The sequence below is a fragment of the Pseudorasbora parva genome, chromosome 18, assembly GCF_024679245.1.
Source record: "Pseudorasbora parva isolate DD20220531a chromosome 18, ASM2467924v1, whole genome shotgun sequence".
In the NCBI taxonomy this organism is placed as follows: Eukaryota; Metazoa; Chordata; class Actinopteri; order Cypriniformes; family Gobionidae; genus Pseudorasbora; species Pseudorasbora parva.
Genome location: NC_090189.1, coordinates 20,138,785 through 20,210,873, shown reverse-complemented (window position 1 = coordinate 20,210,873; position 72,089 = coordinate 20,138,785). Strand labels below are relative to the sequence as shown.

The following is a 72,089-nucleotide window of genomic DNA, read 5'->3' as shown; positions in this document are numbered from 1 at the left end:
AAACAAGTTTCAAAGGGAGTTAAACTGGGTTAAGGTAATTAACTCTGATGGATTGGTTAGCTTTCGTAGCTGATTATGGTGTTCATGTAAACTGTGAATTAATGTGCCATCCAAATACTTCAGAAATTTTGTACAACCTCCTCCCTTCTCTGCTTTCTTGAGTCGACCCTGATCATTTCAGCCAATGATCTGAATCATGTTAAGCAAGCGCTGAGCGGCCTGTCATGAACAATCCAGTCATGGAACTGCTTTTCCTGATGCCTACTGCTTAAGGCATAGCTGTCAACCCTCCCGTTTTTTTCCGGGTTTCTCGGAATTAGCTCTTTATTATATTAATAAATGTGTATTAGCTCTTTTCCCGCTGTCTTCCCGTGAAATATCCCGTATTTTTACGCTCTGATTGTGTTAACTCAGAACACGCAACTATCTGTGTCTGTGAAGTGGCTTGCACTTGCTAGACCAACGCATCTGGTGTTAAGGTGCAGGAAAAACACAATATTAATTTCTTTCTTCTGCAGATTAAGAGAGGAAATGTTTTGAAGAATATCCATGCTGTGCTTTTCCCTGAAATAAAAGTGAATGAGAACCAGGCCTCTTGAGCTCCTGAAAGTCACCATAATGAAAGTTCACTACATTTCACATTTCAAATCTCCTAAAGGCTTTTTCACAAGTTCAACTGCCGCTTTAAATGCTCAAGCTCTTTAAAGCAGTGCTATCATTGTTTTTATCATTCATTTATTATTATTTTAAAAATGATTCCAACGATATCCTTCCTCTGCGCTGTTGTGGTATGGACGTAGCCTGACGTGGTCATACTCAATTCTAGTCAGAATATGAGTCTGAAACTGCTCCATTGGGCTGTGATTATGGGGCGTGTTTCAACCGAACCAGTAAAGACATCAATTGGATAGACCTACAACCAATCAGAGCAACGAAGCGATGCATCGTCAAATGTCAACAGAGTTCAACTGCACTGTGTTGCCAAGTCCGCGTTTTTTCCACGGGTTGTTTTCTATGTCCGCGGGTTGAAGCGACTATTATGTTCTATATAGACCCATGAGTGTGAATTTTAGCAGGCAACCTTGCCAAAATAACACACATTTTACCCCCCAAATGCCATTTTTCCCCGGAGAACCCCCGGAGAAGCTATTGTTAAGGGCTAGTAGTTGGCGGGTTTTGTTGTAAAAACTTGGCAACCCTGTCTGCAAGCGAGCTGAAATCAGGCTGGAATACACGATCTTTGCTTTGTGTTGTAAAAAAATAACAATTTAATGATACACAGAGTACTTACCCAACATGATCATCTTTTCTGAGAGAAATTGTGAAGGTGAATGCAGATACAAACAAGCTCTCCGTTTAGGATTAGAACAAATATAATCCAAGCCCCTTTGATGACGTGGATGATTATGTTATTGTTGATCATCTGTCCGTCATCGTCTAAAGCCCGCCCTGATGATTTCATTGGTCCGAAATAGTTTCTGTTCTGGGATAATTACTCCTCTATGGATCGGGGCCAGACCGAACCGCCTGACCTAAAAAAATTGTGGGCGGGGCTAAGTTCGGCTGGCATCCAGGGTAGTATGGATGGTGAATGGGCCTTAAAAGGAAAGTTCACCCCAAAATGAAAATTCTATCATTAATTTCTCACCCTCATGTCATTCCAAACCCGTAAGACTTTCGTTTATCTTCGGAAAACAAATTAAGATATTTTTGATGAAATCAAAGAGCTCTCTGATCTCCATAGACAGCAATTTAATTAACACTTTCAAAATGCAGAAAGGTTTTTAAAACAGTTAAAAAAGGTGTCTCCAGTGGTTCAACCTAAATGTTATGAATAATGAGTACTTTTTGTGCACAAAAACAAACAAAAATAACTATCAACAATTTTGTTTTTGATATCATCACACGCATGCGTTACGGTCATCAGTTATTTTTGTTTGTTTTTCCGCACAAAAAGTATTTTCGTCGCTTCATAAAATTAGGGTTGAACCACTGTAGTCACATGGACTTTTTAACGATCTCTTTCCTACCTTTCTGGGCCTTGAAAGTGTTAATTCAATTTCCGTCTATGAATTTCATGAAGATGAGCGAACGACATAAGGGTGAGGGATTAATGACAGAATTTTCATTTTTGGGTGAACTAACTCTTAAAGGCTGTATTTTTATGTGAGGAACAAACTGAAATATGCCTTCAAAAATCGTGCTTGACAGCCGTGGTCATCATTCACTTTCAATGTGTGGAAAAGAGCCGCTTGGATCCCTCAACAAATGATTCCTTTCACGTTTCACAGAAGAAAGGAAGTTATATGGGTTTCAAAAAAACACGAGTGAGTACATGATTCATTTTTGCCTGAGATGAATCAAGTTTTACTGCAACTCCGAGGAGTGTGGATGCTTAAAGTTTTGCCAAGATTAAAGTATTATGAACATAACTTAAATTTACTCCTAAAAGGGGCTAAAGTGAGTGAGAACAGGCTGCGTAGCTTTTGCCATGGAAAACAGTAATTCACATCAACCAGTGATGGATGGGTGTTATATGGCCGCTTAACTAATGTGACACAATGATGAATGATGAGGTGAAGTGTTTTAGAGATAATCAGGGTTTGCATTCATGCCAGATTTAGCACATGGGTGTTTCGATGCATTTCATGACATTTGCAAAGAGAGCACAAGTTCCATTTTCCCGAACACATTTCAAGCTTGATTTCAACAAGACAAGTCCAGGTGTGAGGCACCACACACCCTAAAAATAACCCTAAAGACATCATATACCAAAAAGGTGATGCTTGCTCTTTTCCAAGCCTTTTCCAGTCATGTTCTGCACATTTTCCTTTTTTGACAAAGAACAGTGATCCTTCAGCCAAATGCAGTTATATCATCCAGTCAGATGAGCGTGTGTAAAAATCTGCTTTCAATTAATACACAATGATTTATTCTTTTAGAGCGCTGCATGAGAACAGTGAGGGGAATTAGAAAAATAAATCACTGCTGAATGTTTGAGTTATTGCTGTTTGATGTATTTTGTTGGCACCTACAAAGAAATACTCTTTGTGCCCGCGAGGTCTTCCCGCACTTAAAAGGCATCTTCAGAGATGAAGATTATCTGTATTAATTGGTTTACACATAATAAACTTTTACGAGGGTCTGTAAAAAAATGCAAAATAAACTAACAAAACGAGTGCAAGTTATTCAGAGGAATACTTGCTTAATGGATTATTGCAATCACAGTCAGGGTCAGTGTGCAAAAGGAAAGAGGGAGGGGTCACGTGGGTAAATGTGTGGTAAATTAAGTGAATATTCAGCAAATGTGTGGTTAGTGTTAGCATAGAAAAACCTTAAACCTCCAAAAGCACTGAAGAAAGCACCGATTTTGTCAGATGTGTAATTTTATATGAGCAGAACAGACAGTGGAGCAAAGTATAAAGAGCTCAAACAATATTTAATGGCTTTGCAGGGTGCCCAAGGCCATTTTGAATTTAATAATGTGGGTTCACTTGATATATTTTGAAAATGTCTATTGATTTATTCCACCTGGGCTGAAAAATACATTCCACTTCTGAGCAGCTATGCAAGAGGAATCTAATTGAAATCGTACGGCGGCCAAGACCGTTAAATCACATGGGCATCTGGATGGACAGAACAAGATAGGGAGAAGTAAAGAACAGAAGTGTTACACAAATGGATGTAGTAATGACTTATGCCAGTTTTTTTTAAAGGAAAATAAACAATCATTGGCTTTTTTAAATAAAATTTTATAAAAGCACCTCACCAGATGATGGAGCTCTTAAAGGGATAGTTCACCTAAAAATGAGAATTCTGTCATTATTTACTATTACAGATTTGAAACAACTTTTGGGTGAACTATCCCTATTAAAATGATACAAACCAAAAATATACTCTTATGTTGTTCCAAACCTTCACAGACTTCCTTCTGTGGAACATATTTGCTATTTTGCAAAATGTCTGTTGTCAACAGTTTTGGACCCCATTGGCACATTGTACAGAGAAAGACTTTATTAAACTATTGTCTATTTGCAAAAAAGAAATTAATCATAATGGTTTGAAATGATACGGAATTGAGTAAATAATGACAATGATCTAATAATGCAGCTTGTATTCTCACTAGCAATTAGGCTGGAATAGCAATTGCACATTTTCCACACCTCAAATATCCTAGTATTCCTGTGTATTAGTGGTTTATATGGAAACCGAAAGAATCCAAACAGGTAGCTGAACAAGTGCACCTTTGAAGACTGAAGGTAAACCTGGAAAAAGTTACCCGCACTCTCCTGAATCCTCGTCGAGCCAAAAACATTGGCACATTTTTCCAACGGCAGCTATGTAATCGAGCAAAGGATTTTCTCAGACAACCAGGCACCTAACATTTTAAACGGCTGTTTGATAAGGTATCCAGAATTGGCACCTTACCCCACTCTACATCGACGAGAGGGAATGAGCAAACACCTAACTGCACAAAACCAAACTGTTTTCCTTCACAGAATGCAGCAGGACAAAGTAATTAGTGTCAAAACACTTTTTTTTTTTAATATATATATGAATTGATCACAAAAAGACAAAATCCGAATATTTAATGTATAAAACAGCCAGAAATTCTCACTTTGCTGGACCTCGTTTGAAACCACAATTACTAATATAAACAACAATATAAAGAACTTTCTGTTCTTGTGTTCGGTCGCAGGCCTAAGTTTAAGAGCCTTTCCTCGGGGGAAAAAAAAGTGAGTTTATGGGGAATGATGTCTTGGCACAAAACGCTCAATTTCATGTCTGTGGCACTGGATCAGAAGAGCTTGGACTGATTTTGATGTGCATTTCCAGAGGCATGCCATTCCACACAGTAAGTTTAGTTTTGATAAATGCAAATGTCCAAGATCAACACAACTTCAGTGCCAGAAACTGATGTCATAATTGAAATATGAAGCTTGGAGCAGAAAACAACTTGACTCACAGGAACCAAACAAGATAGCAAGGGGAAAGCATTTTCTTAATCATTGAGCAGCTTTTTCATGGACATACTTAAAGCTACACTGTGTAACTTCTTTAGTTTATTCTTAGCTAAAAACACTTAGTTCTTTCAATGTATTTAATGTATAATTACTTCTTTCAAGTAATAAAGTATTCTCGTAAGTTTATAATATGCCATTGAAAATACATACGGGTGAGGGGTTTGAATGCAGGTCGCCATGTTGCCCCTCCAACTTGAAAGTACGATTAGCCAAAGAGGGACATACCTGTAAATTCATGCTTCACCTTTCGAGTTTTAACACTCGATGGCACTCATGGATGAGGTCAAACTGGAAGCCATGTTAATCTTAAATTAAGACATAAACTAATATTCACTGGAATATATAATATTCACTGGAAGCAAGGCTAAGGGGAGAAGTAGACATTTGTGAGCGGCAGTATGGTTTCATGCCAAGAAATAGCACTACAGATACATTATTTGCTTTGAGAATGTTATTGGAGAAGTAGAGAGGGTCAGAAAGAGCTGCATTGTGTCTTTGTAGATTTAGAGAAAGCATATGACAGTGCTAAGAGAGGAGCTGTGGTATTGAATGAGGAGGTCTGGAGTGGCAGAGAAGTACATTAGAGTGGTACAGGATATGTATGAGAGCAGTAGGACAGTGGTAAAGTGTGCCGTAGGTGAAACAGAGGACTTCACGGTGAAGGTGGGACTGCATCAAGGATCGGCTCTGAGCCCCTTCTTGTTTGCGGTGGTGATGGACAGGCTGACAGATGAGGTCAGACAGGAATCTCCATGCGGACTATGATGCTTGCGGATGACATTGATCTGTAGTGAGAGCAGGGAGCAGGTGGAGGAAAGTCTAGAGCGGTGGAGGTTTGCTCCAGGGAGAAGAGGAATGAAGGTGAGTCGCAGCAAGACAGAATACATGTGTGTGAATGAGAGGGAACCAAGTGGAACAGTGAGGTTACAGGCAGAAGAGGTAAAGAAAGTACTTAGGGTCAACAGTCCGCAGTGGCGCCTCCAGAAATTTTTCATAGGGGTGGCCAGATGGGGCCACTTAAAATCTTGGGGTGGCACACCAAAACTAGAAACCATAATTTCAGAATTTTATTCTACTGGTGTAGTAAACCGGCCTGTAGCACGTCACGACACATAATTCCGCGTCGTCTTTTACTAAAAAATATTTTTTGACTTATTTACTTACCAGTAGTCTTCGTCTTCTAACGTTAACTTCTTTTGAAATTGTTGACTGACGGGCATGAGCTGACCTGTTGCTGTCTGAGCGCGCAAAGTTTATTAATAAGTCTATTAATTTATGAGGCTCTTCAGTTCAAATTATCCAGTACCAAAATAATAATACTATAAAAGTCTTGGGCATGTCAAAGATTAGTAACAACTTTAGCTTTGATGCATTGTTAGTTTTTGTGCAGCATCAGATTTTTTTCTCCCTCATTTACTGTTCGTGGCTGTTTTTTCTCCCTTGACTTCCATTATAGCCTCAAAAAAATTATTGGAAAGCCATGACACCATATACTCATGCATTCTTGATTGTTGGTGGTTTTCCCAGTTGGGAAGAGGTAAAATGTGTAATTTTTACGGTTGATAACCAGGTGGCACCATTAACCTTTAGATAGGCCTGTGCTGAAGAAAAAAAGAAGAAGCTTAGTGTCTGGCATTTGTATAGAGTATAATAACTGCATATAAATGAGGGATTAAAAAAATGTAAATCTGATGCTGCACACAAACTAACAATGCATCAAAGCCAGTGTTGGTACTAATCTTTGACATGTCCAAGACTGTGATAAAAGGTCAAAAAATATCCAGTCCACAATCACTTTTTATATTGAAAATAAGTTATTTTGTGTGTGGTTTTTTTTTCCAAATCAGTTTTGAATCCGTTTTTGAAAATAATTTATGAACTTGGCAATTAAAGAGTGATAAGAGTGACAATGAAACAATGACAGCAGCTCAACAATAAACATGGAATCAAGTATGTAAACTTGCAACAGAACACATTTTAAAGTATTTTACTTTTGATTATTTTATTTATTTCTAAAGATCTCTTTAGTAGCCTGTATTGGTGTACTTTAAAGGGATAGTTCACCCAAAAATGAAATTTCTGTCTCTCCCTCATGATGTTCCAAACCTGTATGAGTTTCTTCGTTCTGTTGAACATAAAATATATTTTGAAGAACGTTTGTGACCAAATGTTTGCTTTGGGGGCAACATTAACTTCCATGGTAGGAATGTGTCTTCATATGTATTCTACATAAAGAAATGCATACAGGTTTGGAACAACTTGAGGGTGAGGAAATTATGACAGATTTTTCATTTTTGGGTGCACTGTCTCTTTAAGCAGTCATTCTGAACCAGTAACCACTTTACTGACAAATCTGAAATTCAAAAATGTTTAATCCTCTTTATTAATTTATTATTATGACTATATTATTATGTAATTATTTGTCCCATTTTAATCTAAATATTTTTTAAATATCAAACTGCTAAATGATAAATTGATAACATTAATATGCTATAATCTATTATTTAACCGTTCTAATATCTAGAAAAATAAGTCTGCCAAGCTCTGATAATGTATATGAAATATTATATTATCCATTAAAAAAAACAATAGGCCTACCTTTAGTTCAGGGATGTGTCTGTCATCGCATGCTTTCAGTCAGACAGTCTGAGACACTGAAATGCTTCTCTGCAAAGGGTGCAGTTTGTCTTAGGTTCATCTTAAGTTACTGGACAGACCCACTCATGATACCTTTTTTTCTATTCAGCCCTATATCTAAAAATACTCTTGCGTTCACACTGTGGACGCGAGCTCGACATGTTTTTAAAAAAACGCGCAAGTTTCCAGCGCATGTTCTCGAGACTCCGTCGCTATGGCAGCAAAGCGCCGCTAAAACGCAATCTTGTGCATCGCGTCCGTATTGGTTTGATACGGGACGCGTCATTTTGCTTATTCTAAATATTGATTGGGACTAGTACCTTGCGTCCCCCCCAGTGGGGTGGCCAGGGGTGGCCGTGGCCACCCCTGGCCACCCCCTGGTGGCGCCACTGACAGTCCAGAGCAATGGGGAGTGCGGAAAAGAGGTGAAGAAGCGTGTGCAGCCAGGTTGGAATGGGTGGAGAAAAGTGTCAGGTCTGTTGTGTGATAAAAGAGTACCAGCAAGAATGAAAGGAAAGGTGTAAAGGACAGTAGTGAGACCAGCGATGTTGTATGGTTTGGAGACAGTTGCACTGAGGAAAAGACAGGAGGAAGAGCTAGAGGTAGCAGAGCTGAAGATGTTGAGGTTCTCTTTGGGAGTGACTAGGATGGATAGGATCAGGAATGAGTACATCAGAGGGACAGCACATGTGAGATGTTTTGGAGACAAAGTTAAAGAGGCCAGGTTGAGATGGTTTGGACATGTTCAGAGGAGGGAGAGTGAATATATTGGTAAAAGGATGCTGAGGTTAGAGCTGCCAGGCAGGAGGTCAAGAGGAAGAACAAAGAGGAAGTTTATGGATGTAGTGAAGGAGGACATGAAGGTAGTCAGTCTGAGAGAAGACGATACAGAGAATAGGACTAGATGGAGGCAGATGATTCGCCATGGCGACCCCTGAAGGGAAAAGCCGAAAGAAGAAGAAACTAATATTCACTGGATTGCCATATACCTTTGCAAGATGAGGGAAAATATCACACAGTGTAGCTTTAAATCAAGAATGTCAGAGTGATTTCTGGCTTAATTTCTTTTACAAGAATATTAATACAAACAAAAAAGAAAATTATTTCAAAATGTGATTTATTATCCAGCAACATTCTAAAAAATGACAGACAATGACAAAAAATAAACATATGTAACATGAATTTGCAGAGATGTTGTCAAGTAATGATGGTTGACCAAATGCTTTCAGTAAGGATATCCAGCATGTAGAGTTAAGTGGATAGTCAGCACATAAATGTTGTTCATGTAGAAGCAGAAATCTACTCTCGTGTCAATGTCTCTGATAGGCCTTTCAATGATAAACTAGATATAAATCCTCCTTTTAGCATCATATGTGGTCCATAGGAAAGTCAACAGTGAAATGGAAGTGCTTAAAGAAATAGTTCACCAAAAATGTTCATTTCTTCTTCATCCGTGTTGCTCTTTTTTCTCTACTTTACAGAGAATGTGTGTGTGTTTTGAAACAACATGAGGTTGAGTAGTTATTTTTCCATTTACAGGTGAACTATTCCTTTAAAAGTCAATGAAAGAATCATTTCTTCTGGAAAAATCCCATAATGGATGGCTGTTTTGTAGGTTTGTTAGCGACAGAGGTCTTCTTCTGGCTCTTTTCTTTTTTCACTTCCTCCCTTTTTCCAAATGACTGCTTGAGTGAGCTTGAGTCCTTGGCTTGATTGGTGGGTTCAGGCTCCTCTTCACTCTCAGAGTAAGACTCGCTCACATAACCCTTCTCAGTCACTAGGAATAAAGATACACTGGTTATGTATAGTCTGAGAGACACTGTAAAGAAGCATGTGTTGGTCTATATCTTGTAGGGGCGACCCCGAATAGTTATATTTCCCTCAAAGCGTCAATGTACATACTGATTTCACCCTGTTCTACAAGATACACCCATCGTGCAGCTCTTCTGTCAGACGTCGATTCAAAATTGAGCTTGCGCATAATGTGCGGGTCCGGTGTGAGATACCTGAGGCGCGGCGCTGAGCTTTGCGTCTGGTGTGCGAAGCCCAAAAAGGCACAATCGTAAAGTGTTCTTGTCCTCTCTAGGCAGGTATTTTTTAGGTTTATTTATCAAAATCGTTTATATTTTTGTGTGATGTTCTGTATTTCGATCGCGACTTTTAAATGTTATGAGAAAATGTTTTACGAATGTTTATCCACCACATTACCTTTTATTTAAACCTAAATACGAAAGCCATTGTCAGTTTGTCTGTCGGTTGGCAGGCAGTTTTATTCCCTTTATTAAAAGTTGTTGCTGTGTGCATTGGGTAAAGGAAAATAAAAATAGTTTTACCTGCCTGCTGTGTGTCGTGCCCCTCCCAACCCATTCACACACACATAGATGATTTGACTATCAGTCGACTATAGAAAGATTTGACAATTCTAATTCGAATGTGTAAATCCTTAGTCGGGGACACCCCTAATATCTTGTATTTACTTTTTTTTTTAGTGTTGGTCATACATTTTGGCCTAAAGGAGGTTCCCAAAGTAGCATAATTAATTAGCTACTCTAAACCTTCATCTGGCCAACCATGTATGTAACAGCAAATAAATAAATAAATAAATATAGAGGAGAAAGAAAAAAAAAAACCCACATGCAATGAGTTTACCACCATACAATAAAAATACCCACTTCAAAGATTTACTGTGATGAACAGAAAACTGGCATTAAGGAATGTGTAATATTAGACATTGTGCCAAGTACAAAAATAGCAGCAGTGGCTTGAAGAAACACAAACATTCATGCTTTTGGTCTTCAAAACGATTTCCTTCTCATGCCATGAACAAAGTCAAAAATAATCTGGAATGTACAGTTTCAGCACAAACAGTTTGCCTGCACTGTATTTCTTTCATATAACTTATGATTTACTCAATGATTCAAGAGATTCTGTCAGTACACAAAAAATGATGTGCTTGTAAAAGGGCAAGCATAAATGTCAAATTACTACAGAAAATATACTTTTTAAAATGCTATGCATTGTAATATTTACTGCTTGGCCATGTGTACTTCTATTGCAAATCCATAACTGTAACTAGAGGGAAAATAAAATCATAAGGGATGAGGAGAAATTCTTACTGTGGTACGTGTGAATTCAGCATAATGTGTGTTGAACCCATTTTTAAAACCATTGTCCTTTATATTACAGATTTGATGGTCCATGTACGGTACTGTGCAATTTTCTTGGGCACATTAGTATTTTCACAAACACAGAATGGTTAAGTCAGTTATTTATTTCTTTTGCTTTAGTGTGTCAGTAGGAAATATCAGTTTACATGTGCAAACATTCATAATCCTGTGAGATTATTGTATGCACAAGGAGTCTGACAACAGCCGGAATACTCCACATGGAGATTTGACCTCACAATCACTGCATCTGTGATTACATGAAGAAACAGGAAAACTGAGACTAAATCCAGAAGACCTGTGTCAACGTTGACACTTGATCAAACCTTCCTGCAAAGCTACCTGAAAAAGTAAGTGCAAGTGTACCTGGACAAAAGCTGTTTTTAGAGCGGTTTTAAAAGCTGTTAATTAAAGTTAAGTAAATTGACAAATAAACCTATTTATAGCTATTTTTGAAAGCTGTACAGCATTTTTACACAAGTGCTTAAAACTTTTTTACAGTACTATAGCTTTGGAGGTATGTTTCTTCAAGCGTTTTAGAGATGTTTTTTTCTGTTTCCTCACATAAATCACAGACAGTTGCGCTTTTTTCTGTTTAGCTGATTAGTGTTGGGAGCGGTGGGATGTTTTATTTTTGACAGCACTAAGAGTGCAGTTATCTTTACATTAGGGATGTTCACTTCCATTTTCCACCCTCACCAATAACACACGTTAACGAATTATTAACCAACCAGATTGTTAAATTATAATTAAAGCCACAATGTCATTATAATAGGGGTTGGCGATATACCGTTGGACAAGATTAACTGGAAGAGATTTTGGGTAGGGTATTTTTTTTTTTGATATGGGTAATTTGGCCATATAAAATTTTTTGGGGGGTCTTTTCCCTCTCAATGTCTATGGTGGTTACGGCCCTGCTACACAGTCACATATATGGTTTTAAGTATTACAGTTTAAAAAGTTATTATAAGCAGCAAAAGACAACTCATTTCACTCTATGCTCTTTTATAGTATATATATATATATATATATATATATATATATATATATATATATATATATATATATATATATATATAAGAGAAATGAATAGTGTTCTCTACTCCGGTGTTGTGATCTAACAGACACCACAGAGTAAGAAACATGTGAAAAAGCAATTAACTCCAGCCAGATAAAGTAATTTTATGCAAAACCATAGACCTTTATCTACAGATGAAGTATAATAATAGCTTCACCGTGCTGACTGTCGTAACCGAGCCTGACGCACAGTTTGAATCCTGAACTGAGAATGATTGACATCCGCAGGAAGGTTTATGTGAACTTTAATTTAATGACTGAAATATCTGTACAGTACCTCACATTAGAATATAAAAAGGCTTCAGAAAACTTAGAATATAGTGCAATTTTATATGTTGCACTATAAAAAATATATGTTGCTTTATGATGTTTTTGTTCCTTATGTGTGGTAAAACAACAGCACAGAATAGTATATGCATAATATCAGATTTGGATCAGTCTTAGGGATGCAACAATTATAGATTTTGTTGGTACGATTAAAGTCTGAGAAATAATCACGGTTTCACGATTATCACCATATTTTCTACTGATTGAGAGAGGAAATACTGCAATAGATTGACTAGAATGCCCTATTTTACTGTCATGAGTGAATATTGCAGAAAAATTCCATACTTGAGTTAATACAGAATTTGCAAAACCCCACTTAATGATTCTGTGTGGGGAGACGAGTTTTTTTTTTTTAAGGAACCGGGACGTCTGAGGGAGTCACATGTCATTTGCTATGAAAAAATTACATAGTGCAGCTTTAGCCTTTGACATTTTTAAGCAGGTTTATTGAAAAATTGTTTAAATCACTGCATCCCTGTACTCGATCTGGCAAAAATTACAGTATCGGAGCCGATACCAATGCTGAGAATTGGTCGCAATCCTATTAAATGCATACTTGTGTCAAAGTGGCCATGTCTTTGCAAGTAAACACAGTCATTTAATATTGGAAATGTGCAGTTGGTCTTAAAGTGACGGCGTCCAAATTTACATGCTGTCGTTAATGTTAACCCAACAACAAAAAAGAGAAAATCTCTCAATGCTTTTGTGTATTTAAATGTTTTTTCATTTACAGTGAAGACCACTCTCTGTAATTCTTACTGTTGGTTAAGAGTTACCTAGTTAATTATGAGCATCCTTACTTTAAATCCTTGATTTCAAACTTTTACACTATATCCAGCACAAACCTACCAGTTAACTGAGTGCACTGTTGGTTACAGTGTTTACTTTATTCTTCCTTAATATTTTTAACAATTCTTTTTATTTGTGAACAATACAATAATAGTATTACAGAATCAGTAGTATCATCAGACACCAGACACAATGCTCTCTAAGATATCAGCATCTACCATCAAAAAATCCACACAGGTCAACCACTACTCAAAATAATGTAAGGATAAATGTCAACTGAAATTATACTTACCAAAGGAACCATCTTCATCAACAAATGTGTGAGACTTCAAAACACGCCTCCTTTTCCTCCTCTTCACCTCTGAGCTTTCCTGATCATTAAATGCAATATTAGTTTATGTAAAATACATGTGACATGTAGAGCAATATGGGCTAGTCACAAGGGATTAGCACACATTGGGTTTTTAAATTAATGACTAGATCAAAAAATAGAGTGAGTTTGTGGCAGGGCTACCTATAGAAGTGTGTTACCTAAAACAAGTGTTGGTGATACTTACTTCTTGGTGTGAAACGGTATCTCTCTTCACTTGTTTTTTGGGGCTGGGAGTCTGTATGCTCGGCACAGGTGGAGAGTCTGGCACAACTGAAAGAAGAGGAGACACACACATTTTACATAGATATATATATATATATATATATATATATATATATATATATATATATATATATAAAATAGAGAGAGAGAGAGAGAGAGAGAGAGAGAGAGAGAGAGAGAGAGAATAAGAGAAGAAACAATGAATGTTATCAATTAGCTTTTGTTTGTCAGAGAACAATTTTGATATTTTATTCATTACTCTGCCCAGAGGGGGAACCTATTTCTTTGTTTTTCTTCATTTTGGGTCACAGAGCGCCTCATCTGGATTGATTCAAATCTACCAAGCATGACGTGAGCCTTTTTTTTCCTTTTTCTTTTTTTGAAAAATGACGCTTCTTTTTTTCCCTTCTTGTTTTCCCCCTATATCTCTTTCCTACCTTCATCATCACTGCTGTCTGGCTGGGGCTTCTTTATACGCCGTCTTTTCTTCTGCTGGCTTTCCATTTTCTCATCATCACTGTCCACAACTTCAGAACGCTTTGATTTACTTTGAGAAAAACACATTTTAGCTCACATTGTTTTAGGGCAAATATAGCATCATATAATACATACAGTTGAATGAAATACAATTTTTCATTATTTGCAAAACAGTCATGTAAACACTGTATATTTATTTTGTATACTGTTCACTCTCTCTCTCACACACACACACACACACACACACACACACACACACACACACACACACACACACACACACACACACACACACACACACACACACACACACACACACACAAATGGTCTCTTAGAATTTACTATTTATATGTAGCCTATTTATATTGATTAAAATTAAACATTTTGATTTATTCTATATAAACTACTGAAAACTTTTTTATTTTTTACAAATTTCAACAAAAAAAGGGGTTATTTGGAGCATTTCTTTGCAGAATATAACAACCGGACAAAATAACAAAAATGTGTTATGTATTTGAATTTATTATACTATATCTATCTATCTATCTATCTATCTATCTATCTATCTATCTATCTATCTATCTATCTATCTATCTATCTATCTATCTATATATATATATATATATATATATATATATATATATATTACTATTTGGTGAAATTACCCTGATCAGCTTTTTTGTGTCTTGGCCAAGCAGCAACCTCAGTCTCTCTTGAAGGCAATACGGAAGTAACATAAGCCTTATTCCCGAATGTCTGTGGTCTTAATCCCGTGCGAATCGGTCATGCCTGTAATTTGTAAAGTAAAAATTCCCTACCATATAAAAGTTACCTACCATATTTCGCCGATTTGATGTGAAAATAGTAGTCCTGTGCGAATCGGCATTTCTGTGATTTGGCCAGGATTAGGCAGATGTCAATGAAGGCCTTTCTAAACCATCGGATTTCAAAATAAATATCTTAATTTGTGTTCCGAAGATGAAAAAAGTCCTTACGGGTGTCGAACGACGTGGGTAAGTAATTAATGACAGAATTTTCATTTTAAGGTAAACTAACCCTTTAAAGTCTGCATAATTATGGGTGTGGCCACTTTGAGTGACAGGTGGATTGCCATTTGTCTGCTGTCTGTTAGTTATCGCGTCACCTCAGCTCCGCCCACATCCCGCCTCTTTGTCTATTGTCAGTTATCCGGGAGCGACATACGATGACGCACTGCTAAGACGGCAACGACCAGCTCGACCCTACTATACGCTTCAAAACTGCTCAGAATCCTATGAGTGACGACACGGATACTATGTCCATATATCTTTACAGTCTATGGTCTTGGCATGCTCTCTACCACCCTTTCGCATTGCTGTTGGGTGATGACTGGTGACCTTCCATCTTCCTCGATCACATTCCAGAGGTTTTTAGTAGAGTTCAGGTTTGGAGATTGGGCTGGCCATGGTAGGGTCAAATCATGCTATGAAATTAAAGGGTGATACAATCAGTTTCAGTCAATCTCATGTAAATCTTGAGTACATATAGAGTAGTATTGCATCCTTCATATCTCCGAAAAGTCTTTAGTTTTATTATATTTAGAAAAGAAATACAGGCTGTACCGAGTCTTTCCGGGAAAAAAACGAGCGCCTGGAGGCGTATCGTGTGGGCGGAGCTAAAGAATGACTAGCGCACACAAAGAGGTGACGTCCTCAAGCGTGGAGAAGAAAACGCTACCGTAAATAAACCATAGTTATCAATCAGATTAAACTAATACATATATGATCCAGAATCAGATCCGGAGGCTGAAATAAATTGAACAGGAGAAGCATCAAGACGTCCATCTCTGTTGTATGTACTGTATTTGGGTGCCTGTCAACATTTGTGTGTCTTTACTCGCAGTTTATGATGACATGATTCGGTTTATGGACTATTGTGTGCGACTAAACCTTAGCAGTAGCAAGCAAAATGGTTTTACACATCAGACTAGTGTAACGTTATACATAGAACAACAATGGAGTAACCGTTAGCGCATTTGAATGACGAAGCACGGTTTGTAATAATATTATTATTTGACGTCACCCATAGGAATAAAATGGAGCGTGGCGCAACAGACGTGTTGCACGGACTAGTGGATCTGCTGCACCTGAGAGCAGTGTTTATGGGCAGCGTGCATCTAGTCACGTGCGCACACACCCTTCCGGGAGAAGAGCCCATACAAGGACATTCCGCTCTATCGACGTCAAGCCGACCCATACTCGAAAAAAACTCTCCAAAACTTGTGAGAAACCGGAAGGAGTATTTTTGACACAGAAATACTCCATCAACTTAGTTTTTGAAACTTTGTCTATGTTTAGGATGGGAATCCAAGTCTTTAATAGTGTAAAAAGCTCAGTATGCATGAAACAGCATTTCACCCCCCCTTTAAAATTCTCTGTAGTATATGTCTTTCTGTTTGTAATTGTCTCAATTACAGCAGACCTATAGATAACAGATGCGATATTTGTGGCTTTAAAGCAATATTTTATAAAGTAGCAGGCTATAAATAAAGGTATCATGATTTGACTGAACAATGCCAACTTGCAGAGCTCATGGTAACATATCCACATTCCCATGATCAAATGATTTCTTAACTGCCATTTGCTCGCGTACAAGGTTATCCAAGGGTATCTTTTCAGTTGTTATTTTTTGCACATAAATGCTCTAAATGACAATATTTGTATTTGAAATTTCTGAAAAAAATGTTCTTCCAAAGAACATCTATGTCAGTAGTTTATAAAATATAATATAGAAATAAAAATCCACAATATAGTGAGGAAAATCTACAAATGGACTTATTGCACTCTTTAATTTACTGAGCTCCTGAGAGCGACCCATTCTTTCACGGCCATGGAAGTGATTGGAACTCCTGAATTTATTGATTTGAAGGTGTGTCCCAATACTTTTGGCATTATAGTGTATAAATAGTAAATTGCTAAATTTGCAGTTTCCATATGCTGTATATTTATATATTTTAGAAAGGGGAAAAAATGTAAACCTTACTTCCTAGTGTCTTTTGATTCATGTTTCAAAGCACTGGATGCCTTAGATTGTTCCTCTTTAATGGCAAACTCAGATCTGGAAGATGGCTGGGACTGTTTCATACTTGCAGTACCCGATGCTGCAGAGCCACCGTCTGTCTCCTCTTTGATGCTTTTGTTGGGTTTTTCCTCTACCTTTTCTAAATTTTACAGGAACATTTTTTGTTTACTACTGTATGTTATGATTTGTTAAGATCTTTTGACAGTTGAATACTCACTTTGGGCAGGCTTCCCAAAAAAGTTACTCATGGGGTTTGCTTTTGAGGCCGGTTTTGTTTTTGAGGTTTCAACCTACAAAATATGAAACCATTATGAATTCCACACACAGTCTTGTGTGTCATCAACCTTAAACTATAGAGTTAAACACTTACCAGGGAAGAATCTTCTTTCTGCTCCGTTTTCACTTCCTTGCTGGATTCTTGGATCTTAGAAGCATTTTTGCTTGCAAACATTCCCATAATGCCCGCTGGCTGCTTAGCAACAGGTTTAGAGGTAGCAGAAGTGTTTTCATTTAAGCGAGGTTTATTGATTTCCTTCTCCACTGGAGGGACCAAAGCCATCTCCTGAGCTCTCTTCAGCTCTGCAGATGATACGGGGACCGCCGCAGCACAATGTATAGCGCTATACCTAACGAAAAAGGAGAAATATTGGACGAGCCAGTACATTAGCAGAAGGATCGCCTATGTGGTGCATGCACATGCTGCATTACATGATATATGAGGATCATTTACTTGTTGCAGTTCTTTAGGTTCTCCTTAACAGCATCGTAATCTGTACTGTAAAGTGGAGAACTATCCTTCAGCTCCGCTCTCTGCACACTGTAGACATGCACACTGATTGTCACATCCATCTTTGCTTTAACAGCTGTATTAAAAAAACAAAAGAGAAAGATTTTCCTCAACTAAAATCACATGAAATATACTTAAGGCCTGAAATTTCACTTGGGTTACTAACAACACAGATTTTCATAATATTTAATATTTTTAATTTTGCTCACAATTTATTTATACAAAAGAGAGAAATAAAGTAATAATTATTATAACAAATATAAATTATTCCCTCCAAAAACACTACAATATAAAAAAAAGATATTAAAAATCACTCCCACCCAGAAAACTAAAATATATGTAATCCAGATGAGATGTGTAAGATTAGAAAAGCCTAACATTTCTAAGCCAATAATTATTGAATTTGTAAACCATAATTTACAATACAAATATGGAAATCTTACCCTCAAGCTTGTCCTCACGTACAACTGACACTTTATGGCACTAAAAGGAATTGGATATATTCAATGGCAGATTTTAACTTAAATAAAAGTGAATTAGGGAAACATTAATTTAACAACACTGAATCAATGATCAGTTCAAAATCCTTACCGCACTACCATTTTCAACAAACTTGCCAGATACAAGGTAGGTGGCATGAAGGGAAGTCCCTGAACTTTCCCTGCGTTTCTGATCCAGGTAATGATACAACATTCTGCAACAAAGTGACATGATCATTAATAATTTCCAACAGATCACCAGAGACCAATTTATGCCTGAATATATTATTAGTGGCATCAATGGAAAGGACAGGACTTACTGTTTTGCTGTGTTCACATGGACTCCAAGAGTTAAACTGAGCCATTTGTAGGTGACCTGCAAAAAACAAAATATAAATGCTGACATGTAGCTTACTTATGCTTTATTCTCAAGCTACAAAAGTGCAATATAACTAGTAACAAGTTCTTGATTCTATTAAAGTCGGATTTAATAGTTTAATGTATAAACCGTCAATGTGGGACCGATGTGTATGTTGTTGCCTTAATAAAAAGAACCGAGTCAAGTGTCAGTCGGAAATCATACAGTCAAGTAAACAAGCACTCAACCACCACATGTAAGTTAGGCATTTTGGTCTCTCAACCGAGACTGCACGTTTGCAAATGACAAAAACGATATCGTTGTGGAAAACAATGACTTACGATTTTATTTTGATCAATCACAAATTCGTCAATATTGTCTAAATACAGGTCATCCATATCTGGCATGACTGCTAGTCCAAGTATACGCTTCAACGCTTGTGATTGAAAGATCTGCCAAACGCGGGAACTGCGGCAGAACCGTATTTACTTCCGGTCATGTGGGCTAGAGCCTAGATGTAATATACGTAGACGCCCCATAGATTTACGCTGCCTATTGGAGCGGACGTATCAGCGCGGCCCCCGCATTTATTTCTACTGAGAAAGATGTATTCTGAACTACAATGATCATAACTCCCCGAGTTTTTACCGGATTTTCACACGGTTTGGTTTGTTACAAACTGCAGAGACTTAGTTATGATACAGGACTAGCCTGACAAGCCAGACCCACATCAAGATGTTTTAATTAAATTAATTTTGCTGCCGCTAGGGTGCGTCTAGATTTCTAGGCTAATACAGGACGCTGTGACACATTGAAAAATTCTGCTTTCATGTAGAAAGACTATGTATTACGAGCTTTAACTAAGACATATGGTAGAATATGACATACTGATAAATGAATGAATTTTATATTTCAATAAAGAAACAAGTTTGATTGTTCATTTCTCTCTCTCTCTCTCTCTCTCTCTCTCTCTCTCTCTCTCTCTCTCTCTCTCTCTCTCTCTCTCACACACACACACACACACACACACACGCAATGGCATATTGATAAATGCATAATTAATGAATTTTATATTTAAATAAAGAAACAAGTTTGATTTTTCACTTGAATGTATTTCTCTCTGACACACTCACTCTCACTCACACACACACACACACACACACACACACACACACACACACACACACACACACACACACACACACACACACACACACACACACACACACCTTCTGTTACACATATACATAAAAGCTCCCATACTGTACCAGCTCAGAATTATTATTTTTTAAAGGCCTAAAGTAAACGTTATAAATAATTCCAGGTCATTCCAGCATCTTGTCAGGCTTGCAACGGGACTGGGAAGCTAATATCCTTTAAAAAGAACTGTTTTGCACAGCTTCTTGCGTATGCTTGCACTCTGTAACTCCAGGGTAGTTAATTTTGCGATGTGGTGCAGCCTTACTTTGTGAAATACAGACACCACAAATGACATAAGCATGAAATGATAATGATGTATACATTGTAAAATAACCTAAATTGTTGCTCAATCTTACTTGTGAAATGTAATCCCATGCGATCTGGTATCAATATTGCGTTATTGCAACCTTAAACTGCACAAAATACGGGCATAATTGCTCGCTCTCCGTTGACTCCGATTGACCCTGAATGCTAGCGTTGAGTGGAGAGACCCAACCAATATGGCGGCGATGCTGGATCACGCTGCAGCACGTCATGAGGTGTCTACGTATATTATTTCTATGGGCTAGAGCGTCGAATAGCAGTCAGAGCAGAGTATACTGTTTACGCTTCTCCACTCTACAACAAAAGATGTCTATTCTTTTTTTCATGCTTACGCCACCTATTATTGATCATACTAGATATTAATATATAATAGGGTGTTAGTACGAGTACGTTTGCACCGATTTAATTTTCTTGCAGGTTCTTATATGCAACTTGAAATTTGTTTATAAAATATTCCAGGAGCTCTTGTAATCCTTTAAATTTTTTAGGATGACAACCAATCTGTCATAATGCGAACACTGTAAAAAAAAAAAAAAAAAAAAAAATCAATAATAAATAACTTATGACATCATATGTTTTTACATTGTTTTAAAGGGATCCCATGGTGTTGAGACTTGTATGGCTTAATATAACATAAATGATGTCTCTTACTGAATTATGTGGTAGAAAACCCATGAAAGATCTACGTTATTTAAAAAATCGATTTTATATTTGGACCATGGGCGGCGCCATTTTGTTTGCGTTCTAGGTTGATGACGTAGAGTGGTTGAACTCCTCAATCAGCTGGCGTTGCTATTTTTACCACAACGCAACTCGAAAATTGTTTCAGAGTTAAACAAAACAAATGAATTGCTTTGTAATTGTACTTAAAACACACTCAAACATACATGTGCACACAAACTCACCTACACAAGTCACAAACAGATCGGCGGGCGCGCACACACACGTCCTGACTGCTCTGTCTCAATCGCATGCATCATCACCAAAACATCCTGCCTCTCTTCCTCACGTTACTTTATCCCATCGTCCTACCTAGATATTTCCCTCTGCTGGTCACATTAGGCATCATAGTTAATCTACTATCAACAGTCTATCTAGGGAACAGGATGTGTTGAACAGGATTACAACACAGGGAATAGATTGAGGGTTATGTATGCGCGCGCAGTGCGTGCGTGTGTGTGTGTTCGCGCCGATCTGTTGGGGTGTGTGTGTGTTCGCGCCGATCTGTTGGGGTGGGTGTGTGTGTGTGTGTGTGTGTGTTCGCGCCGATCTGTTGGGGTGTGTGAGAGTCTGTGTGAGAGAGAGAGTTTGTGTGCACATGTATGTTTGAGTGCGTGAAGTCGGACAGCTGTTTGTAAATCGGCCTGACTCGTTATTGCGGTGGACCGTGAGACTGAATGACTGCACTCGAACATGCACTATGGACACGGACCGACACGGACAACACTACAAATGGCCGTCCCTTCAAATAATGCCCTATTTAAGGGTATAGGGTCGATTTCAGATTCAGCCCCTGTCGTGGAGACTGAGCAGCCCAACATCTCGATTGAGACAGAGCCTGTCGTGTGCGCGCCCGCCGATCTGTTTGTGACTTGTGTAGGTGAGTTTGTGTGCACATGTATGTTTGAGTGTGTTTTAAGTATAATTACAAAGGAATTCATTGGTTTTGTTTAACTCTGAAACAATTTTCGAGTTGCGTTGTGGTAAAAATAGCTACGGGTAATGCCAGCTGATTGAGGAGTTCAACCACTCTACGTCATCAACCTAGAACGCAAACAAAATGGCGCCGCCCATGGTCCAAATATAAAATCGATTTTTAAAATAACGTAGATCTTTCATGGGTTTTCTACTACATAATTCAGTAAGAGACATCATTTATGTTATATTAAGCCATACAAGTCTCAACACCAGGGGATCCCTTTAAAGCTATTTTCAACTTTTTTGGGGGGATAAGTTATTACTTAGCCTACTTAAAAAAAATGTAAGACTGCAAATTGTTTCTTTAATGTAAGAATAACTTAGGCCTACTCTTATGAAACAATGCAGCGCAGTCGGAGTAGCCTATCCATTTATTTTATCGTATTGTGGCAGTGCATGGTGCCTTTTTATGAGTTTCAAAATTGTATTGTATTAACAATAACTGTTCATCAGTAAATCTGTTATTATTTTGTTATATTTTATCATTTATGTAGTTAAGAGATATGTATATATTTTGAAGTTATTTAATTATTTTTATTATAATTTATGTTAAGTATAGTAACTTTTTGTTTCAAGTAACTTTTTTTAATGTATCCTTATTATGAGTTATTTGAAGCTAGGTATTTGACAAAAACTGATCAACTTGATAGATTTTTATGGCATGGTTTCTTAAAATGGTTTTACTGGCTGTTTCAGTCAAAAGTCTGCTAGAATCATAAAATATTTTGCTCGAAATAGCCTTATATGAAGTGAAATAACTGAACTTATTAGTGTAATTTGTCAAGTAAATGCTGTTTGTTACCTGTGCTCTCTAATCAAGTTTACCGGTAGTCTTGGTTTCAGTTCAAGTTGACAGTTGGCAACCACAGATTTTTATTTTTTATTATTTTTATTATAGCCCTTAGATCACATACTTATTACCAACACGTCTTTTCTTCAAGAACTGAATTACAAAGCAACAATTTCACAAAAAGGTAAACAATAGCCTATTAGTTTTATTATTCCATCAGTGCTGTTATATAATCAGACAAAATAACAGTTTATTAGGTTAACATGACAATATAAAATCCTTGATGATATATTGATTTCATTTCATTTTATTGATGATGTGTTATATACACAACCATTTCAGATGTTATTCCTTAGGGCAGCTCTGACACGTCTCTCCGGGTACATTATTCCAAATCAAATATGTAGACATGTGATGAGTTAAAGTATAGAGAATAATCATAAGTAAGACAGGATTCACATGGTGGACTTTTGAGGAACTTCTGCTACATCATTTTCAATTCTCAAAGAAAATGTGATACACAGCACCTGAAAAGGAGAAAACAAATATACAAGTATTTTAAAATGGGCTATAATTGATGTGCCACTCGAAGAAATGGTTCTATATCGAAAACTTAACGTGTTCTGTCAGGTACATATAACCTTTTAGAGGTATCATTATATATATTATTATAAATGAAACAGTCCATACTTTCTCGCTAGAAAATCAAAATAAACCATTACATTTGAAAGATTTAGCAATCATTTAAGACATTTCTACTTATAGAGATACTTTTTTTGGCACAAAGGGTTCTTTAAAATTGAGTCAAGAACCCATCCCTTTTACACTTTTTTTTTCTGAGCATGTATTGCTCTATTATTATGCATAGGCATAAATGTAACAGAACTTACAAGAATCCCTTGCCACATCCTAAGGGTCCGAAGTAAAGCTCTGAAGGCAGACACACTCCTTGTCTGCAAACTCCACTGAGACTAGCACAGCTCCAGGGAAAGGACGCAGCCTCATTCTCTTTGCCTTAAACAGAAATGAAACATTTTAGCACTGACAGATCCATCAAAATGAGCCATGTATATGTATTGTAACATACAAAACTCACAATGCAATGCTAAGACGGCAAGGACAAGCAGGACAAGTATACTCTGAGGTTTCATGTTGGTCTCTTCGGATGATGGCACTCCTGGGACGTTTGCTCAGTACTCTGGTCAGGCTGGGTCTTATTTTCCAACTGTCTCTAGAAGGAGGAGTAACTCATCTGAAACCACTCCAATCAGACTTTTAGTTAAAAATTCAATTATGTAGAAGAATGAATGGACGTACTGTTCTTAATCTTATTTGGTGTAATCAGAAAATACCTAAACGCAAGAGGCATTCACACCATCACGTGTTTGAGGCTGCAGCAAATTATCAACGTAAAAAAAAATCATCACCTGATCTGAAACACATGCTTATCCAGATGGCTTTAATTTTGATGTGTCTTAATATCGAGGATCCTGCCATTGCCGAGACCCTCTGTATTTGACTCTTGCATATGCCAATGTGGTTTTATTTTGTTTACTTCTGTACACAACACTTGGAATTTTTGTTTGGAGGAAAGAATTCACAACAAATAGATGTTTGAAATATATTTAAATGTTTATATTTAAACCTTTATGGCCCTTGTATTAATTATTTTCTTGCATGACAACTAACGTCATTTCCCCTTATAAGCAAATACTACAAGAAATAATATTTCATTTCCAATAATGTACTGTAAATTCTTGATGTATTTAATTTTAATGATATGTATGCTAATGTTGGAAAAGTTATCTTCTCTTCCACTTATCAAGGGTGCATTTATTTGATCAAAAATACTGTTTTATTTTATTTATTTAAACTGTACTATTGTGGAATATTATTACAATTTAAAATTATGTTTTTATTTTATTTTAATACTTTAAAATGTAATTTATTTATGTGATGCAAAGTTTAATTTTCAGCATCATTTAAACCTTTATTTAAATGTTTTTTTTTACATTTATTTAAAATAGGAATCTTTTGCAACAATATACAGCTTGGGATCAGTATTTTTTTATTTCTTTAAAAAAAAAAAATATATATATATTCATTCAGCAACAATGAGTTAGATTGATAAAGTGATACAGATTTATATAGTTAGAAAATTGTTATATTTTAAATAAATGCTATTCTTTTAAACTTTTTTTTTCATCAATGAATCCTAAAAAAGTGTCACAGGTTCCAAAAAAATACTACCGCACAACTATTTCCAACACTAAAAATAACAAGAAGTTTCAACATATTAAAAAGAATTCTGCAGGATCATGTGACTCTGAAAACTGCAGTAATGATGCTGAAAATTCAGTTTTGCATCACATTAATATTGAATTTTAAAGTATATTAAAATAGAAAACCATTGTTCTTAACTGTAATAATATTTCACAATGTTACTTTTTTCTGTATTTTTGTTCAAATAAATGCAGGCTTGATGAGCAGAAGGGACTTCTTTCAAAAACATTAAAAATAGTCATGTTTCCAAACTTTTGACAGTCATGTAGTGGGTTGTGAAAAATGGATTGTGCAAAGTTTTGTTTTTATCAGTCACACTGACAGAAATCATTTGCATCAAAAATATATATTTTTTAGGATATCTGGCATGCAACTTTCCCAGAGTAGGCTATATTATTTAAAGTATGATTAGGAGCATCATCTCTTTGCATCAGGGATGGACGTCAGCAAATAGCAATATAATAATGGAGCAACTAGAATGATATTCAAACCATTGTACACTCTAAAAAACGGTGCTATATAGTACTAAAAGTGGTTCTTTGGCTTGTAATCATAGGGGAACCACTTTAAGTGTTGTATAGTACTACATCTTGATGATTCAGTGGTTCTTCAGCGGTTCTTCACCAGTTCTTTGGGATGAATGAAGTTTGGGATGAATGAAGCACCGTTACCGCATATACAGAACCTGTAAAAGCCCCTGTATGGTTCTTCAGCGGTTCTTCAGTGGTTATTTGGGGTGATAAAGGTGCTATATAGCACCACTGCCGTACAAAGAACCTCTCAAGCCCCTTTAAAGGTTCTTTACACACCAAATAACTATTTTTGGTGCCGTTAAGCACCATTATTGAGGAAGAAATAAAATGTGATATGACACCTCTTATGGGTTCTGCATAGCACCATTTGACAAAGGTGCTATAGAGCTCCTTTAAAGATATGGTGCTATTTGGCACCAAAAGTGGTTCCCCTATGATTACAAGCCAAGAACCACTTTTAGTGCCAAATAGCACCAATTTGTTTTTGAGTGTATGTTTGCCTGCCTAGATTTACTACTGAGAATAGTCTTATAGCATTTTAACCAGGCTATTGCCTGTCAGTAATCTTTCAAAAGTCATATACAGTACATGTAGGGTTTTAACCACAAGATGGCACCAAAGTGTTATTTTGATACTTCTGATGGTTTCAGTGTTGTCATTGTTCATGTCATCCAAGACTGAGCCAATATATTTATGAAAGCTAACCATTTTTTTAATGCATGTGGCACAGGCCTGCTTTGTCCTTTAACGTCTTTGATACTACAAAAGATTTGCAGTGTCAAATGCAAAGACACTTGCACTTTGCCAGTATATCTGTCAAAAGTTTGGAAACATTAAAATGTTCTAAAAGAAGTCTATTATACTCCCCAAGGCTGCATTTATTTAATTTAACAGTAAAAACAGTAATATTGTGAAATATTATTATACATTTATATTATTACAATATACAATAATTGGTCGTGAAGCATGACGGTGACGTCATTGACCAGGAAACTATAAAGGACCCCTGAACCAAATGTTTTGTGTCTCAATCAGCTCCCTAGTTAATAGGGATAGGGCATAGTATAAGGGCACTGATCAGGACATATGTCAATGGGCTGACTCCCTGATCAGTGCCCTGACTACTGAACTAGGGAGCTGGTTGAGACGCACCCGATGTCAGCTTCTGATGTATCAAAGCACTTAAAGTCCTTGTTTATTGTTTTTGTCCAAAAAAGAATGATCATAAAAAATACATAGACAGTATAATGACGAGCAGACAGCATTTTTGGATCGTGTTCCTCCCTATCCCAGCTGTTGAGTGGATACACACAATTTATGTGTTGTTTTGTTTTGTTTGGGAGAGCATGCATGGTCAGCTAGTGAAAGCAAGCTGACAGTGTTCATTACAGGTAAGAAAGTCAACAAAGACTGGCTCGGATCTCGCATTTGCCGAGGCAGCGTGCAGATCGCGGGTCTGCAATATAGATTCTGTGACTCAATCTCAGATCTCGCGTGTGCCGAGCCCAAGCCTGCAGCACCCCTCTCAGAAACTGAAGGCTCCGCGCCTCGATCGCCCCCAGGTGACATGTCCCAGTATAGCACCTCCGTGTTTTCTAATGGACGCGAGGCAAACTCAACAATCAAATTAAACTTCACATATTTTCCCCCTAAAGTTTAGTTTATGTCATTGTAGGCACTTATCATCACAATGATTTCATTTCAAGTGTTTCATTTTTTAAAATAAGTTTAGTTTTAGTTAGTTATTTAATGCTATAAAAACGGGTGTGACGTCATGATGGACAGCTGAGATCGAGAGTCTCTGAGTGAAGTCACTGAAGCACTAACAGACTTTTTTCGAGATTTTTGGGAGCAGATTGGAGCTTTAGCTTTAACTTCTACATTTCCATAACTGTCTATTTCACACCAACATAATTAATTGTTCAGCATCTGTGAGAGTGTGGGCGGGCTTTTGATATCGCAGCTGTACTTTCTGTTCTACGTCCTACTCTCTACTGCACAACTCCGGTCCCAAGATGTCAGTGCCGTGTCTGAAAGCTTCAACTTTGGCCAGCGGAAAGGGATGAAGTCAGACCTCTGGGGTCAGACTTCTGAAGGCAGTCCCCTTCGGAGTGGGTCGGTGTTTACCGCATTACACAGTTCCCGTCCCCATTCGGTGCCATCAGGGGGTCTTTCTTCCAACCCTGCCAGCTAGTGTGCTTCAGAGCGCAGCGGTCCTCAGCAAGCACACATCTCCATGTCTGCCCGGAAACATAACGGCATGGGGAAGCTCTTTCCCTCAGAGAAGGGCTCAAAAAGGGTCAGATTGGTTGCTCCCTGCCGGTGCCCTGTTAGGGCCCTGAGCTTTAACGCTCAAACTCGAGAGGCTGGTTCCCTTAGTAGATTTTCTGGTAGCGTGTGCCAAATATCTCCAATTGGGTCCTGCAGACGGTAGAAAACGGGTACAGAATTCAGTTTAGGTCACGCCCACCCAACTTCAACATGGTACTTCCCACAGTGGTCAGCCCCGAGCAGGCTCTGGTTATGGAAGAAGTACAGACTCTTCTGCGAAAAAAGACTATAGAGAGGATCCCTCCCCTCTGCAGAGAGTCAGGGTTTTACAGCCAGTACTTTATAGTTCCAAAGAAGGATAGAGGGCTGCGTCCCATTCTTGATCCCATTCTGCGTCAGTTAAATCACAGTACAGAAACTAAAGTTCAAGCAGCAGTGTCCAACGTGTTAACACAATCATCATAAATGTTGAAAACCATTTTTGAAGCATAACATTTTTGTAAAATAGTGATACTTTTTCCAGGATTCTTTAATGAATAGAAAGTTTGTTAAACAGATTTTTTTTGTTGCATTTATTTATTAAATATATTAAATAAAAATTGTAACACTATGTCTTCACTGTCACTTTTGATTAATTTAATGCATCCTTGTATTATCTCATTCTCAGAATCTTATTGAAGTTTCTCTCTTTTTATCTTTCCAAGTTTGAATGGTATCATGGTTTCCATACAAAAAAGTTAAGCATGCAGGAAAAAGCAGTTTTAAACTTTAATAATAAACTGTTTATTGAGCAGTAATACATTTAAAAAATATATATAATTTTTGAAGGATCATGTGACACTGAAGACTGGAGTAATGATACAAAAAAATTCGTTTTAAATGTATTTAAATAGAAAACAATTATTTTATATTGAAATATTTCACAAAATGTTGATTAAATAAACGGAGCCTTGGTAAGTGGGTGTGTAGATGCCAAGACGCAGGACAGTGCAAAACAAAAACTGGATTTCCAAAACCATCTACCACTTTACCAATAACTCAAAGAACAATAGCATAACATAGAGGTGATAACATTAAGACTGGACAAAGACAGAGTGAAAACTAGGAACTTAAATACCAACACTGATGACGGACTAACGAGGGGGAAAAGGTGACACAGATGACCACAGCTGACAAAACTTAATACACGCAGGGACTGACTGTGGCGGGAAAACTAGAACAAAGGAACATGTGACAAAACAGAAACCAGGAAGAAACATGAGGAAAACACAAGAGAGGAAGACTGGACATGTGACAGTGAGCATAGAGATTTCTTTTAACAACATAACAATGTTAATGTTTCAAAATAGGTTTGACAGTTACTGTAAATATAAACCTAGATATTTCCACCATCTATCAGTTATTGTGAACTTTTTTGCAGAAATGCCAACGTTCAAAGTTTGCTAGAGTCATTTATCTTTGTTCTTATATTCAAAACTTTGAATATAAGCCACATTTGGTTTCTGTTTACTTCAGTTTACTTCAGGTTGCATTATCGTCTTTATTTGGCTAGGTGTGTTTCGGTTGGAGTCAGTGAATTGGAACTGTGAAAACATCAGGAAAGAATATGGCTTGCCAATAATCTTACAAATATTCTGTGTGTCATTTAGGTTTTTACCAGAAGATGGCATCAAAGTGTTACATTAATAACCCTTTTTTTTTTGTTTGAGATGCATTGTTGTCATTGTTCATATCATCTGATATAGATCCAGAATGTGATACAGGCCGGATTAATTTTATTTATTTTAAAAGCATTAGAGATTAGTTATATGCAGTGCCAAATGCGGCATAAGCACTTATACTGTATGAATACATTTATTAGCAATTCAATTGTGTAAATTAAATACAGCTTGAAGAATATAACATATATTAGCACATGCCTGTTATATTGTATTACAATTCTTATATTACCATGACCTTTTATATATCAAAATCTCAAGGGAAAGTTGATTTCTCAATTCATCATAACTTTAATATCCACTCATATGGCCCTTAGATTTGAAAAACAAGGAAATGTCAGAATAAAAGTCACCAGGCTCAACACAGTGAAAGGTGACGTAGGCTAATTACAATGTAAAGGTCGACTTATCGCTGTCTACCTATCAACTGCCTCTTACATTTGTGAATTCACCAGTTGCAGACAGTGATGACAAGACCTTTTCTGATGCATTCCTTACGTGGAATACTATTTGTGGCTATAACCCTGGGATAAAACCCGGTAGAAGATCCACGCAGATCGTTAAGATTACACAAGAAAATGTGCATCGGCTATAATAGATGGCATTCAGAAAAAGTCAGATGCCTGGAAAGAAAAAAAAGAAAACCTATTATCTGCTGGTCCAGTCCCACTCATTCAGAGCCAAGACACGTTTACATTGACAGCATTAATCTAATTATTGATTAATGAAGTTTCTCAATAGTTTCATTTTGCTGTTCATACTGGTTAAATTTTACAGAACACAAAGAAACGGGGTATGATGATGTATAATAAGCAACGAGTAATCGGAGCCTGCATCAAGAGCAGTCAAGAGTCCCGCATTCTCAGACTCCTCGTTGTTTCGAAAAACGCCTCCTGCTGTTCTCAATGTCGTATAATTTGTATAATAATGTCCAAATAGGATGCAATATTACGGTGTCGTTTCATTTAAATTTTTCCAAATAAATTTACAAAAAAATAACGATTTTGCAAACATATCTGAATTATCAAAAATACCATTGTGTTCCCCGACTAACAAATTACCCAGTATTTTTTATTTATTTTTTATTTTTATTTTTTGAGTGTGGTTAAATAAAATTACTATCCTATTGAAAATAACTATCCTTTGAAAAGAACTATCCTTTGAAAAATATTATGTGATATATTGCAACAATGTTTTTGTTTTTCAATTCCAATTCAAGTGTTTCTCTCAGGTCAACCTATGCTAATGGTCTAATTGTGTTATAGTGACTTTACTTTTCATCTGCATAAGGTAAAATAATAACTGTACTTTCTGGTAGATGAATGTTCCTTCTTTTTTCATTTGTTTGGCAAACAAATAATTCCTAGATTCTTTGTTTCCCCGAAAAAAATTATTACACAAAAATAATGTGTAATAATAAACTATATATTTTTGCAAATGCAAATTACAAACATACCTATAGGGTGATATGCCTACATCTCCCATAGGCCATGAATGATGGCCTGTCCGTATAAATAAATAAATGAATTAACATCATTGCATATATGGCAATAACAGAAACAATCCAATTGACAAGCATGTTTTGGCCTACTTTAGGAAAAAGAAAAGATGATGGCGACACAGATGGCGTGAAGTTCAGTTGAGTTTTTGACTTATCCAGCAGAGCTTTGAGTTATTCAAAAAATTTTCTAATTGTAAAACTGTATTATTTACAGTACAGTTATTATTTTACCTAATGCAATTGAAGATGAAAAGTAAACTCACTTACACAATTCTTTCTTCCTTTTTTCTTTGCTTTACAGCAAGATAAAGTAGACTTGTTTATTATTGGTGTTTTGTATATGTATATTCTTGTTTGAGTTTTGCTTTCATTCCAGATTTAAAAAACAGGTTTTGTAATGTAAGCAAGTTATAATATGTTAATTAGACCATTAGCGTAGGTTGACCTGAAAGAATTATAAAAACATTGTAGCAATATAATATCACATAATATTTTTCAGAGGATAGTTCAATGAACCATCTTTAAGGAATCTGTATAAAGTAAATGCTATTTTTAAAAATTATTTTCATAGTTAATTTACAGCTCTATTGTTAACTTATTTCAACCCAAGATTATATTTTGCATTGTTATAGTAGCCCTTTAATTCATTTACAAATTGATAAAGTTAAACCACCATATACAGTGTTAGACATGAATGCAGAAATGGACACTTGGAAATCTCTTATGTTTTGCTCTTTGTTTATATAAAATAAATGTTCCATAAGCAAATGTAGACAATTCATTCGATTAAAATATATTCTCTAGAGAAGGACAAATGGATCAGTGTTTTATTATTAAATGAGTTGATATGATTTATTGATTAAATGAGTTGCACTGAAATCTTTCTATTGATCTTTATGTATTTCTATATTTCACCACAAACTCATGGATTTCATTTAGATATTTATCATAACAGTTATGAATCACCAGGTAGCATGCAACCCACGCTTGTGAGCCATGTTATTTGTCCAGGTCTGTTGTGTAATGATTCAATTTGTAATTCTTAGTCTTTGGAAGACATACTTGGCTCTGATCCTAATAGGAGTCAGTACAATTCCATATATTATAGGATTAACCAGAGGTGGAAAAATCACAAATGAAACTGACAATAAGTTTTTAAAGCCCTGAGGCAGACTGCTAGTTCCAAACAGCTCATATAGGGTATTAAAAAGTGACCACACCACATAATTCAAAAAGGTCACCAAATGGGGCAGACATGTGGTTAAGAACTTCTTGTGGTTTTGAACGGAATGCTTACAAGCGATCAGTATTTTTATATATGACAAAAACACAAACCATACCAGAGCATTAACAGCAAACGTTAATATACCATTGACAACAAACTGAGCAGTGTCCACTCTGCAGGCAAGTCTCTCCAAGACCCAGGTTTCACAGTACAGTTTGTTTATCTGATTCATGCAAATTGGAAACCTGAGCGTCATCAGTATGATCAGTATTGCAGTGCAGCAGGGAAACATCCAGATGAATGTCAGCAGCTTCCAAACAGTGATAGTTGTCATGACAGTATGGTAGTACAGCGGTCTGCAGATTGCTAAGTACCTATCGAACGCCATTACACTCAGATTAGTAAACTCCCCAATTGCATAGGTGAATATGGCAAAACTTTGGATGCCACATTCTTCCAGAGAGATTACATTGGTTTCATTAAGTAAATAATACAGTAGGGGTGGATAAAATCCTGTGGCTCCGTATAATCCATTTATACATAAATTACACAAAAAAATGTACATAGGCTGGTGGAAAGCTTTCTCGAGAACAATTATCAAAATCAAGACTGCATTGACAAAAATGGTCAGAAAATAGCCTGGGAGGGCTAAAGAGAATATAGTGATCCTGCTGGACCTGCTGGTATCATTCAGAGCTGTGAGAGAGAACAAGGAGAAGGAGGATATGTTGTCCATTCCACTTGACAAACTAATGCAGACCAGACACAAATGCATAAATAAAAGCATCTTAAGAAAAGTACAATCATAATCAATGCTTATTTCACACTTCCTCACATGCATTTTCTTTTTGTACACACAGATTGTGGTCACACACATAGCGTATATTTACAGTCATATATTTTATAGAGCAGAGAAAAACATTTGATGAGAAACTAATAAACTGAATTGTGACTACAACTGAATTGTGCTTGTACCTGAAAAAAGAGGTTTGGGGTTTTCTTAAGTTTTTCCTAGACCGTACTCCTGCTCTGAGTGAGATTTACAAGTGCTGATGTTTATATAACACCATGTCAGAGGATGGGATGGGTTTATCTGCCTTTTGATAATTAGGCTGTTTATGCTTTTTAGACAGCAAATAATAGCTTGAGCCCCTGCCCCTTTGAAAGTGAAAGTGCCCTTTTCGATCACACCATAGTGCCCCCGTTAGGGCTGGGCAATATGGCCCCAAAAATTATCACAATATAATTTTCCATATGAGTCTATCAATAAATATCACATTAAATGTAAAATCTTTATTTCTTTACAGTTTAAAGTCATATTTTTGCTCCTGAGTGAAAGATGTAGAAAACAGACAGTTAACTGTGGTTTACTGGTTTACAAAAAATCCTTTATTGTCGAAACATGACAAACACTTCCCAAATAGGTGAACAATTTATTAAAACAGAGGTAGATTTATTTATTAAAATTTTATCTTTACTCTACACTATATAAATATCATTATACTTAATTGTGTAAGTATTAAAACACTAAAAACAAGCGTTTTTTTTTAAAAGGCAAAAAAAAGCGTTTTAAGTTAAAAAAAACATTTTGTGTCCCCCCCCTCTCTTTCCTCACAGTGGATTGGTCCACCGTGCATCTCCACACACACACACGCTCGCGCATCTCACCGACCCATACACCTCACCGACAAGCTGGTCGGGAGAGGAGGGAGAGAGCAAAGTTCAGTAAATATGTAACTCCAGTAAGAGCTGTCTATTTTATTATTATCGGATTAAATTATTTCTGATACAGGCGATGCTAAGTCATTAATACATCACCAAAGACAAACAATTATGATAGCGATGTACAAGTCCTATTTGTTAGTGATTATAGTTTGGTAACGTTAACTTGTTGTAAGTCACCCACTACAACTAACAAGGTGATAAGCAAGTGCATGAATGTAGTTAATGTAGATTTACCGCTGTGTTGGGCTCAATGTTATATGGAAGAACTTCGAAGAAGCACGATAATTTAATAGTTCAATTCCGTGTGGTGAACCTATGATAAGCAGACCACGTACTTTGCTCTGTTTTATGTAGGATGAGATCACCAAAATATCTCCAAACCACTGAAGTTGAACAAACTAACTTGTCAACGATATCTGTGTCCTCCGAGCTGGTCGTGAGCGCTGAATTTTTTCCACTATTGCTCTAACACTGTGTGCAGCACCCAGAAGCCCGGTCTGCAATACGCATGTGCAGCATTACACATAGCGCGTAAGCATTATATTGAGAATTTATGAAACTGTTGTTATCGTTTTATTGAGGAAAATTATATTGTGATAATTTAATTGATAACACTATCACTTTATCGCCCAGCCATAGCCCCATGAATGCGATTTTAACTCGTTCCGAGCATGATTCCTACAGGGGTTTGATGCAAAACATGTAATATTGTTTACAAACTGTTTTATTGACATCTGTGCATGGTTGAAATACTGATTGAGCGATTACATGAGGCCACGGGAGAGGATTTATAAATTTTATCAGGGAACGAGGGTTACCATACGTAACAGAGATGTTACCTGCCATGGGTTGTGAAGGACTCAACAGGGTTTGCCGTTATGGGGAACTCAACTGGAGCAAATAAGTGCACCTATTCAATCCATGAGGAGGGGAATGGCGCAGCAACCTGACACTAGAACGGGCACTTCGGTGTTACTGGCTATGGGAAGCGAGCACACAGGAAGATATAGAATCTAGTCAACAGAGGCTATAGAATCTAGTGAACGTGTTAGGTGTTTCCCAGCCCGAAGCTCTACATGCATCTGTCAGCAAGGAGCCATGAGCCATATCCAGGAAGAAGCCACACCCCTAGTGGAGTGGGCCCTCACACCTTGGGTATCATACGCCAAGGTGATGGCATCCATTATTCAGTGGGCCATCCTCTGCTTGGAGACATCCTTTCCCTTCTTCTGGCCTCCATTACAGACAAAGAGCTGCTCTGAGGGCCTGAGGCTTTGCGTTCTGTCTGTGTAAGTCGCAGAGTGCGAACGGGACAGAGAAAAGCCAGGGCTGGGTCTGCCTCCTCCGAATGCAGTGGTTGCAGGCTCACCACCTGGTCCTGGAAGGGAGTGGTGGGAACCCTGGGCACATATCCGAGCCGGACCTCAGGATTACATGAGAATTACCCACCCCGAATTCCAGGCACGCTTCTTTGACGGAAAATCCCTGCAGGTTTCCCAGAAACATACACTTTAAGGGTGGAAGGAGACAGCTTTTGCTCCACCCTATCTTGTAGGGAGGAAAGCACAGGACTGACCGAACATCATGTTGCTGAGAAGAGTACAATTCGACGAACAGGTTCCACTTAAACCCATAGAAGTGCCTCGTAGAGGGAGCTCTAGTGGAAGTAATGGTGTCATCCACAGGATGTGGTAGGCCATCTAGAACCAGGGACCAGACATTGAGTTTCCAGATGTCCAGACACAGGTGCCATAGGGTGCCCAGTCAGGAGGTCCTTCCTCAGAATAATGGGCCAAGGAGGCGCTGTCGCGAGGAGCACTAGTTCTGGGAACCAAGTCCAGTTGGGCCAATACGGAACGACCAACAGGACTTGCTCCTCATCTTCCCTGACCTTGCAAAATGGGGAAACGCATATTTGCGTAGGCCCTGGGGCCAGCTATGTGCCAGCGCATCCATGCCGAGGGTCCCCTTGGTCAGGGAATAGAACAACTGGCAGTTGGACATGTCTGGGGCTTCAAACAGGTCTACCTGTGTGGTCCCGAAGCATCTCCAATCTCCACATCACCTGGACCACCTGGGGATGAAGTCTCCAATCTTCCAGGAGCACTGGCTGTTGTGAAAGCTTGTTGACTGCACTATTGAGCAGGTCCGGAATGTGAGTGGCACGAAGCAACCTCAGATGCTTCTGACTCCAAAGTAGGAGATGGTGGGTGAGTTGTTACAAGCAACGGGAGTGTTGACTACTCTGTCTGATGATGTACGCAATGGTGTCGGTGGTGTACGCAATGGTGCATACACCACCGACACCATTGACACGATGTATGCAATGGTGTCAATTGTACGGACCAGTGCTGTCCGTACAAACCAGAATGTGCTTGCCTCATAGGGGCCCTTTGAGGCGAACTGAAGACAAACTGCTAACAACTCGAGGTAATTAATATGCCATTGCAGTAGATGCTCCATCCACAGACCCGAAACTGCAAGCCCATTGTACATAGCCCCCCAGCCGGTGGATGAAGCATCTGTGGAGACAACAGCATGCCTGGGGCACTACTGCCCATAGAAACGGGTCCGGCCACAGGCTGAAGGTTTGAAGGCACCTCTGTGTAACTGTAACATGGAGCAAGAGGCTCTGCCATGCCCATCTCGGGACTTGGTCGTGTAGCCAGTGTGGAAGTGGTCTCATATGAAGCAATCCGAGTGTCATCACTGCAGCGGTGGATGCCATATGCCCCAGGAGCCTCTGAAAGTATTTCAGTGGTACTGCTGTCCTGCGTTTTAACAAATTCAAGCAGTTCAACACGACTGGTTCCGAGTCACGCTGTCAGATCGACCAAGTCCAGTTCCATACCGAGAAAAGATATCCTCTGCACGGGGCAGAGTTTGCTCTTTTCCCAGTTGACCAAGTCCAAATTAGCTGAGGTGACTGAGCACCATGTCTCTGTGTTAGCACAACTGCTCCCATGACTATGCAAGGATCAGCCATTCATCAAGATAGTTGAGGATGTGAACATCATGACGGCAGGATGTGGATGTCGGGATGTCGTACACTGCCAAGCAAACTCTCTTGGCACCCAGAGATGCTTTCTTAGTGATGCTTTGGGTACTACTGGCATGATGGCCAGTGGCAGAACAGAAATCCAATTTGAACAAAAAATGATCTCCTGGCCCTCTTCCGGGAGAGGGAGCGGCACTGTCACCATCTCCTGAAGAGCAGTTTCCTCCATCTCTGGGTGGCCCGTCTCAGGGTTTCTTACGTCGACATTTGCTACCTGGCTTGGCAGTGGCCTGAGCGGGCTGGATGTACTGCCAATGGCCAGTTCCACACCGGCACCCGAAGGGAGGCTGCTCCTGGGCTTTGGAGAGAACGTGCTGTGGCCGGTGATGGGGTAGAGGCAGCAGGATGTGTTTGATAGCCATCGTTTGCATTTGAACGTCCAAGAACAGCTGGGCAAAGCTCTCGACCACGTCGCTGAATAATCCAACCTGGGAAATGTGGGAGTCCAGGAACTGATATTTATCAGTCTCCCTCATATTGGCCAGGTTGAGCCAGAGATGTCGCTCCTGAACCATAAGAGTGGACATTGCCTGACCAATGGAATGGGCGGTGACTTTTGTTGCCAGGAGGGTCTGTCACCGTCCGGAGCTCCCGGAGGAGCTCTGGGCCAGGCCTACCTTCGTGCACGTGCATGAATGCCTTGGTTTGGTGCACCTGGAGCAACGCCATGGCATGCAGGGCAGATGCAGCCTGTTCACAGGCCTTAACCTTCCCAGTCAGACTGGAAGAGATTTCCAACTCGCCAGACACAGTTGCATCATGACGGCACCTTTGTGTTGCTCTTTTAGAGGAAACACTCTTTTATAGTGCTGAAGCACCCAGTGAAACCGCGGCAGGATACAGGGGATAGTGCAGCCTGTGATAAAAGCAGTTGTGTATTGCAGTGAGCATGCAGTCATGCTGCAGTGCCGTCTCTCAAACACAAAGGCGTTTCTCTCCCCCTCTAATTTTCTCCGCTGACAGGTTAGTGTTGACAGAAGTCTCGCTCTTCATCAACGCCGACGCTGATAATTCATTAGTGACGTCCAACGTATGTCAACGTGACCGACTAAAAGGGTGCATACTTTTTTAGCATTCATGAAGTAATTACTTATTTAAAAAAAGTACTCAAGAAAGTATGCAATTTTTGATGCTGGAAACTCCCCACTGACAGGGCTCAATCCGAGGGGCGGGATAAACGGTTGTCTTTCAAACTCCCTCTGCACGCGATAGGATAGCGCTACCACCAACAAGAGCAACGAAGGTGAAGCAGAGCTCATTGACAGATTAAACTTTCACCGTATCCGGTCGGCAAAAATCTGAACACATCTTCCCTTCTTAAGAATGACTTCAGTGCCGTTCTTTGTTCTTTTCTCAGAGAAAAGCTTGACTCCAAGTCTTCCAGAGTCGCGGCCAAAGCTTTGACCGCCGTTCGGCAGTTTCTGTGTTTACTAGTAACACGCAAGCAACATGGCAGTCATTATGTTAAGCCCGGCCCACCGACTCTATACATGATGTTATTGGCCCGACCAGAGTTTAGCTTTTAAAGTGAAGAAGTGAACTGAGAGTTGCTAGAGTGCGTCTAGATTTCTAGGCTAACCTAGGCTGCATGATTAATAGAAATCGAATTGCAATTCCGATTTGGGTAATGTGCGATTATGAAAGCTTGAAGGCTGCGATTTTAATTAAATAGATAAATGCCCAGTGTGTTAGCGAAGAGCGGCTCTGTGATCAGGAGTAAACACTGCTCCCTCTGAAAGACTGCGATTGAGTCGCTTATAATGTCATTTTAAAAAGCAACAGGAGTCAAACATCTTCACAATCTAGTGAAGCGTTCATAAACCTGTTCAACAAAAGACAATGTTTAATAACATGTTTTACCTCACTTCATATCGTCAGTCGAGTTTTTGTGAGCTGATGTGTCTTCTCATCACAGAATTAGGCAGACGATGAAGTGATGTCAATCAGCATTTCAGCACTGCATTATTTTATACTTTATTATTATGAAAATACCCTAGATGGCTTGAAGAACTCAAATACACCATATTTTGCTGCAGTCGTGTTTATTGTCGTCATGTTTAATCAAAGCGTTTCTATCTTCTGTTTATTTATCCTACAGCGTTAGCTTCACATAAGGGATTTCCTGGAAACTAACGTCATTATTACTTCTCTAATGTGGCAAATGTGGCGTTTTCTGCTCAAGAGCACCCTCTGGCCTTCAGTATGAATTAAACTTTTGGGCAATAAATAATAAGAAAAAAAAATACTTAATACATTTTAAAACTTAACAAACTTAAAAAATAATAAATTTATATGACAATAAATGTTTTTCCCCCACAGTGGATGCAAAAGAGGTTCATATTTCATATTAAAGACATAGACTTTAAGAAATTGATATCACAGATAAACAACAGATATTTATAATATACTTGTAAAATTATATTGTAAAATAAGTTTTATGTAAAATATTGCAATAATAATAATAATAATAATAATACTAATAATAATAATAATAATTAGTATTAGTATACATACTCTATTTTTGCTCCAAAAAGCACATCTATCCAGTAGATTAATAAATGGCCTGAAAAATATCTGTATCTAAAACTTAATAAATCACCGGACCTGAGAGAGTCAAGTTTTTTTTTTTTTTTTGTCTATGGTTCAACTTAATAGTAATATTTTATGATTTTGTAATGGTGAAATTACAAACATGGAAAATACATTCTGAGATGATGAAATTAAATTAATAATGAGGAATTGTATTAATATTAAATGGTTCTTCTCCCATTCTCCTCATTAAAATCTTGGACAGGCTGTGCCTTCCTTTCCTCTCATGAAACCATGTACGGAACTGTACAGGATATATACAAGTTTTTTTGGAGAACTTGGAAACAATGCAGTTAAAGGGCTACTGGACAGTCCAAATTTTCTGTCTTTTTACTGGAATGTAAGTTTGCATATGGAATTATATTTATATATTAAATAAAAGAAAACATTGCAGAGCAGAGAGGATACAGACAATGTGCTGACACTCAAGACAGAGCAGGTACTGTGCAGCTGCGAGTTATTGATCTAAAACATAAAGAGAATATACACATTTACCATTTAATTTAAGACATTTCAGATGCTTTTAACAAAAGGTATACTTACAGTGCAACCCAAGAACTAAACCCATTATTATTGCTAACAGTCGACATATGGAACCCATTTCCAGTGTATGATCATCTATATCATCTATACACAAAGGAATGCACCCTGGGTTGAAAATGTAAATCAATATATTTAACATTTTGATTTGCATTATGTATCATCAATAGCCTTCTTTGCCAAATGAGAAAATCTGTGAAACAATGCTGAAGCACAGCAAAAGTTACACACACATAACACAAATTAGGTTTTAAACCTTTTTAAGTATGCAAAACATTTATTCATAGACATTGTCATGTCTGTTTGTAAAGAAAAGTACATTACATGCAATAGTGTAAATGTAATTTATCTTTTACATTTTTTTGGTGCACGTGAAACATTTTCTCTTGCTGCAAGACGTGAAATAAAAACTCTTTTGCGCACTGCTCTAATATTTAACCCATAGATTACAGGATTAAAAAGAGGGGGAACTATAACTAATTCTAAAGCCAAAAAATTACGCAGAATCTCTGGAATGTCATTTGAACCATATCTGTTATACATGAAATCAAAAAACATAGCAAAAGTGAAATTTATCAGTGACAACAAGTGTGGCAGACACGTTTGCCAGAATTTCCTTCTGTTTTCTAAAGATGCTTTACATGCAGAGATCAGTTTAATGTAGGATACAATGACAATAACTGCACAAATACAACTCATGATACCAATGACATATCCATAGACATTATTAACAAAAGAGGAAGTACATGACAGCTTTACTACTGACCAGTTATCACAATATAATTTATCAATGTGATATTTACAAAACGGCCTCAAGTTTGATAACAGGACTGCTATAACTGAGACACAGTTGGGAACAATCCAAGAAAACAGAATTAATTTCACACAGGTGTTTTTAGTTAATCTGGAATGATAGTCTAAAGGTTTGCATATGGCTACATATCTATCATAAGACATCACTGTTAATATTGTAAACTCACACAATAAAGAGCTGTAAATAACAATGATCTGCAGAGCACACATGTGAGAGGAGATCACATATGAATCCAATATTAAATCCGACAGAAACTTAGGGTAGAATCCCGTGGCTCCATAAATCCCATTAATACACAGATGAGACAAGAATACATACATTGGTTCATGAAGAGATTTCTCCATTATAATTACTATGGCAAGACAAATATTCACTGACAATATAAGCAGATAGAGGAAAAGAAAACAAGTGAAGTATAAGTGCCTATATGATTTGGAGTCTCTGGGCACCATAAGAGTCAGTATCCCAGCAAAAGACATATTATTCATCATGAAATTGGGGGTGTCAAATCACAGTCAATGAATTTCATAGTTCAGAAGAATGCAAATTAACTAATCCAGAGATAAAGAGCTGGGTGTTCACTGGAACAGACAAGATGTTGCTTGACTTTATATTGGGTGATTTGTCCTTTGGGAATGATGTTCTAACATGTCTTGAGATTAATTATTCACTCTTCAAAAAAAAAAAGGATAAATAAATGATTAAATGACTTTATTCTTTAAGTCGTTATTTTTGCTATAAAGGTAAGCTGCAAAAATAACCAAGTGGTATACGTAACATTTAGCATTTATGTCAGTATATTTTTCTAATTCTCTTTACTGACTTTCTAGCTTTAAAGACAACATAAAATCATGCTGTAACAAATTCATGGATGATTATACAAAAATATTAGTAATTCATTAAATGACTTGCATATTGAAATCTTTAATATTCCATCGCTACACCACTGTTTTGAAGGTTTTTCTGAGATGTAGTTTGGTAACTATAGTATTTAAGTCAGGTGACTCAATAGAGTCGAGTATTAATTCTCATCTATTTATGGGGTCAACTGACTCCCTTTTGTTAAATCAGTGAAAGTCATTCAAAAGAAAAGAAGTTGCTTTGATCAGTTTGAAATAACTTGCTCTGTCATTGCATTGCATTGCAGACGTCACTGTCATTTCTGAACCAACAGCCTACTGAAGCCCTGAATGGCCATGACTGATATTGTTTTTTTCTGACTTAACTTGTGATCACGACTTATTTTTCTCATGATCTCGAGATAACAAAAGTTGTTTCCTCATGATCACGACTTTATATTTTGTTGTGATCTTGAGATAACAAAAGTTGCTTTCTCATGATCATGAGTTCCCTTTCAAGGACACTAGGGACAGTTTTGGGAACGCCTTCAGCGTGATACGCTGAATGCAACGCTGATGCGCGTATGTCAACTCATTCAATGAAAATGAGCGTCATGGGCGGGTGACGTCACGACCAGGAAAGGATAAATACACATCCGGTCCGACCCATCCGACCCCCAGGAGGTATAGACGGAGACCATCCTGGTGGTGGTTGGGAGGTTGGAGGTAACTGTCGGCGTCAGCATCTGCAAACTTAGACGTGTAAGTGGCCATTTTTTATACTCTATGAATTATGACGTGATTGGTTAGGTCTGAAAGTGACGCGTGGCATAACATTGAATCTTTCAGGCAGAACTTACGCTAAAGCTTTCAGACTCTGCATATCCTGCCTGAAGATGAAGGCAGGGGCGCAGTCGACCACCAAGAATTGGGGATGGTTGAATACTCACCCGTCATGAATGTTGTGAATCCTGAAACTTAGAAGGAAAGATGTTAATTAAAGCTGCAATAGGAAGTTTTTAGAAAAAGTTGACTTAGCCTGAAAATTTGAACAAGCACAACTCACAGGTCACTCCCCCTTGCTCTCTGCTGTGCTACAGCCCTCCGTCCACTGCTCCTCCCCCATCAGGGCTACAGGCGGATATACAGTTATTGCAAATTCACTGGTACGGACGAAACATCAACAATATAATTTACATTGACTACAAACTTGGTCCTCAAAACATTACGTATTTTGCAATACATGTAATGTAACTATATGACGTTGCACTATTTCTATAAGTAATAAATAGATAGTAATAATATATACAGTAACTTTACAAGTACTTATTCTATTGATATGTAATGCTAAATAAGGTTTACTAGTACACTATTTCAGCAACATGACTGTGAATTAGTAGGTTTCAATAGTTGCTTTGCACAGTGCGTGACATTTTATCTATGTGGGTAGAGTTTGGACACACTTGTGTAGTTCTTAAAAAAATTAAACAAATCAAGCAGGGATACTTCCCTGTCAAGCAGAAATCTGGCTAAATCTGCATCAGTTTTTAATCCTTTCAGGACACGTAATGTTAGCTCCCTCCACCACGGAAAAGCCGCTCCGATATTTACCCTCGTTTTATTTTGGGCTCCATCTAATTATTTTTTTTTTTATCATCGTCATCTGTCTTTTTCCAATTACCTGTCTTTATTTTATGAATAGGTGCCACTCGAGGAATTGGCAGTTTGGGTTGTTTGTCCGCCATTAGCAAAGCTACGGCACACCGGTAATCTTGAATTTGAATGCCTGAGTGTACGCCCTGTGCATGAGAGCGTTCAGAAACTGATCAGCATGCACACAAGCTTGATTGACCCTGCTAAGACAGGACGGTGTATTTCTGCAGATGGCAATAGGACCACTGGGAGGAGCCAGAGGAGCTTAATTTTTCCAAAGATTATCTGTTTTATATTCTGCCATCAGGACATAATGACATCTTAACAAATATGTAAAAAAACATTTTTTAATAAAAGTTACCTACTGCAGATTTAACCGTATGTAGAAAATAAAAAAGCACACAGCCACATAAAGACAGAAGCCTTGCTCGGCTATAGACAAGGCTGTGACAGCTACACAGCAATGAAAGCCGTGCTCTGCTATAGACAAGGCCGTGACAGCCACACAGCGACAAAGACCTACACTGCCATAGACATTTAGGTAGTCTGAGCCACATAGAGACAAAGACCTTGAACGCCCGTAGACAAGGCTATGACAGCGACGAAGACCTACGTGGCCATAGACAAGGCTGTGACAGCCATATAGCAACAAAAGCCTTGAACGGCCAAAGACACATGTATAAATATATACGAGGCCGTGATCAGCCACATAAAGACAAAAACCTTTACGGCCATAAACAAGGCCGTGATTAGCCACAAAGCGACAAAGCCTTTATGGCTGGAGAAAAGGCTGTGATTAGCCACATAGCGACAAAGCCTTTAAGGCTGGAGACAAGGCCGTGACTAGCCACATAAAATAAGCCTGGGTGACCACATAGACCTCCTTGGTATGCCGCGTAGTGACTGGCCACATTGGGCTCGCGTAAAAGGTTCCATTAACCACTTGGTGACGAAGCTTTGTTAAACACTTGTAATTAAGACTTGCTAGCAGAATAGATGCATAATGTATTAGAAATCCAAAATGAGTGGGTGCCTGCGGTCACGAGTCATCCAAAAATATTTTTAATGATATTTGGGTCATGGTCGGTCAGGTCGTTTGACATAAAGATGACGGAGGACAAAATGCTGGATTTCCCAACACGTTGAAATGAGCAATGCTATTGTAGCCTACCATTTTAATAGGCTATCCTTTTTTAAAAGCATATAGCCTAGCTCAGTAATGTTCAACACGATCACATGGTAATGCGTATCAATAGTACGAGTGTGCAATCTCGTGGAATGTATACGCCAAAATAAGTTTCATTCAAAATGAGTATCATTTGTATGCAAAAAAACGTGCATAAAACTCATTTTGGCGTGTACCTTCCAGGGTGGGATTTTTGTTGGGAAACAAAATGTTGTTGCCCATGTGGATGGTATCCTTGTAGGGAGGAACCCTTTAGTGACTTTTTTCCTGCGTGGCACCAGGAGGCTAAGGCCTGCTGTGCGCACTATAGTTCCTGCTTGGGATTTGGCTATTGCGTTGGAAGGGTTATCGTCAGCTTGCTCAAGCCACTCGACATCATCTCAGTTTCTGACCCATACTACCCTCTTCCCTCCCACCATTTCTTCTATTAAGAGAGCCCTATCTATATTCCCTACGTGCTTGGAGTTTGCAACTGGGATAGTTAAAGCTTTCCTTTACCCTAGAGTAGGGTATGTTCCGAAGGTACTAACCAATGTTCCACTGTCTGTAGTGCTGCAGGCTCTCTGTCCACCTCCGTTTTTGTTAATCCGGACCATGAAAAATTTAACCTTTTATGTCCAGTGCGAGCACTGGATGCTTATGTCCACAGAGCTGCCCTGTGGAGAAAAGCAAATCAATTGTTTGTGTGTTTTGGGCCGCGTAACAGGGGTCTCCCTGCATCCAAGCATACACTGAGCAAGTGGATAGTCGAGGCTATTTCACTGGCTTATGAGTCTTCTGGTCAGGAGTGCCCTTAAGCTGTCACTCTACTAGGAGTATGGTGGCCTCCAAGAGGTATTTCCTCAAAAAAGTCTGCGACGCAGCCAGTTGGTCCTCGCCTCTTACATTTGTAAAATATTATGATCTTGACCTGGAGTGCACTCCAGTTTTATCAGTGCTTCTGTCTTGAATGTGCCACAGTTTCAGACGACAGGTATTTGGTATTATGGCATTTTGGTATTTCGTTCCCAAAGCTGTCCCTTGTGGATGCAGTGTGAAGTTCCCTTGAAAGGGAACATCTCAGGTTATAACTATAACCTTAGTTCCCTGAGAAGGGAACAAACACTGTCCTTTTGCCATACTCCCTGCATCCCTGTGATTGCTTCGGCAGTTTTGCTGAAGTTTGGTCGGACCGAATGTGCATTTATCCTTTCCTGGTCGTGACGTCACCCACCCGTGACGCTCACTTTCGCCATTGGCTGAGTTGACATGCGCGCATCAGACGTTATCACTCTGAGGGCGTTCCCAAAGCTGTCCCTATAGTGGATGCAGTGTTTTGTTCACTTCTCAGGGAACTAAGGTTATAATCATAACCTAAGACATTTCATTCTGAAATACTGCAATGTACCCGGAGTCTACTGTTGCTGTAGCAACAAACACAACTTTCACACGCATCTGATCAACGGATAAACCGTGTGCTGGATCTTTCAGCAAAATCTCACACAATCACATTATTACTTTCAGGTTACTTAAATGATAGTTAAAGTGTATAATTTACCTCATGTTACCAACCTCTATGCATATTCCCCTGTAGAACATTTTATTTATTTATTTATTTATTTATTTATTTATTTACAGGGACAGTGCATGTTAATAAACATTTCTGTCAATATGCCAGAGTTGATGTATTTAAATAAAATGCAATTGACAACATGTGTAGACTTAGTGTTCATTATATCAAAACAGTTTTATTTTATTTTACATTTATCATACAAGAAAATCCTTTGAAATGCCTAAAAATCATACTCTTAAAGTTTGTACTAATTTAATACCAAATTAGCCGCTTTTTTGTTGTTGTTTTTCTTGTAACAGTTTCTGTACATTATTAAATTGTGGACCTTTTGCTGCAGCACATGAAATAAAAACTCTTTTGCGCACTGCCCTAATATTTAATCCATAAATTAGAGGACTAAAAAGAGGTGGAACTATAACCAGTTCTAAGGCCAAAAAATGACGCAGACTCTCTGGAATATCATTTGCACCATATCTGTTATACATGAAATCAAAAAGGAAAGCAAAAGTGAAATTTATCAGTGATAATATGTGTGGCAGACACGTTTGCCAGAATTTTCTTCTGTTTTCTAAAGAAGCTCTACATGCAGAGATCAGTTTAACATAGGACACTATGATGATAACTATAAAGCTAAAAAATGTGACTGTAATGGCATATCCAAAGATATTATTAACAAAAGATGATGCACAAGATAGTTTTACAATTGACCAGTTGTCACAATATAATTTGTCAATGTGATATTTACAAACAGACCTCAAGTTTGCTAAAAGGGCACATATAACACTAAAGAAGGTGGGTACAATCCATGAAAACAGAATTAATTTCGCACATGTGTTTTTAGTTAATCTGGAATGATAGTCTAAAGGTTTGCATATGGCTACATATCTATCATAAGACATCACTGTTAATATCGTGATCTCAGAAAGTAAAGAGCTGTAGATAACATAGGTTTGCAGAGCACACATATGAAAGGAGATCACATATGAATCCAATATTAAATCAGACAGAATTTTAGGGTAGAATCCTGTGGCTCCATAAATCCCATTAATACACAACTGAGACAAGAATATGTACATTGGTTCATGAAGTGCTTTCGTCATGATAATGACCATAACAAGACGAATATTTATACATAATATAAAGAGATATAAGGCAAGAAAACAAATAAAATATACATGCCTATATGATTTAGTTTCTTTTGGCACCATAAGAGTCAGCATCACAGGATAAGACATGTTATCCATAATAATAGTCTGATTGTCCTGGATAGTCCTTTAAATTACATGAAACAAACAAATATCATGCAGTACAAGCTCACACAAGACAATAGTAGTCAATGGTCAGTAAATAAAAAAAAGCATTCATTTCATTCAGCTTCAATGACCATTGTTGCCTAAGGAAATACAGCAGGCAGAAAAAAAGGAAAATGAACACAAATCTGTTTCCACAAATGTGCTTGCAGCTGAAAGTGATGAGGTCTCGTCTAGCTTGGTTTTATATGCAGTGATTTCTCATTAGGGAAATCCCTGAGAGATAATCTAACATTTCTTGGGATTTATTATGTGCTCAAGCACAACATTTTGCAAATGGCTTTATGTTGTTTAAATAAATTTCTAAATAAAATCAAGGTTCAAATTGACCAACAATACCTATCAAAACAATCCAACATTTAATAGGTTGGATACACCCATATTTATGTTTAAGCCTTTTGTCGTGTTGAGTTTAGGTTTAGTCTTTTATTTTGTAATCAAGGTTCCTTTGTTTCCTGGTTTTGTCATGTGATTCCCTTATCCCATCATGTGATCATGTAATGTGCTTGTGGTGTAAAATAAACACAACCAAGCCAGAAATGGACACAACAGTGCTTCCCTAGTCTCATGTGTAATGTTCTGAATGGTTGTTCAGGTCATGTGATTTTGTGATTGGTTTATTGTCTTGTTCACACGCCTTTCTTATTAGGCTTGTTTGACTTCACCCAGCGATGCGCAGACTGATTGGCGGCAGACTTGAAGCAGTGCATGCTGTCAGAAATGTTATCCGACTTGAGACAGCGCCGACGGCACGTGACTGTGACGTATGTCAACAAAGTACCGCGAGAGTGATTCGAGACCAGCCAGCAGATGCAGCCGGTGCAGATTCTCAAGGGTGGCTGCAGCAGGATGCAAAAGCTCTGATGACGACACAGCTGATCCATGATTGGGCGGATTCACCGCATGACAGCGATCACATGTGTTTCGTGTTTATTCTAAAACCTTATGCACTTCCCCGCCTGCACTCAGCTACTCTCGCCGATCGCATGCATCCAGCCGCAGCCATGTCGAACACACCTAAAGAAGTTCCAAGCATAGGTTTGGGAGGAGCCTAAAACATTCAATTATCCTGTCAATTATCATTACAAATAGGGCTGTCACTAACTATTATTTTGGTAATCGAGTAATCTGTCAATTATTTTTTCAAATCATCATGTAACCAGATACTTTTTATATTTTTTGTGGTAATAAAAATAGACTTAATAAGCCTTTAAAATGACTTAAAATACATAACAATGAGAAAAACAAAAATTGGTTCAAATAAAGTATCAAAAACAATTATCATATGGTTTCATAGAACAACACTGTTAAAATACATAATATCCAAAATGTAAACAATTATCACAATTATTAGTGTGTAAAAACCCGATTCCAAAAAAGTTGGGACACTGTACAAATTGTGAATAAAAAAAGCAATGCAATAATTTACAAACCTCATAAACTTACATTTTATTCACAATAGAATATAGATAACATATCAATTAATGAAAGTAAGACATTTTGAAATGCCATGCTAAATATTGGCTCATTTTGGATTTCAGGAGAGCTACACATTCCAAAAAAGTTGGGACTGGTAGCAATAAGCGCCCAGAAAAGTTAAATGTACATACTGTATAAGGAACAGCTGAAGGACCAATTTGCAACGTATTAGGTCAATTGGCAAAATGATTGGGTATAAAAGAGCCTCTAAAGCTGGGCATACACTGTGCGATTTTCGTCCGATTTCGAGCCGAATTCTGACTCGTGCGACTCTTTTTTTGGGTCACGCCGATTTTCAGGTTTATCGTGCATCGTTTGTGTTCGTGCAGTGTACAGGGGAAACTAGAGGAGACAAACCTCTCCCAATCGGGGATCGGATGGTCGGATAAATTTCTGGCGTGTCAGAAATTCCGCTCGCCCCTCGTGAGGTTATCACACAGCTGAAGCAAAGACACGAACTGGTTGCCCTATTTCCCCTCACTGCGCCAGCGCCAAAGCAGAAGTTTAACCATTACATTTTTAAAAGCATTAAAGGTCCTTGTGGCAAGGGGGGCATGGTTCAGCGAGGTCTGCAGTGGGAGAGAGAGCCTCGGGACGAGCGGTAAGTGAGTGGGTTGGACACAGATTGATAACACCTGTATCTTGTTCCAGTAATGGGCGTGGAGAGAGGATAAAACGCCTGGGGAAACGGAAGCACGGGAGAGAGAGAGGGACTGCTGACGCTCCACCCTGAAACCTGAGTGAACCGGAAACGGATGTCGAGACCGCAACCCGGAAGTGATCTGAGCTAGAGACTGAGAAAGACACACGCTGAAGTGTGCACATTGTTTTGAGTTATTGATAAATAAAGAAAGCGTCAGCAGTCACGCCGACCCCTTGTCCTCTTCCTTCCACATACGAACTTTGTTACACTGGTGCCGAGACCCGGGAGGAAGCAGGACAGCGCTGCCGCCATACAAACATCATTCTCCACCTCACTTGCGGACATCATTTCATCCCTCGCGGTCCTTCACCGCGAACAATATCAGGCTCTGCTGGACCTTAGGACGGATCAAGAACGACGGTTCGCGGCGATCGTCCAAGGCCAGCAGGAGGACCGCGAGAGGTTCCGGAGCTGGCTCGACCGGGAGGCTCGCGCCAAGGCCGCCGGGCAGACCGGTGCACCGGTCCACGTGCCAATGCACAAAATGGGGCCACAGGATGATCCCGAGGCCTTTCTCGAACTCTTTCAAAAATCTGCGGAGGCCTGTGGGTGGCCCCGTGCACAGTGGCCGGTGCGCCTGATACCACTGCTGTCTGGAGAAGCCCAGGCGGCTGCCCAACAACTGCCGGTGGCGAACCTCCTGGTCTATGACGACCTCAAGAGGGCCATCATCCAGCGGGTCGGGCAGTCGCCGGAGCAACATCGCCAGCGCTTCCGCTCCCTGGACTGGGGCGAGGCCGGCCGGCCCTTCGCGATGGCCCAGCAGCTCCGGGTATCCTGCCGCAAGTGGCTACTGGCCGGCGGAAGCGACGTGGACCATATTGTCGATCTCGTGGTGCTGGAGCAATTCATCGCTCGGCTCCCCAAGAGAACAGCCGAGTGGGTACAGTGCCACCGGCCCACGTCGCTGGAGACGGCCATCAACCAGGCGGAGGACCACATGGTGGCGTGCCCTGGGGTCGGCGACCCCCTACTAACCTCTTCCTCTCTCTCTCCCCCCTCTGTCTCTCTCTCTCGCCCTGTCTCTCTCCCTAGGTCCCGCCCACCGGGCCCTCCTCGCATTTCCCCAAGAGGCCGGGGCGCATTGGGCCCTGGGCAGTTCAGGAATTCGAGGGCCCCGCCCAGGGGGTGCTTCCGGTTCTCCTCTCTCTCCACGTCCATTCTCCAACCCACTCCCCGCCACTGAGGTGGCGGGTAGGCCTGGGCTGGCCTGTTGGCGTTGCGGGGACCCGGATCATTTTGTGGACCGGTGTCCGATGATGGATATCGGAACAATGATCTGGGTTCCGGACGTCCCGCAGGCCACCCCCGATCAAGCTGGAGAGTACCAAATTCCTGTGAGTATCAAGGGGGGTACATATCAGGCCTTGGTGGATTCAGGATGTAACCAAACCTCTATCCATCAAAGCCTGATGCAGCCGGGGGCATTGGATACAAGCCGCGTGGTTAAGGTGCGATGTGTGCAAGGGGATGTGGTGGAGTATCCGATTGTCCCAATCACGATTCAGTTCAGGGGAGAAAAACAAAGTGTAGAGGTGGCGGTTAGTCCTCACCTCCGGCATCCGATAATCCTAGGGACGAATTGGCCCGCATTTGCGGTTTTATTGGGGTCGTTATGTGCGTATGCCGCTTGGGGAAAGAAGGCTAGGATAGGGACGGCGCGAGTGCAGCTTGGGGAGACTGAGACGGGACCACTGGAGACGGCTCCAGAGGAACTGAGCGGGATCGAGAGACTGATTCTCTCGGACCGCGATGACTTTCCTCTGGAGCAGTCCCAGGATGAGACCCTCAAACATGCCTTTCAACAGGTCCGCTCCATCAACGGCCAGTCTCTCCAACCCGCCTTGCCTGTCACCTATCCCTATTTTGCCATACTAAAAGACTGGTTGTATCGAGTGACCCAAGACACTCAGACAAAGGAAGATACAACCCAGTTATTAGTTCCTAAGAGCCGCCGAGAAATGCTTTTCCGGGCGGCTCACTCCAATCCGATGGCGGGCCACTTGGGACAGGCGGCCACACTAAACCGCCTCATGACCCGATTCTTTTGCCCAGGCATTCATGACAACGTGCGCAGGTGGTGCGCGTCTTGTCCGGAATGTCAGTTGGTAAACCCACTGGCCGCTCCAAAAGCGCCGTTGCGCCCCCTTCCATTAATGCAGGTCCCCTTCGAAAGAATTGGGATGGACCTCATCGGGCCATTAGAGCGATCAGCCCGCGGGCATCGTTTTGCGTTAGTCATAGTGGACTACGCAACACAATATCCAGAAGCAGTGGCCCTCCGCAACATTTCGGCGAAAAGTGTTGCGGACGCACTGTTTCGACTTATCTCCCGGGTGGGGGTTCCGAAAGAAATCCTCACTGACCAAGGCACGGCGTTTGTCACGTACTTTACGCGAACTGTACGGGTTACTGGGCATTAAATCGATTCGAACAAGCGTCTATCACCCACAAACGGATGGCTTGGTTGAACGGTTTAATCGCACGCTTAAAACCATGATCCGTAAGTTCGTACAGGAAGACGCCAAAAATTGGGACAAGTGTTATTTGCCATCCGGGAGGTCCCTTAAGCCTCCACGGGGTTTTCCCCCTTCTTTGGGACCTTCTTTGGCGAAAAATGAAATTCAATATGTGCTGGACTTGCGAACAAAACTCCACACACTGGGGCGGCTATCCAGGGAGAATTTGTTGCAAGCCCAGGACCGCCAGAGCCGGTCGTATAACAGGGGGGTTTGCATAAACTATGCAAATTTACACCGGGAGAAAAAGTACTTGTATTACTCCCCACGTCGAGCTCAAAATTAATGTCTAAGTGGCAGGGGCCGTTTGACGTCGCACGACAAGTCGGAGATCTCGATTATGAAGTAATACGGTCCGATAGGAGCGGGGCTCGTCAAATTTATCACCTCAATCTCCTAAAAAAATGGAATGAGGTCGAATCAGTGTTGTTGGCAACGGTGATCAGGGGGGAGGATGATCTCGGGTGCCTACCTGGATGATATCGTGATCTACAGTAACGATTGGCAGCGGCATATGCAGCATGTCAGGGCAGTCCTGAGAGCGCTGAGGGGAGCGGGGCTCACGGCCAATCCGAAGAAGTGTGCAATTGGGCGGGTGGAAGTAAGGTATCTGGGCTTCCACTTGGGCCATGGGCAGGTGCGTCCCCAAATTGATAAGACTGCCGCGATTGGGACCTGTCCGCGACCCAAGACCAAAAAAGAGGTAAGGCAGTTCTTGGGGCTGGCGGGATATTGTAGGCGGTTTATACCCAATTATTCAGACCTCACCAGCCCTCTGACTGACCTTACTAGAAAGGGGCTACCAGATACGGTCCAGGACGGCTCCCCGGCCTGAGTCGGGCGGTTGGGTTATGTGGCAAGGGGGGCGTGGTTCAGCGAGGTCTGCAGTGGGAGAGAGAGCCTCGGGACGAGCGGTAAGTGCGTGGGTTGGACGCAGATTGATAACACCTGTATCTTGTTCCAGTAATGGGCGTGGAGAGAGGATAAAACTCCTGGGGAAACGGAAGCACGGGAGAGAGAGCGGGACTGCTGACGCTCCACCCTGAAACCTGAGTGAACCGGAAACAGATGTCGAGACCACAACCCGGAAGTGATCTGAGCTAGAGACTGAGAAAGACACACGCTGAAGTGTGCACATTGTTTTGAGTTATTGATAAATAAAGAAAGCGTCAGCAGTCACGCCGACCCCTTGTCCTCTTCCTTCCACATACGAACTTTGTTACAGTCCTGTTCTTCGCGGTTCCATCTTTCAAACTTTAGTTAGTGTGAAATGTTGCTGTTGGAGCATAAATAATACCTGTAAAATTATAAAGCTCAAAGTTCAATGCCTAGCGAGACATTTTATTTAACACAAGTTCCCTTTCAAAGCCTACAGCGAACGGCCAGTTTGGACTACACCCCTGCACTTCCTTGCTTGAATGACGTCACTAGAACCGTTTGTTGACTAAGCCTCCGCCCACAAGTACACGCAAAATAGGGGGCGTGGTCTTCTTGCTCTTTCACGTGGAGAAGAGCGCACATTCAGCGCTTGCATCTCCCACGTTATGGTAAGAGGCGGGACTTTTCCGGGCAAAGTGCGCTAAGTTGCTGTCCAATTACAACATGGGAAGCGCTGGCCCAATCAGAACTCGTTACGTATTTCTGAAGGAGGGACTGCATAGAACAAGGAAATCTCAGACCGGTTTTAGGACAGAGAAAACAGCGCTGTACAGATAAGTAAATTGTGTGAAAAATACTGTGTTTTTTTACACGCGAAACATTAACTCATGTTATATTGAGTTAATCAACACTGTAAACATAATCAAAGCTTCGAAAACATGTGAAGAACGGGACCTTTAAGGAAGAAAACAAAAAGAGAGAGATCTTTAATCATGTAGGCAGCTATCAAATAGCAGAAATTAAGTAAACTGTTGTGCCTCCAGTTTGTGTTGTATATATCCAGTGCCTCTTATTAATTTAGCTAGTTGATCATTAATTTACTTGTTTTTCTTTCACATTTTCATTTTTTTTATTTTTTATTTTTATATTAATTAATATTTAGCCTAGGCCTACTTAATCTTATTATGACGGAAAGTTGTAACCGTTGTCCATCTTGACACAATGTCACGTTGTCTTTTTTTTCTTTTTTTTTTCCCTTTTCCTGTTTTAATTCATGAACGCGAGTCAGTGGATATCACGCAATGTGCAAACGCAGTCTCAAACCCAGTGAATTATTCACTACAGAAAGTGAAAGTAAAATCTGACAAGCTTTCGGCGCATATTCTCAGAGACAACGAGAGATAAATGTAATTCAACTTGTTGATAACGTAGCCTACTGCCTTAGTTTATTTTCTTAACATTTCTATTTTGGTCCATAATGTGAGAAAAAAATAGAAGAGAAGTAGGCCCATTTTGTGTTAAACAAGTTGTTTTTAGATATATCTGCTCTTACTTTTCATTGAGACGGACATTATTGCAGTGTTCTGACATCATATAATTATATAATTATAGAATAATAATAATAATAATAATAATAATAATTTTATACATAAATTCTAAATCCTTTTGATATCAATAGCCGATGCATTTGATAGGCTACCTCTCTATACACCATGGTCTATCGTTTTTCACCCGTACAGTGTGAGCAGTCAAGACGCTGCTCGACGGTCGGACCGCACAGTGTGAGCACATCAATCGTAAGCTTTGGCTTTTCATCAAATGCGATCTACTTGTACAGTGTGAGTAGGTAACCTTGCTGAAATCGCATAAAAAATCGCACAGTGTATGCCCAGCTTCAGAGTGGCAGTGTCTCTCAGAAATCAAGATGGGCAGAGGATCACCAATTCCCCAATGCTGTGACGAAAAATAGTGAAGCAATTTCAGAAAGGAATTTCTCAGAGACAAATCATGCAGATGTTTTCTCTGGGCCAAGGCCAATTTAAAATGGACTGTGGCAAAGTGGAAAACTGTTCTGTGGTAAGACGAATCACACTTTGAAGTTCTTTTTGGAAAACTGGGATGCCATGTCCTCCCCAAAAGAGGACAAGGACAATCCAAGTTGTTATCAGCGCTCAGTTCAGAAGCCTGCATTTCTAATGGTATGGGGTTTCAAGAGTGCTTTGTCTCTTTCCAGCCATCGTTTCTTTTAGAGAAGGCCTTGCATTTTCCAGCATGAAAATGCCAGACCACATACTGCATCAGTTAAAACATCATCTAAACTCACCTCATTCAGGCCATTTCTTCTTCAATCACTCCTGCACTCACTCACATTGTCAACACTTCTCTTCACACGGGAACCTTTCCCACAGCATTTAAGCAGGCTTGGGTAACCCCACTGCTTAAGAAACCGTCTCTGACACATACAGACCTGTATCCCTTCTGCCTTTTATTGCAAAGACACTTGAGCAAGTTGTGTTAAATCAACTCTCTATGTTTCTTGAACAGAACAACCTCCTATACAACAACCAATCCGGCTTCAAAAGCGGCCACTCGACTGAGACTGCCTTGCTCTCTGTAACTGAGTCACTGAGACTGGCAAAAGCAGCTTCCAAATCCTCAGTGCTCATCCTGCTGGATCTGTCTGCTGCTTTTGACTCAGTTAACCACCAGATCCTCCTGTCAACACTTAAGAAGATGGGTATCTCAGGAACTGCCCTCCAGTGGTTCAGGTCTTACCTCTCAGGTAGGTCCTACAGGGTGTTATGGAGAGGTGAAGTGTCTAAGTCACATCATCTAGCTACTGGGGTTCCCCAGGGCTCAGTGCTTGGACCACTTCTCTTCTCCATCTTCATGTCATCCTTAGGCTCTGTCATTCAGAAACATGGCTTCTCATATCACTGCTATGCTGATGACACTCAACTCTACTTCTCATTTCAACCAGATGATCCTACAGTCAGTGTTTGTATCGCTGCCTGTCTGACAGACATTTCTGACTGGATGAAGGCGCATCACCTTCAACTTAATCTTGCAAAGACAGAATTACTTGTTGTCTCAACCAACCCAGCACTTCATCAAAATTTCTCCATTCAGCTTGGTTCATCAACCATAACTCCATCCAGGACAGCCAGGAACCTTGGAGTTGTGATTGATGACCATTTAAACATCACTGACCACATTACTGCAACAGCCCGGTCCTGCAGATTTGCCTTATACAACATTAGAAAGCTTAGACCCTTCCTATCAGAACAGGCTGCACAACTCCTGGTCCAAGCTCTTGTTCTCTCCAGACTGGACTATTGTAATGCTCTTCTAGCTGGCCTTCCAGCATGCACTATCAGCATGCACCCTTCCAATTATCCAGAATGCAGCGGCGAGAGTGGTCTTTAATGAGCTGAAGAGAGCGCATGTCACGCCTCTCTTCATCAAACTGCACTCGTTGCCAATGGCCGCTCGCATCAAATTTAATGCACTGGTTCTCGCCTACAAAGCAACCACTGGCTCTGCACCAATATACCTAGACTTGTTCAGACTTACACACCCTCCAGAAGCTTGCGTTCTGCGAGTGAACGGCGCCTTGTGGTTCTATCCCAAAGGGCCATGAAATCGCTCTCACAGACATTTTCCTGGACCGTTCCCAACTGGTGGAATGACCTGCCGATCTCAATTCGTGCTACTGAGTCTGTAGCCATTTTTAAAAAAACATCTTAAGACACAGCTTTTCCAATTGCACCTGACCAATAAAGACTAGCACTTAACTATCCAATAAAATTTTCTGTTTGTTTGTCAAAAAAAACCTAAGAAATCTCGATTAACTAAGAAATCTTACAGCTCTTGCAGGTTGTTGGCCTTGTTTGTTTCGTTGCATCTATTGCTCTCCCCTTTTTGTAAGTCGCTTTGGATAAATGATTAAATGTAAAATGTAAATCATGGCTGCGTAGAAGAAGGATACGGGTACTGAAATGGCCAGCCTGCAGTCCAGGTCTTTCACCCATAGAAAACATTTGGTGCATCATAAAAAGGAAGATGCGACAAACAAGACATAAGACTGCTGATCAACTAGAAGACTGTATTAGACAAGAAATGGGACTACATTCCTATTCCTAAACTTGAGCAACTTGTCTCCTCAGTCTACAGACGTTTGCAGACTGTTATAAAAAGAAGAGGGGATGCTACACAGTGGTAAACATGGCCTTGTCCCAACTTTTTTGAAATGTCTTGATGCCATGACATTTAAAATCAACTTATTTTTCCTTTAAAATGATACATTTTCTCAATTTATTGACATCTTTGCATGGTTGAAACACTGAATGAGCAATAACATGATGCCACAGGAGAGGATTTATGAATGGCAGTGAAGCTACGTAACCAACGCTGGTAGGTCACATGATAATGACAACATAGTTTTTTGTAGTTTTTCCAGATTAGATTAAGGCTATATAGAACTTTATATTTTTATGAAGTAATTACATATTCAAAATAAGTACTCAAGAAAACATGCAATTTATGGATGCAGCCCTTGTTGTTGATTTTCAAGCCATGATCAAAATTAAAGGGATGATGAATTGAGATATCAACTTTCCCTTGAGCCTTTGATATATAAAAGATCATTGTGATATAAGAATATCCTGTAAGTTTTGGAGCTGAAAACTTCATTGTTAGTCGAAGAAAAGCTTTTATTGACCAAGCCCAGCCAACGATCAATCTCAGAATATGTAAACCATTGACGTCATAGATTGCAGAAACAGCACCTCAACAGATAAAAATGTACACCTGCTTCTGTAACCCCTCCCACAGACTCATGTAGCTAAACGGATCGCTCTACCGAGCAAAAAAAATGCCGAAGATAGCAAGATATTGCGCTGTGCCTGATTGCAGATCAACTCATTCCGTGCATAAGCTTCCTTCGGATCCTAATATTAGGAATGAGTGGTTGAACTTTATTTTTAATTACATTTATTAACAGGTCGATACTGGATTTGCAGACATATGGAGATTAAAACACAATGCTTTGCCTTCTCTATAGGATCCAACAGGAATGGTGCAACACACTTATGTGAGTAATAATGTTTGTAACGAGGTTTGTGGCTCTTAACTCTCTTGGGTAGGGAAGGAAGAAGGCGGGGTCGGTATGACTGGGACTAGTAACTCTTTATTTTTCACAACACAACTGGTAAACATAAACACGCACGAGGGCGTAAAACTCCGTCTCTCCAACACACTCTCACAACTCATAAACTCTCCCAGATCTCGTCTCAGGCTCAGGCTGTGCGTCTAGTCCCAGTCCAAACTCTCTCTCTCTTCCTCTCCTCCTGCAGCGGCTTTTGTGCTGTCTCTCCACGCCAATTACTGCAATTAGACACAGGTGTTATTCATTTGCACTTGACCTACTTACTCCCCGCTCTGCCCCGTACCTTCTCTCCCGCTACAGACCTCGCGAAACCACGCCCCCTCCGCCACAATGTTTTTTAAATTTTTTTATATGAGATAGTATTTCATAGCTTGTAATTGCAGCTTGAAAGATGGGAATTGTCTGAGAGCTCCTACTTGTATCATGTGACTGCTGTACATCCTAGTTTCTTCTTTCAGCAGAACAGAATTAGGATCCTGCCTCTCCCCAGATTTGTAATGGCATTGAGTAGAGCTTTTGAAGCTCCAAAAAGCGCATCCATCCATCATAAATGTAATTCATATGAATCCAGTAGGTTAATAAATGCCCTGAAAAATATCCGTTTTAAACTTTATAAATCACTGGGGTTTTTTTCTCTCTTTATTTTACAGTCTATGGTTCTGACTTCAGTAATATTTTACGATGTGGAAAACTCATTCTGAGATTCTGAGAATTATATTACTATTAAATAGTTCTTCTTCCATTTTCCTCCTGTAAACTTAACTGTGCAGGAAATATTAAGCAAATAACCTTTTTCACAAAATTGTGAAGCGTGTAATTTTTCCTCCTGTTGTCTTTTATTGACCAGCGTCCACTTCAAAGCCTTTGGGATCCTGGCCACGAGTCCATGTGACGAGTTGGAAGTAAGAACATGTTGCACAATCCCAAAGAAAATGTAGTGTTTAAAGGTGCATTATGCAACTTTCCGTCCACAGGAGGGCGCCTATTCAAAACAAATGCGTAGTTTGATGACGCAAAGTGTGAGGGCAGCATATTGGGAGATGTGGTCTTCACATCACAGCCGGTGGAAAATAGGACTCGGGCAGAAATCACGTTCATGCATGCGGTTATTAACGTTACTATAGTCTAAAGCAGAGCAGGACAGAGTGTTGTGGACCTGAGCACAGCTGCTGGAGTGATTGTTAAACAAATACCCGCCTTGCGAATACCGGGACTTTTATTATGACGGGACGGGACACAGTCGCCGGGCGCCTGCACTGATCCACTCTTCCAGTTATGATTTTGAGGTAATGCAGCTCTGTTTATCATATTAGATACATTTAAGTGTGTTTAAAATGATGTTATGACGTTACTCCGTGCGTTCACTTGTTCACACTGCTCAGAGTAAAGCGCGCCTGCCAAATAAAAGCTGAAACCGAGGGTAGCGCAGATATGACGCAATTGACAGACGACTCCCTCAAACGCAATGCTGAAACGTCCCTGTCCTTAGTTAAAATAGCAATTTTCTCACAATTTACAAATAGTTGGAAACATCTGGGATATTGTAGGTACTCAACTGAAGAAAATATATAACACCGGCCTAGTGGTTTATGGATATTTTACTGCAAAAATACTACATAGTACACCTTTAAATGATGGAACTGATCTAAAACATAAAGAGAATATACACATTTACTATTTCATTCAAGACATTTCAGATGGTTTTAACAAAAGCTGCTTAAAGTGCAACCCAAGAACTAAATCCATTATCATAGTATTGCTAACTGTCACAATTCACCAGTGTAAGTGCCCATGATCACCACTAGAGGGCACTCCACCCCGGACTGTCACTCCATCACAAACTACATTACCCATAATCCTTTGCCTAGGACTCATTAGCATGAACTGTTTACATCGGTGTCTCATCACCACATTACCTCTGCCTTGTTCACTCAGTCATTCAGGGTTAAGTCTTGTTTAGTGTCACAACTGCAGTTCTGAGCATTTCCCTTGTTTCTTGTAACTTGCTCTTTGATTTCTTGCCTTCTCCGTGGATTACCCTTTTGCCTCTTCCTTCTGTTTTGTTTGCCTTTTCGGACTGCTTGCCTGTGTATGACCTTTTGCGTGGTATATGGACTACGACTTAGTATTACCCTTCAACAATACTGCATTTGGATCTTCAACCCAACTTTCTGTCTCAGAGCAGTTCTTTACACTAACAGTCCACATATGGAACCTATTTCCAGTGTATGATCATCTATGATCACATGATTTACCTTAACACTAACATAAAGAAATGCACACTGGGTTGAAAATGTAAATCAATATATTTAACTTTTTTTTTTTGCATTATGTGTCATCAATAGCATTCTTTGCTAAATGAGAAAATCTGTTAAACAATGCTGCAAGAGCAAAAGTTCTACACACATAACACAAATTAAACCTTTTTGAGCTTGTGAAACATTTACTCATAAACATTGTCATGCTTGTTTCAGAAAAGTACACAAAATACTTACAAATTACAAGCTCTTGCTGCACTGTTCTAATATTAATAATAATAATAATAATAATAATAATAATAATAATAATATTAACCCATAGTTTACAGGATTAAAAAGAGGTGGAACTATAACTAATTCTTAAGCCAAAAAAATTACACAGTCTTTGGAATATCATCTGAACCATATCTGTTATACATGAAATCAAAAAACATAGCAAAAGACATGTTTGCCAGAATTTCTGTCTGTTTTCTAAAGATGCTTTACATGCAGAGATCAGTTAAATTTAGGATACAATGACATTAACTGCAAAAATACAACTCATGATACCAATGACATATCCATAGACATTATTAACAAAAGATGAAGTACATGACAGCTTTACTACTGACCAGTTATCACAATATAATTTATCAATGTGATTTTTACAAAATGGCCTCAGGTTTGATAACAGGACTGCTATAACTGAGGCACAGTTGGGAACAATGATAGTCTAAAGGTTTGCATATGGCTACATATCTATCAAAAGACATCACTGTTAATATTGTAAACTAACACAATAAAGAGCAGTAAATAACAATGATCTGCAGAGCACACATGTGAGAGGAGATCACATATGAATCCAATATTAAATCAGACAGAAACTTAGGGTAGAATCCTGTGGCTCCAAAAAAACCATTAATACACAGATGAGACAAGAATACATACATTGGTTCATGAAGAGATTTCTCCATTATAATTACTATGGCAAGACAAATATTCACTGACAATATAAGCAGATAGAGTAAAAGAAAACAAGTGAAGTATAAGTGCCTATATGATTTGGAGTCTCTGGGCACCATAAGTGTCAGTATCCCAGCAAAAGCCATATTATTCATCATGATATCGGTGGTGTCAAATCACAGTCAATGAATATAGTTCAAAAGAAGGCAAAATAAACTGATCAAGAGGATGAAGAGCTGTGTTGTATTATGATCGTGCAATTTGATGTATTTGAATTGACAACATGCTTTGACTGAGTGTTTATTAGATTCAAAACTGTTTTATTTTATTTTACACAGTTTGTACATATATCACACCAGAAATATGCTTGTTAAAATCATACTCTTAAAGTTTTTCCCAATTAATTTAAAACCAAATTAGCTGCTTTTTTTTGTTTTTGCTTGTATCAGTTTCTGAACATTATTAAATTGTGGACCTTTTGTGAAACATTTTCTCTTGCTGCAGCACATGAAATAAAAACTCTTTTGCGCACTGCCCTAATATTTAATCCATAAATTAGAGGACTAAAAAGAGGTGGAACTATAACCAGTTCTAAAGCCAAAAAATTACGCAGACTCTCTGGAATATCATTTGCACCATATCTGTTATACATGAAATCAAAAAGGAAAGCAAAAGTGAAATTGATCAGTGATAATATGTGTGGCAGACACGTTTGCCAGAATTTTCTTCTGTTTTCTAAAGAAGCTTTACACGCAGAGATCAGTTTAACATAGGACACTATGATGAAAACTACAAAGCTAAAAAATGTGACTGTAATGGCATATCCAAAGATATTATTAACAAAAGATGATGCACAAGATAGTTTTACAATTGACCAGTTGTCACAATATAATTTGTCAATGTGATATTTACAAACAGACCTCAAGCTTGCTAACAGAACTGCTATAAAACTAAAGAAGGTGGGTACAATCCATGAAAACAGAATTAATTTCACACAGGTGAATTTAGTCAATGTGGAATTATAGTCTAAAGGTTTGCATATGGCTACATATCTATCATAAGACATCACTGTTAATATCGTGATCTCAGAAAGTAAAGAGCTGTAGATAACATAGGTTTGCAGAGCACACATGTGAGAGGAGATCACATATGAATCCAATATTAAATCAGACAGAAACTTAGGGTAGAATCCTGTGGCTCCATAAATCCCATTAATACACAACTGAGACAAGAATATGTACATTGGTTCATGAAGTGCTTTCGTCATGATAATGACCATAACAAGACGAATATTTATACATAATATAAAGAGATATAAGGCAAGAAAACAAATAAAATATACATGCCTATATGATTTAGTTTCTTTTGGCACCATAAGTGTCAGCATCACAGGATAAGACATGTTATCCATAATAATAGTCTGATTGTCCTGGATAGTCCTTTAAATTACATGAAACAAACAAATATCATGCAGTACAAGCTCACACAAGACAATAGAAGTCAATGGTCAGTAAATTAATAAAAAAGACATTTCATTGAGCTTCAATGACCATTGTTGCCTAAGGAAATAAAGCAGTCAGAAAAAAGGAAAATGAACACAAATCTGTTTCCACAAATGTGCTTGCAGCTTGGTTTTATATGTAGTGATTTCTCATTAGGGAAATCTCTGAGAGATAATCTAACATTTCTTGGGATTAATTATGTGCTCAAGCACAACATTTTGCAAATGGCTTTATGTTGTTAAAATACATTTTTAAATAAAATAAAGGTCCAAATTTAGTAACAATATGCAAATAACCCAATATTTAATAGGTTAGATACAGCCATATTTAATGGAATTTGCTCATTTATCGCTTTCAAAAATTATATTTTTATTTTTATTTGATTTGATTTAATGTAGGCTCTATGTGTATAATTATGTTTAAGACTTTTGTCACGTTGAGGTTTTGGTTCACATTTATGATGTGATCTATGAAACCCATCACATGGTGAAATTTTACCTCTTACAGCATTTGATACCACATGAAAACTGGGGTCAAGCCCTTTCTAAATATATATCTGAAACAAAAGTTGTGGTTATCTGAAGTCGGCTGATCGTTATTATTTTTAGGAATGGAAATTTGAGAAAAACAGGTTTAAATAACCATCTGTCAACCACTTACATGAAAAAAAAAAAAACTCTCCAAACTTAAATGGCTATAATTCAAGAATGCTTTGGAATATAGACCTATTGTTGGACTTGATTGCTAAAATTATTGTAGAAGTGAAATAAATTATAAAAGTAAAATAGAAAAACAGTTATAAAAGTTTAAGTTTACAGTCCCTGACAAAAGTCTTGTCGCTTGTGTACAAATTGACCTAAAGTGCCGCTGAAATATATTTCTAATCAAGATTTTTTTACAAGAAATGGCTCATTTTAATCCCACCAGCTTTTGTGATAATGTTTCAGTGAAAAACTAAACTTTCAAAAAGTATTCTAATATTCACAGCTTGGTAAAGCCCATTGAGTCAATTTTTGCAAAGACATAAGTGTTGTCACCTTGTCATATGAGCTTCACCTGTGAATAATAATGGATCAGTTAGGTCTCAAGTGTGTATAAAAAGAACCCCAGTACACTAGACCATCACATCAACTGCAACTAGACCTCTGCAAACATGCCTAAGATTCACCCAGAGACTAAAGTTCTGATTATCAAGAGGCTGAAGACCAGATCCACACTCTAAAAACTAATACTACGATTTACTCAATTTTTTTGGTGAAACATTTTTACACTAAAAAAATTGAGTAAATTTTAAAGCAGTGGAATCAATTTATAGACACCATATGATCTGGGTAAATGTAAGTAAAAAAATTAAGTAGATCTGAGTAACTGCCTTTGTTACGTTAACAAATTCAATTGAGTAGAAAAAATTGGGTAAAAAGTATTTAAAAACCTTTATGACTAATATGAACTGTTTTTACTTATGAGTTTTACTAACTTGTATAGTATAACTTTAATTCCCTCTAAACCTTTGTAAAATACTCCACAGTCAACACAAACACACTTATGACATGGCCTTTATTGTCGACGAGTACAGCAATAACGTTACAGCATATATTACTGTTTTGACATGTAACGTTAGGCCTAAAGAATAACAGTTATTTTACAACATTTAAACTCATGTAACAGACATTTTAGAAGTAAAAATTAAACATTTAAAAGTAATTCAAGTATAATCAACCGGTCTGTTATCCCCTTTCCACCATATCAGCGCTGTTTCTCGAGCCTGAGATGGATTAACGTTAACGTTAGCGGTCTGCGGTTGGACTTTGAACTTGAGACCGGTTTCATTCGTAGCTGAAAGATGCTGTGAGGCGCCAGACTCCATAACCTGACAATAAACAAACAGTGCCCAGTTTAAATAAGATTTTATCATCCAAATTCATTATATTCATTATCTTTACGAATAAAGTTGTGTGTTTTGAGCAACACAGCAGGCATTTCAAAGACCAACGCCACACGTTAACTTAAGGTGACTCACACTGCGTCCCTAGATGTTGTTTTGAATTAAACAAAATGCCTTTTAGCACAGTAATGATTATATAGATAAAACAAAACATACAAACCTGAATTTCACAGAGGAAATGCCCCAATTCTGCGACGCTGAGAAGAAGAAACTGCTCTGGTGACTGAGGAGAATTCAAATATCCGCACTCTCAACCGTCGAGCTGTCGTCACGTCAGAGGGTGGGGGAGGGGTGCATTGTTTTAATCGAGTAAACTTACTCAGTTTGTTCAGTGTGTGTTAAATATTAATAATCTTGATTTTAATAAGTAATATTTGTGGTTCTAGAAACATATCGGTTTAATTCTCCATTCTCAAATATTTTGAAATAAATTTCACAAATGTATTAAGTATATTTAAAATAAATAATTGGTTATTTGAATACTAAATTATTTTAGTGAAAAAAACTCAAATATAACTATACATTTTAGACAAAATTAACTGTTGGATTTTTAGTCAATTATTTTGGTATGTTTAACTAAAACCATCAAGTAAATGATATTGAGAGATTTTATTAAGTTAATAAAGTTAATTATTACTGTGATATTTACTAAGCCACTGAATTATTTTTTAGAGTGCACTGCTGATGTGGCAGACACCTTCAATGTGTCTCAGCGTCAAGTACAGAGGATAAAAAAAAGATTTGAAGAGACTGAAGACGTTTTTGACAAGCCCAGGTCAGGCAGACCCTGCAAGACAACTGCTTGAGAGGACCGTTTGTTGGCTCGAAAATCCAAGGCCAGCCCATTTTCCACTGCAGCAGAGTTCCACGAGACCTGCCCTTGTGAAAAAGAAGTGTGCTTAATTGTATTGAAAGTGTATTTTTTGTGCACTTAATATATTTAAAGTATATTTTTTAAAAACTGCACTTGTAGATAATATGATATAATTAAAATTAAGTGCCACTTAAGTGTACTTAAAGAGAATACACTTTAATGACAATATTTCTAAACACACTTAAGTACACTTTTTTAAAATTCACTTTGTAATAATATCGAATTAATTTGTATTTTTAAAAAGTACACTTTCATGACAATATTTATAAACACACTTTAGTGTACTTATAATAAGTGTACTTTGTAATAATATCTAATTAATTTGTACTTTAACAAAGTACACTTTCATGACGATATTTATAAACATACTTTAGTACACTTATAATAAGTGTACTTTGTAATAATATCTAATTAATTTGTACTTTAACAAAGTACACTTTCATGACGATATTTAATAACACACTTTAGTACACTTTTAATAAGTGCACTTTGAAATAATATCTAATTAATTTGTACTTTAACAAAGTACACTTTCATGACAATATTTATAAACACACTTTAGTGCACTTTTAATAAGTGCACTTTAAAATAATATCTAATTAATTTGTACTTTAAAAAGTACACTTTCATGACAATATTTATAAACACACTTTAGTACACTTATAATAAGTGCACTTTGTAATAATATATAATTAATTTGTACTTTAAAAAAGTACACTTTCATGACAATATTTACAAACACACTTTAGTGCACTTTTAATAAGTGCACTTTGTAATAATATCTAGTTAATTTTCACTTAAAGAAAGTACACTTGTATGACAATATTTATAAACACACTTAAGTGCACTTTTTAAAAATGCACCTTGTAATAATGTCTACACCTAAATTTTTTTACCAGAGTTTGTTTCATAAAGTGCACTTATTTTACTAATGACAAAGCACATGGAAAATAAATGATTTTTTAAAAAAATGAGTTGTCCAAATTTACATTGGTTAATTTATTTTTCTTCAGAATTTCACTCACTTACACTCCAGTACAACATACTGTTGAAATGTTATAACTAGCTCCTATGAACTCAACTACAAGTGTCAGTTTTCTACATAATTTGACATTGTCAATCTTTATAAGAGGAGTTGCCGAATGTACTGTAGGCTACTTTACATCTGTGTACAGAATAACCTACTTTCAATATTATGTTGTTGTATGGCGATTAAACACACATTTAATTGCATTAATTGCAAGAAAAAGTTGAACAAATCTAAACCAAATTAATTTGCATTAAAATTCAGTTAAAATAGGCTACATTTCATTTTAATCAGACTCACTGTAAACATGATTGACTTTTAGTTAGGTGAATGAGTCAAGTTCTCTGAAATACAGTCCAACTACACAGTGTGTTAGAACAACCTGAACAGAAATGGATAATTAATACGTCATTTATAATCAACATTTAATGCACGAAATATCTTATTTTATATTTATACTTAATATTTCAATGCGCATGCGCCAAAAATACTACGTCATGATTTTGAAAAATGCGCGGTGTTACGAGATTTTCGGTTTCTGAGCTTTTCGGTTTCAGTGGGCGGGGCCTACATGAATATTCATGAGTTTCCCGGACGTGAAACTGAGAATTTTAGTTCACGCACATTTGTTACTCAGCATGTTTAATGGATTATCTCAAAAATGGTAAATAATTTCGGCGCGAGATTATGGCTAAACTATTTATCGTTTCAGAACAGTTCATTATTATTATTCGCACGTTTTGTGCAATTGTCCTATGCTACAATTGTCCCTGATGAATGCAGTCATTCACGTGTAATGGTAGAAGCAAACTTCAAGCAGCCTAGTCGAATACATTTAGCAATTTCATTTCGTTGTTATTTTCCTTTGTGCTCTGGTGTCTTTTATCAGATTATGAACTGCCTGTAACAACTGAAATAAACCTGTTTTATTGTATCTGTGGACATTATATTTTTGTAACATATAGCCTACTGATGATGTGTTACCTTTCCCTTTTCATGAGCATAACAATTGAACATTCTTCATGTTCTCTGAATGTGAACTGTCTGCTGTGTGGTTAGTCACAGTGCTGAAAAATGTTGCTGATTTTTGTTTTTGTTTTTTCATGTTTCCAATTAAAAAATGTATGAATAAAATCATTTTAAAGTTTGAAATTAATTGTTTTACAAACAAATATAAATTTACAAATAAAAATTATGACACGGTGTAAGGTTCCACTTACACTGTGAAACCAAATATTCCAGAACACATATCCGATTTCCAATAGAAGAACAGATAAATAATATGCTTATGAACAGATTATCATTTTATTTATTGTTATACACTTCTGTTAGCTTTAAAACTGTTATCCCTCTGCAAATAATTGAAATAACACCCACAGCCATGTCAGTGGCCTAATAAACATTTTGCAACCTATACTGATATTACTCTCTGTCATCTACTCTTTCTTTGACCATTTCATTGAACCTTTCTTTCAGTTGCACTGCCTGGATGATACACATTGATGATCATTTATAGCTGATCTGTTTTGATGCACAACAAACACTAATTTATCAGTCATAAAGTCATAAAGGCTTGGTTTCACAGACAGGGTTTAGATTAACTAGAATTAGGCCTAGTTAAATTAGGAGGATATTTAAAATATTTAACATTAAACATGCCTTAGAAAAAAACATTAATGGGTGCATCTTGAGACAAAACAATGGAACTGACATATTTAAAGATATGCTTTCAGTTAAAACAGCTAGACTTTTCTGTGAAACCGGAGGTGTGTCATAAACATGTAGGTTCTTAATTGGGCTTCATAGAAACACTTTTGACTTGAAATCTTGAAAAATGAAACATCTTTAAACTATTGAATCTATGTTAAAACATTTATGACATTCTGTCATCTTGACTTTTTTAATCACTCTTAAGATTTGCAAGGCAAAAGTTTGGAATCACTATGATTTAAATGTTAACTTTTATTCAGCAAGAATGGATTCTATTGGTAAACAACAACAAAAAGACAGTAAAGACAAAATGTTACAAATTATTTTATTTCAAATAAATGTTCTTCTAAACTACCTATTCATAAAGAATCCGGAAAACAGCAGCAAAAGCAGCACAACCATTTTCAACTGTGATACATGTTTCTGGAGCAGAAAATCCCTATGTTAGAATGATTTCTGAAGGGTCAGGACTCATGTGACACTGAAGACTGGAGCTCTGCCATTACAAGATAAAAAAATAAAATAAATATAAAGAATACATTTGGTAAAAATATGTTTTAATTTTATTAATCAGATAAATGCAGCCTTGGTGAACATAAAAAGAAAGACCTTTGAACAGTATTATTAGCCTAAAGAAAAACAGGCAGACTTTTCTCATGACACTTTTAATTCAAATTGTACTTCTGTAGACCTATTAAAGCAACACATTCATGCTTGTGTGTGGTTTTAAGTTATTTGATAAATAAAAATGAACAAGAATTTAAGAACAAATCACACCAGGATAGATTAACTTTTTAGTCCACATAAACAAATACAGGTTTATGAAAAATTATGACAATTATTAAAATACCGTTTTAAAGCATCATGGTACAAAGAAAGGAAAATCACAACGAAATGCTACGACTAGTTGAAGTTTGCCTAAAGCCTGCAATCTTTTATTCAGGTATAGCTACTACCACTGCACAAAACTTGCTAACTAATAAATATTTCGTAAACGCAATAAACAATTGAAGTTTAGGCATAAATTCGCGCGACATTGAAACGATTTACCTTTTTTTGAAACAATAGATTTTATCTGCTGAGATACAAGGAGGAGCAAGCTAAAATTCTCAGTTTCACGCGCATGTGCGGGAAACTCATGAATATTCATGTAAGCTCCGCCCACTGAAACCGAAAATCTCAGAAACCAAAAATCTCGTAACACCGGTCTGTCATGTTTGCGTCATCGCGATGCATAATGAAGCTGAAGGACAACAGACAACAGAGGAGTGAACCGTTTGGATCATTACAGATGAGACGTTATATGCTACAAATAACGAGTCAAGTAAGTATATCTTGATATAAGCTCTCTTGATTTTACATTTTCACCGTAACATGGTAGCTCTCTATTACGGTGTAGTTATTTAGTTTAATCGCAGATAGGATAGACGCACTATGGACTCGGGAGGTGAATTAATCATGTTTCCTATCATGTATCTAAGATTGCATTATAATAATTTCTTAAATCGGAATGTGATCGCCGGTGTGGGCATGTTCAATGAATCTGCCTGCTGTAAATACAATATTTGAATCGAACTCCTACTTTTTAAATGGACAGAAGACATTTATTCCATATATTAACTTATAACAACCAGTAATGAAATAATGATTTTAATATGTTCTTTTCTTTTTGCATTTGGAGAGTAAGATGTTAAAGTACTATTTGTGTTTTTAATATTTTGTGCTTATTTTATTTTTTATTTTGTAGGATCAATACAGATTTGTTATTGGAGATCCAGTGCAAGCTGTGTGGAATTACAGAGCCATCTTGATGAGGTCAAGTTAATGTTAATTATGAATTTATGCCCAGCCATGACACTGATCACACAAGCTAAAACATAACTATCAAGTCTTTAGCTTTTAAATGCTTTGCATCTTGTCCATTTGTAAGTAATACATTCCCACTTGTGCATTTACAGATCCCCTAATCATTATATATTTTACAGGCCACACACCCAAAGGAATGGAGCCGCAGCATTGCTGTGCCAGGCGTGGTAAATACAGAAACATCCTTCATGGAGATGGTGCGAGGTAAGAATAAACTAGCAAAGCAAGATGAGGAAAAATGCAAAAATACTTGTCTCAATTTACATTGGTCTTGGGTTATTTATCTATATTTAAGTTATGTTTAATTCCCTGTAAAGTAGGAATAAAAAACATTATTAAAATGTTCTCTATTTTTAAAGTCCAGTGTCAGTGAAGATGATGTGCTCAGTGGTATACGTGAAGGAACCTCTCCAATCATTCTACCCTGACGACTGAGGTAATTCATCACATAGGGGATGCAGTTGTGGTCAAAAGCGTACACACACCATGCAGAATAAACTGCTTCATCAGGGCAGTACTAGATAAAAAAAGAGACAACATGCTCATTTTTATGATTTCTTTTTTTCTTCTTCTTTTTTTCATACAGATACTGCTGTGTGAATATAAACTTTGGAGCACAACTGTACATCTATCGTTTTAATTTAATTGAGCCAATTATAATAATGGATAGATCTGTTTTATAAACAAGTTTTTTCTTTGCGTTTTCTTTTTCTTTCCTCAAGGTATATATTTTTTTGCTTTCCTGCCTCTTTGGAACATGTCCATTCACATCTACTGTGGAGAGATGGTGCGCCTGTTTCCTACTGATGGAGAGCTTCTGGGACATTGACATAAACAGCACTTTCCAAACAACTTGAAAATAGTTGGTGACAAACAATTTTGTGTGCCTTTGGAGTTCTTCAGTTTTTTTTTCTTTCTTTTTTTTTTTCTTTCACTGTAATGCTGGAATAAGATTTTAGAATAAACCTTTTGGTCCTAATTTTGGTGCTAGAAAAGGTTTAAGAGCTTATAAGTTCAGTAACACTTTACAATAAGATCTAATTTGTTAACGTTATTTAATGTATTGGCCGACATGATCTAACGGTGATTTATTTTTATTTATTTCTTTTATTTAATTTTTTACAGTGTTTATTAATAGTTGTTGACCTTGCTTAATAAATTATAGTTCAAAGCTGGTTAATTAAATTTATAGTCATTGTTCATGCAAGTTAAAAATGCATTAAATAATTAACATATATACAGCTTTTGATTTTAAGATTGCATTAATAATAGGGGTGTAACAGTACACAAAGCTGACAGTTCGGGGAGATAACACTAAATATAAAAATGCTTTTTTTTTTTTTTTTTTTGGTTTACTGAACACATTGTAATTGTCCTAAACTAAAGGTTTCTTAAAGAATTAAAAATATAATATAAAAAATATCTCTACTAATTATTATTATTATTACCTTTATTTAACCAGGAGAAAAACTCACTGAGATTAAAATGTCCTGTCCTGGCCAAGATAGGCAGCTCTGTTTGCATGTACAGTTATACATAAAAAGTCACATAAAAAACATAAAACATACAACCAGTCAAAAACTATTACACACCATTAATTTACTCTCAAAATGATGAAGTAAAATTTTAAAATGA

The 72,089-nt window shown here is 38.2% G+C and overlaps 5 protein-coding genes, 1 long non-coding RNA gene and 1 pseudogene across 7 annotated transcripts; 1 reads left to right on the top strand and 6 right to left on the bottom strand.

Moving 5' to 3' along the window:
- Positions 1 to 8,761: 8,761 nt before the first annotated feature.
- Positions 8,762 to 19,248, bottom strand: pold3 (polymerase (DNA-directed), delta 3, accessory subunit). The gene is made up of 12 exons (XM_067423935.1): positions 19,116 to 19,248; positions 18,737 to 18,792; positions 18,529 to 18,631; positions 18,381 to 18,420; positions 17,881 to 18,013; positions 17,521 to 17,776; positions 17,368 to 17,440; positions 17,112 to 17,289; positions 14,051 to 14,160; positions 13,576 to 13,661; positions 13,311 to 13,389; positions 8,762 to 9,438 (listed from the first exon to the last, which is right to left on the bottom strand). Exons 1-12 carry the CDS (start codon positions 19,179 to 19,181, stop codon positions 9,233 to 9,235), a joined length of 1,386 nt encoding a protein of 461 aa, XP_067280036.1. The 5' UTR covers positions 19,182 to 19,248; the 3' UTR covers positions 8,762 to 9,232.
- Positions 19,249 to 32,120: 12,872 nt separating this feature from the next.
- On the bottom strand, positions 32,121 to 33,053 carry LOC137046020 (olfactory receptor 2K2-like). The gene has a single exon (XM_067423076.1). It carries the CDS (start codon positions 33,051 to 33,053, stop codon positions 32,121 to 32,123), a length of 933 nt encoding a protein of 310 aa, XP_067279177.1.
- Positions 33,054 to 40,574: 7,521 nt separating this feature from the next.
- Positions 40,575 to 41,531, bottom strand: LOC137046019 (olfactory receptor 4B13-like). The gene has a single exon (XM_067423075.1). The coding sequence runs from the start codon at positions 41,529 to 41,531 to the stop codon at positions 40,575 to 40,577; it is 957 nt and encodes a 318-aa protein (XP_067279176.1).
- A 5,005-nt stretch (positions 41,532 to 46,536) lies between these two features.
- LOC137046018 (olfactory receptor 4E2-like) lies at positions 46,537 to 47,517 on the bottom strand. Its single transcript, XM_067423074.1, has one exon. It carries the CDS (start codon positions 47,515 to 47,517, stop codon positions 46,537 to 46,539), a length of 981 nt encoding a protein of 326 aa, XP_067279175.1.
- A 13,184-nt stretch (positions 47,518 to 60,701) lies between these two features.
- Positions 60,702 to 61,685, bottom strand: LOC137046017 (olfactory receptor 52D1-like; annotated as a pseudogene).
- A 290-nt stretch (positions 61,686 to 61,975) lies between these two features.
- LOC137046016 (olfactory receptor 4E2-like) lies at positions 61,976 to 62,941 on the bottom strand. The gene has a single exon (XM_067423073.1). It carries the CDS (start codon positions 62,939 to 62,941, stop codon positions 61,976 to 61,978), a length of 966 nt encoding a protein of 321 aa, XP_067279174.1.
- Positions 62,942 to 69,800: 6,859 nt separating this feature from the next.
- Positions 69,801 to 71,673, top strand: LOC137046732 (uncharacterized). 2 transcript variants are annotated; one of them, XR_010899031.1, is made up of 5 exons: positions 69,801 to 69,912; positions 70,336 to 70,403; positions 70,574 to 70,658; positions 70,814 to 70,890; positions 71,177 to 71,673. It is a non-coding gene; the product is annotated as an uncharacterized lncRNA (long non-coding RNA). The 2 variants fall into 2 exon arrangements; XR_010899030.1 differs by having other exon boundaries at positions 70,336 to 70,658.
- Positions 71,674 to 72,089: the final 416 nt, after the last annotated feature.

Coding starts and splice junctions, on each gene's coding strand:
- pold3 (XM_067423935.1), bottom strand. CDS start 19,181: ATGCCAGATATGGATGACCTGTATTTAGACAATATTGACGAATTTGTG. Junction 17,290..17,367: donor TTTTGGGAAGCCTGCCCAAA/GTGAGTATTCAA, acceptor TGTAAAATTTAG/AAAAGGTAGAGGAAAAACCC. Junction 13,390..13,575: donor ATACCGTTTCACACCAAGAA/GTAAGTATCACC, acceptor TTTAATGATCAG/GAAAGCTCAGAGGTGAAGAG.
- LOC137046020 (XM_067423076.1), bottom strand. CDS start 33,053: ATGGACAACATATCCTCCTTCTCCTTGTTCTCTCTCACAGCTCTGAAT.
- LOC137046019 (XM_067423075.1), bottom strand. CDS start 41,531: ATGAATAATATGTCTTTTGCTGGGATACTGACTCTTATGGTGCCCAGA.
- LOC137046018 (XM_067423074.1), bottom strand. CDS start 47,517: ATGGATAACATGTCTTATCCTGTGATGCTGACTCTTATGGTGCCAAAA.
- LOC137046016 (XM_067423073.1), bottom strand. CDS start 62,941: ATGGATAACATGTCTTATCCTGTGATGCTGACACTTATGGTGCCAAAA.